At 42.4% G+C, this 72089-nt stretch overlaps 1 protein-coding gene across 1 annotated transcript; it reads right to left on the bottom strand.

Moving 5' to 3' along the window:
• Positions 1–451: 451 nt before the first annotated feature.
• On the bottom strand, positions 452–37476 carry RNF11 (ring finger protein 11). Its single transcript, XM_077823912.1, has 3 exons — positions 36980–37476; positions 5023–5192; positions 452–1685 (listed from the first exon to the last, which is right to left on the bottom strand). Exons 1-3 carry the CDS (start codon positions 37100–37102, stop codon positions 1514–1516), a joined length of 465 nt encoding a protein of 154 aa, XP_077680038.1. The 5' UTR covers positions 37103–37476; the 3' UTR covers positions 452–1513.
• Between the last annotated feature and the right edge of the window lie 34613 nt (positions 37477–72089).

A 72089-nucleotide genomic window follows, 5' to 3' on the forward strand; every position in this document is an offset into this window, starting at 1 on the left:
TCCATTACTGCACAGTTGTCTTAGCAGAAGAGCTTGGAGCTGGGCTGGGGGCAGAGTTGTGCTCCCCCCCTGCCCCCTGTGGGGGCTGGCCCAGGCCCCCACCGTGCCACCCTTGAATGTTCCTCTGTGCCCCCCTAGGGGCACGTGCCTCACACTTCGGGGACCGCTGCAGTAGAGTACATTTAAGAAAAAAATAAACACATGCTAAACGGATACAAAGATTGAAAGCTACAATTTTTGCTAGACTGTTTCTACCAAGCATGTACCTTTTCTGCTTCAGAATTGTAGACACTTGTATCGCTCCTACTTTAGCTGTACTATTTTTTCCGCTTGATCACAATGAAACTGTGTTTATATATGAACTTAACATTTATGTGCAAAATATAAAATACAGTTCTTATATCTGAAATGTCCACCAGTGGGACTTAACAAATACATTTCATTCAGAGACTGAGATACGGTATGTTTATTTTTAATTTCAATAACCTAAGAAGAACTACAGGAAGGAGAGATGCAGTACCCTTTTGCTATGGTGTAAGACATTTGGGGGTGGAGGTACAGCAAGAGAAGTAATCAACACTGACATGAATTTTGTAAGAAGGGAAATAAATGGTTCTGAACAGTTTAATCACCATGGCTCCACTTTCATCTTGTCCTGAAGAAGTGGTCCACTTGTAACATGATACATCAAAAATGTTGATACTTAAATTTAAGCATCATTGTCTGATCAAAACTGAAGCAAATTAAGGAAAAACAAACAGAAAAGGGTAAAACAAAATTTAACGGTCAGATTTGTTTTGCATCCTTGCATTGAATTGTCACTTACAGAAAAGGGACTGTGCATCTCCATTTGCTTACAGGCTAGGAGATCACTTTGAATTCTGCATAATCCTAACTGCAAACAAAATATAGCACTTTTAACAGATTATAAATAAACTGGATTTCAAGCGTAGAGCCAGCCCAACGATAACAATACACTATTTAAAAAGACCTAAGGCAATGGATTCCATTTCCAATGGAAAAAAAAAGAACTGTGCAAACAAGCTTAAAACTATTTCTTTGTGCCAGTGTTATAAAATATAGCTTTTAATAAAGCCTTGACCCAAATACCAGGAACTTGTGAAAGGAATCAGAACAAAAATTGTTACTTTATTTTAGGAAAAAATATCCTTATCTTGCTTCTAAGAAAATCTGATAGACTCAATTTGAACATTTACAGTTTTTATAGCACTTTATACAATTCCTATGTATGTGTGTAAGAACAGGTGTTAAAGGACAACTATGTTTTTAAACACTGGGTCAAGGCTTTACATAAAATAACTTCCTACTTTTTCTATATTCCCTAAAATATTACGTGTTTTTCCAATATCTGCAGCCATTCAGGAATTGTTAGGAAAGGTACTTTTTGTGCATGATCTTAATTCCTAATCCCTGGCTCTTTGGGCTGAATGACAAAGGATCAAACCCATTAAAATGGATGGTTTCCTTGACGGGTCAGAGGCAAAACCCTGGCTCAGTTAGTTTCATATGATGAAAGCAGTGCTGCATCAACTGGCTCCATGCAGGAGGGGCATGTAAAGGATCTCATCAACCAGTCATCTATACAGTCCAGGTGGTAAATGTGCATGCATGGCAGAAATCGGATAGGGTCCCCGTAAACAAAGTCCATCATACAGATCACACATCTGAGGAAAAAGAAGTTGGAGAAATGTTAAGATACTCATCGCTTTGGAAAGTTAAACAGCAGTATTACTTCCCCTGCTACTATGAAACTTGTTTATTGGAGGAAAGCACCGGGATAAGTTTATTATCACATCAACATCTGAATACATTTTACGTTAATGAACCTAACAATTCTCCTTAATCCTATGCCCAACACCATTTATGATAACAAAAATTAAAATAAAGATTAACCTTGAAAACTAAAAGGCTGAATTAAACTTTTCAGTGTTCCCTCTGCCCCTCCCATAAATAAAATAATTTAAATAAAACTTAGACAATGAGAAACATGTGAAAACACACCATGTGTGACCTGCAGTGCATGGCCACACTACGGTCTGAGCTTGCTCGAGGTAGTGTACTTCCTGCACGGTACTGCGCGACCTCAGCTCTCATTAATGGGACAACCTGTCTGACTCTCACAATTTATGGCTGCCTCTCTTCCCCTCCCCCTCAGTTACCACTGTTGCACATATTTAATTTAAACTCCATAGGGTAGGACCTTGTCATCTTTACTTGGGAAGGACTGTGCCTTGCAATGGCACTATGTAAGTAAACAATTCTATTATTACCTATTCTTTAATGCTTTTTAAAAGTGGACTTCTCCAGCCAGCCAAACTGTTTCTACTTTAAAATGAATAAGTAACATGGCTAGGTAAGAAGCTATTTGCAGTAGCTGACTTATAAATATTAATCATAACTTCACTTTAAAAAAAACCCAAGGTTCTCAGAGTTAAACTATGGGACAAAAACATTTAGGCCAAATTATCCCTCCAAGTCCACATGTGGAGGGGACAAACAATTTGCAAACTCGAGGAAGAAGTGCTGAAGAGGGCAATTCTTCTATGCCACTACCTCACTTCCCCCAGCCCCATATAAGCACTAGCTTTCTTGGGAGAGCTCTCGATGCTATTCCCCTAAAATCCCACAGAGCCGCCATGTGAATGACATTAGACTCTGGCACATCTTGGCACAGTAATGCTTTTTATCCCAACTCCTCACTCCGTGTAATCTATCCATGTGGGCGGAGGGACACCGCCCTCCCATCCAACAAAATTAGGAGGATGCTGAATGCAAGCTCAGTTTCCAGTGATCTGTGCTGTTATAGCCCTCAGCAGGATGATTTGACTCTATCAAACACTAACTTGTTTGATCAATGTAAAAAGGTCTTCAAAACTGAAGAAGCCACAGCTACTGTAATTCCCCTGGTCTCCATCTCCCCCCACAGGCCATTTCCTTCAGGCACTCACAATCACTGCTGTGCTCTGTGCCATAACTGAAAAGGCTGCTGCTCAGTTCAACCGATTCTGTGAGAGATTCTGACATGAACACTCCTAGGTGCAGTTCCTTTTTTTTTTAAATTTTGGAATGATTTACAGTGGCAGATGTCGCCATTTTGAAGAACACAGCTTTCAAGGAAGAAAAGCTCTGGAATGGTGCTTTCTAGCGACATAAGCTTGCCATGTTGCCAACTCCCATGATTTTATTGTGAATCTCGTGCTATCTGGCGTTTATTTTTAAAGCCAGAGCTCCTGGAATCATGGGATTATGTGAGAATCTGATTATAATCAAATTAAACCAAACACTCTTAAAACAGTGTCCACACAAAGCTGCACTTGTTTAACTAAATCAGTTTTTTTAAATCACACCTGTTGTTAAACAATGCAACTTTTATGTTTAGGCCAGGCCCCTCTCTTGACTCAGCACCTCCCTCCTCATGAAGGGACTGTTGTCTGCCTGCTTCATCTGGAAGGGAAATCAGGAGCACAGACTCACTCCAGCATGCTGCAATCAGATGTGCCCAAGACAGCTGTGCTGCGGTTACTTTGCCATTGACTCAATGTTCTATCTAGCCCCAGTCAGAGCACATGAGCCTGAATCACAGGGTGTTCTTCCAATCAATCAACAGGAGTCTCTTGAGACTTGCCCTATGTCTGGAGGACAGACGCTCAATCTCCATGTCCCAGTATAAATGGCTGGGAACCACCAAGGCACCAGAATACTTTCTGTAGCGCCGGGAGTAGCCACTCTAATTCTCTACCAAGCTAGGAGTGAAGAACCAAGTTCAAGTCTAAACTTTTGGCCCTTCCGCAGTAGCATAGTATTTCCATGAGATTACTAGACCAGGTCAAGTTCACTTTGACTTGTTGGAGAAATGATCAAGTTACTGTAACTGAGGTGAAGAGACATCTACCATAATACATCCATTTTCCTCTCAGTACTTGAAACTTAACGAAACTACCTGCTATAGCAAGCAGACTTTTAGCTCAAAAATCAAAGCCCTAGTGATTCACCACTGAAGACTTTTCAAACCTGTCTTTAGCTCACTTATTAGAGGGATGGGACAAGGCATAGGAAAACTTCAGTGATAGTGGTGCATGGAAAACAATGTTCCTTAAAACCACTACTTGGCCTGGAAAAAAAGCTGTACATTTCCTTATGGCAGCCAGGCTTCAGAAAAGAGCAAAGCGAAACCTCCTTATTACTATCAAAACTCAGGAGAATGATTGCAGCCTGACACTTCCCATTCATTCTAATGGAACCATTAAGATAAATATATTGTTTCTTAAAAAATATTTATATGGTACCATAAATTTACAGAATGTCTTACAAGCATAGCTAAGACACAGTCTGTGCCCTGAAGAGTTTATAATCTTATAAACAATAAAACAAGATAAACAAAACATGGGACAACAATTCAGGAGAGAGAGGTTGTGATTATTCTTGATGGGAGAAGAATGGAGGTTAGATGTATTAAGAAGTGATTGAAAGGAAGGGATTTGAAGGAATAAAGGGAGAGAGCTAGGTAGAAGACAGGAAACCCTGTCTAGGAAGAGGGGGTACAGCACGGTAGAAAGCATGAAGTCAGAAATGCAAAAAAGGAGACAGAAGGATCAGTAAGGCCAAAAGGACTGGGAGCAGCATGGAGGTGGGGAATAAGGGCAGAGAGGAACACAGATGTTTTTGGGGACAAGATTAGGTAAGTGAGAAATAGGAGTTTTAGTTTGTTAGAAGCAACCAATGGAGGGATTCAAGGAATGGGATAATGTGGTCTGAGTAGGGATGGGGAAGACTGCTTTTGCAGTGGTATTTTGGCATCTACTTTACCCTAGGGTATATAATCTCATTGCTAATCAAGGAAAGTGAGATGACGAATAAAACAAGGCAAAAAAAGAGAAAAAAGTTGTCTCCTCCCAAGATCCACTTTCCTGCAGAAATGTAATTTAAAAAAAAGTAACAAACAAACAAACCAAAAAATAAACCACCACCACCACCTTAAAACTACTAATTTGTGTAACTTACTCTCTAATCTTCTTCTCAGAGCCATCTCGTCCAGGATCGTAGACTCCTTTAGGCAGGTGCTGTATAAGGCCTATCCTTTGCGCTATTCTAATTTGTTCCTCTTCTGTCAGCTGTGTTGCTAGCCGAGTCTGGCTAGGAGTTGGGTGATAAACAGGAACGGGAACCTGTTCCTAAAAGTAGATTTAAAACAAAAAACAAGGTTTGCTTTGCATCCGTGGATTTTGGAATATACTAAATGTACTATTTACGCTGTTCCCTTTCTTACTCATTGAAGAATATTGGCATGAAGCTCCCTCTGCTACCCCCACATATGTTTGGCTTAAACAGAATATGGAGGATAGGATAAAGAGTGATGCCAGCTTCTCAGGAAAACTGGTAAGGATCTATTTTTGGCAGTTCGCTACCAGACTATTTCGTTTTGTCTCCAGAAGTTATTCATAGATCAGTTAAATAGATGCACAAACTCCACATGAAAATAGGCAAATCAAGTTTACATGGATTTAACTAATTGTTAGATGGTCTGCCTAACTAAGTTGAGGCAGTCTCATTCTGTACGCTTATGGAGAATCATTTGTGCTGACAGGCCCAATTTATAGTGTCATGATTTTACAGAAGGATCTTTAATTGGCTCTGTAATTACAAAATCATGTACCACCTAAACAATAATTTAGACCTGTACATTTATTTCTTAACAACTTTAAATATACTAATGTGGACATAATAGTCCAATTAAACATCTGAACGCCCAATAATTTATATATCTATCTATATATATTCATAAAGATATATAGATAGATAGATAGATATATGAATTCTCTAACGTTGGACTTGAAGCGACGTATATTTTAAATTTGAACTTCCCACACAAAAGAAAGTATTTTAAACATACAATCTCTCTGTGACAGATATGGCAATTTCCTGCAATATCCTTAAATGACCTTATTATATCAAGTTTATGTATTATTGTGGCCAGGATTGTATCTAACCTTGGGGGGGGGGATGTAATACATATTGCACACCATGCAGTATCTTTGGAGTCCAGTGTTTAAAATCAATGGTTTATGTATAATTGTGATCTACTCCATAAGAGAGGGCTACCACAGCTCCTCCAGGAATTAAAAACAGTGGGTGGTAACTGAGGCAAATCAGCCAGGTTGCAATCCCCTAAGAGAGGTGCCACCTTTTGTGGAGGCTCACATATACTAGATCAAATTAAATTCTCCAGAAACCAACAAAGAAAAAAACCTATAAATAAATAGCCTAAATTTAAGCTGACACAGGGCCTTCTTTGTAATCTGGCAAATGGACAGGACCTTCTGTCCAAAGGGGACCCCCAATCGTTGCAGAACGTTTGGAAGGATTTGACCTACTATGGCCTCCTAAAGCTAATGGATGGCATCTAATAAGTTTATTAGCATATGTGTACGGTCTTTTATTGTTTTTAATGTGTGTTATCGGTAATCCTTTCACCTTAAAAATAAATTGCTTGCTTATAAAAAACTGAATTGTAACTTGTAACTGAGTGAAATTATGCTGTTCATAGCCTTCACAGAGAAAGTAAAGTGCAGACGTTGGCCTGTTTAGGCAGTCTGGTTTTCTGGGAATATCACAGTATAGGCACGGAATTGTGCAGCCCGGAAAACCGCTGGTCAGGAGGGAGAGAGATGTGGGTCGCTGCCCAAGAGAGGTGACAGCTGAGGATCCAGGAACTTTGTTAAGAGGATGCCCTTGGTGGACCACAGGAGGGTAATACAAATGCAGTCACCCTGAACTGTGACACACTTCTTCTTCATGTTCTCACAAACAGACCCTTTTCATTGTTGCTTAACTTTATTTCAGATACTTAAATCATTGTTTAAATCTTGTATCTATATTCCTTATATTTAAAACAGAATTTTGGAAAACTGAAGCCACCATTTACAATAGTGTTTGTTGGGACAATATTTGATACATTACCTAATTAACAGTAGACTTATGGCAGTATATTACTTGCATTAAAGCCATTTAACAATGTCTCCTAACTGCAGGGGGGAAAAAATCTACTCATCAGAAAAAACGGTGTGAAACTACATATTTCTATGTCAGAGGCACGGCATCATTAATCATCTCTTTTTCTTATAGTTCATGTTGAGAGGAAATTGCTTCATATTAAATCATATAATATGAGACTATGTCAGCCCCCACACAGGAAAATCAGAAGTAGGAAATCTCAGACTCTGCAAGGTCCCCATCATGGAGTTTCCACTTAAACATCACCAGTTGCGGAGGGATCAGGCTTTACATCTCACAGAATAACCAGCAGGTTGAGCTCCCAAAATCTGAGGATCTTTATGGAGCCACTAGCTCACCAGGTACACTCCTATGACAGCCTTGTGCCCATTCAGTCCATCACAGGTTCCCTCAGCCCCTCCAGCTCCCTGACATCACACTCCTGTGGAAGTCACAGTACCAAGAAATCCCATGCCAACTGCTGGGATTTCCACACCATGGAGTCCATTCAACATTGACGTAGGAGTTACAGAGGGAGGAGAGAGAGTAGAACAATACAACATTGCCCTCCTCAGTCCCTCCTTGTCCCCCAGGTTTCTGCCAGTCTGGGTCAAGGTTAGCAAAATAGTTAAGAATATTTATGCAATATGCCAATGAACCTTTAGGACTCAATAAAACTCCTGGCAACCTCATACAGAAGGCTATAGTTTCAGCTGAATGCACACAGCCTGTTAAGATTCTTCTCTCAACACAGAGAGCCTATGATCTGAGCAAGGTGTTGCATCTGCGAATACATGAATGCACTGACGGGCAAGAATCTCAGAAGGCAGACACAGACAGGACCCAGCAGGCCATCTCCTGTCAATATATGCTTGTTTCCTACAGTACACATCCTAGCATTTTTGTCCAGCCTAGTTTTAAGTATCCCACGCAAAGGATCTTTCCATTGGGAGACTATTCCACAGCCAAACAAATTTCACTGTCAGGATGCTTTTCTTAATATGATCCCATCACTATTGAGTTATTCCTTCTTATGACACTAAATAATTTCTCTCCCTCCAGGAGAAAAATATTCACCCTTTGAATATCTGTAGATTTATGTCCAACTCTGAAGCCAAGCTATATGTATCTAGGTTTATGCTTTCTGGGAGAGCAGTGCCTCAATGATCCCCAGGTGTGGTCACACCAGAGCCGCATCCCGAGAGTGATACATACACCCAGACAAGTCAACCTCCCTGCTCTGCAACATGTCTTTGTGTATCCAGCCCCTAAATGCAACTTTTACAGCCATATCACATTGTAACTCATCTCTGATTTGTTCTTTATCATCATCTTCAGGCCTCTACTAAATATCTAAATACCTCCAAAGTTTCTTCCTCTCACTGAGTTATGGGTGTTCCAGACTCATACAACTGGGGAGAAAGTCAGCATTTTTCCAAACTGGATCTTCTGTAATTATTTGTTGCCTATGCTCCTTATCTCTCTGAGTCCCTTTGTAGGATTTCTCTGTCCTCTGGACTGCTGTACTCAAACCCTCCCCACAAATTTACCACCACCTGTGATTTTCTTCCAGGTTATTAAAGAAAGTGCTAAATAGGTTAGCAGAGATCCACACGCTGAAGCCAAACACTTCCCCACTACTTGACACACCGCTGCTTATCATCACCCTTTGTTTATGAAGGTTTAACAAGTTTTTAAGATGGATCCTGGACTGACTGAAAAACCAGCAAGCTCTGCAGAAAGACTTTGAGGGTAAGAACATGCTTCAGGCAAGGGTTATAGTATGTTAAGTTTTAGACTCTAGAAAGCATGTTATACTTTTGTTTTTATTTGTAATCATTTGTTTCCTTTATTCTGACTCAATACTCACTTGAATCTGTGATTCTCTGTGCTTTGCTAATGAACTTCTATTTGTTTTCACCATAAATAGATTACAGTGTTGTGTTGCTATAAAGGATCTGATCCTGAATTGCAACCTTCCAGCTGTGTGTACACTCTCTCTTTGGGGACACCTTACCTGATAATTACTGTGAGTGTCCAGTATCAGGAGATGGACGCTACAGGTGGACGCTTCGGGGAGTTTGGGAATTGGGTACACAAAGCGTTAAGCTGCAAGGCAAAAGTAACAGCTGGCAGAGTCCTGAGGAGTTTGTTTGGGTGGCTAACTGACAGAGTCTTCAGGGAGCTGACACACAGTTTAGCACTAGCAAGTCTCTCTCTCTCTCTCTCTCTCTCTCTCTCTCACTGAAGCAGGGTGACAACATCGTGACCTGTGGAACTATCAGTGAGGAGGAAACTAGACAGGGAGCACTTGCTGTTCCATGTTTGAGCAGAAAAGGGAGTGATAGGGCAGCCACCCCACTACGCTACGGACATTTACTCGAGTTAGGCAGATGGACAAAGATTTAGCCCCATTTTAAAAAAAAGTCTACTTTGTATTTCAAGTAGTTATTGGTATTTAGTAGTGTTACATGTTCTGGAAACAGGCAGATTCTTTTGGCTTAAAATGTTTTACTGCATTTTCACATGAGCATCAATATGAAATAGGTGAGTGTGAAAAGGGGAACATATCCTATTATCTCCCTGTCCACAGCAAAATACATACACTGCTTAGCAACTAATCACATGATTATCAGAGGTATTATATGATGCTTATTCATGTGAGTAAGAGACAACACAACAACAACAAACCCCAGTGAGGCATCTTTTAAAGTATACTTAGGAAGATTCAGATGATAGCCCATCACATGGCCTTATGAATTATACGGTTATAAATTGATCTGAATATAAATAGGATCTAAAGGAAAGCTGTGGTTCATTAAATAAGATTCTGTTACGTGATAAAAGCAGGGTGGCTCCAAAATGAGAAATTACTCATGGTAACCAGTTGAAGATTGCTTTTATTAAGTGTTAGATGTTAACAATATAAACACAGTTAGTAGCTACATTTTTAAACACCCAAAAATATAGCAAAAGGAAACATCTCTCAATTATTTTAGTCTTCAGTACACAGTAAAGTGCTGCCATGACCATCGATATCTTGTTTGTTTATTATTCCAATCCCCTACCTCCCAATTATGTCTCCCCCCAGTAGAAGAGGAAAACAGAAATGATCAAAGACATCCCCCCATAACATTCAGAAGCTGTCCATAACAATACCCTGATCTGGAAAAAAATTATCTTTTTTGCTTCCTGTGTCAGGTCTTCTTTGTACTACACTTACATGTCTGACATAACCAATTAAGTCAAGAATTTGCAGTTGCCAGCTGTGAGCATCTACAATCTAACATGCTAGACAAGAATCTCTTCTCAGATGAGTAGCCTGAGACAAAAAATGGTGCGGTCTTTTACTGTTAATCCATCATACTAGTGATTAAAAAAGAGGGACACTGACAAGGTCGCATAAATCAGTATTACTGGAAGTAAAAATATGTAACACTACAATATGCATGATGGAAAGTGCCTGAAGGCACTGTTAATCTCCCCTCAAATTACTATTCAAAGATGGACCATTAAACCCAACCATTATGTAAACATTTTAGTAAAAACAACAACATGCATAAGCATAGGGCAGAATACTATGTGAAGTGGTTTGTGGTACTTATATTTGTGAGTAATATTTTTTAAAAATTCTGAAAGTATTTATTCACTGAATGTGAGAATTCAGTGACTTCTTTAGCCAAGTCCTTTAGAACAAGGATTTATTTTGTTCTATGGGCAGAAGAGGGGGTTAAATGTTAGCTGAAGAAGCAAAATTTAAATATTATATGAATATGGGGCATGGGGGATTTTCATGTTTATATACTGATATATTTAAAACAAAAGACCAGGAAGTGTTTGTACACACAGTGGAGGCAGATCTAACATTTCAATTAAAACAACAAACTGGAAAACACTACTTTACTTCCTAGATTTAGGAATACAGAAAACAAAATGAGCATTACTTCCCCAGCAATATTTTTGCAATCCTATAGCTATTTTTAAAATTAATATGTATTCCAAATACATATTTCAAATGTAACCAAAGTTTAACGTGGAACTCCCATTCCCTAAAATTCAACAACATTTTGGGATGTTAACCTCATAAAATAATGATCTCTCGTAGCCTAGATGGACAAAGTTAAATCTTTGCAGGATCAGGGTTTATGTGTGTGTTTATTTTTACTGCCATGAGCAGTTCCACTGATTTCAATGGGACTAGTCACCATAGTAAAGTTAAGCATGTGTGTAAGCCTTTGCAGGATCAGACCTTAGAGCTCAAATTCTCAATCCTCTCTCGTGCACGTAGTCCCATTAACTTCAAGGCAGATCGTTCAAAGGAGTAGTGGTTTGCAGGATTACAGCCCTTAATCAAATTATGTTTATAGCTAAAGGCCCTTTGACATGCATATAAGTAAAAGAGATAATATAATCCCAATAACTGTAATATAGCTAAAATGGAAGCATAAAGCTTTTCTGTCCCTCTTTCCATCATCCCCCATGGAAAATGTTTTTGAAGACAAGTTATGAACCACTAAATTTATAACCAGCATAGGGAAATTTCGTCTGGTTTATTTATCCCTTGATTAAGTTGTCAAACACCTCAAACTACGATGAAATTTCATGTTGATTTTATTTTTATGTAAAAAGCTAAAAATCCAAACAAATGACCATACTAGTATTCCTCTAATATGACTTATTTTAATTAATTTATTACTTTTTCATGTGAATTTAGGGCTGGTGAATGATCCCTGATGGACAGCCCTGAAAATGGGTATCTTCCACTTATCCACAATAGGGATAGCTCAGATAGTGGCAACATGTCTCCCTATACTGACCTGCCAATGCACTTCAGCCCTTAGCTAGAAGGGCGTCTTGAGAGACAGAAGAAGAATTCAGTCTCCATAATTATTCAGTCCTGATTCAGAGTCAATTTTCCTGGCTACTCTCAGGAGACCTTGGGAGAGAGGCAGCTTGGGTTTCATCCTCCTGTGATGTCACCATCCAAGTCTTAAAAAAAATCTTTCTTGAGTCCTCCAACAAAAAGGAGGATGTCAGAACTTTAGAATCCTAATGTAAGAAACAAGCGGGGGTGGGGGAGGGAAGGGGTAGAGAACCCTAGCAACGTTCTTCTGTGTGTGGGTCCCATGCTACTTTTTAAGCATATTCTGCCACAATAAGGTGCTTTCATTAGGTGTGAGTTCTACTCTGCAGATTTCTCCTTAAAACACTATAGTCATTTATCTGGCAAGGTAGGTACAACTCCTCGACAGTCGTTGCTTATGCTGCTGTAAAACTGCTTTTCTCTAACCTCACATTGTACAGCATTTTCATCTTGTACTTGCATACATAATGATTTTGTAATACTCTGAAAACAGGTCACTGGTAAATCAGAAACTCTTAATTCCGGATAAAGATTATTTTAAGATTATTTTATTCCACACAACAGCAATACGTTATACCAAGATGTATAAATATATAATTCTTTAGAATCGCACCAACCTGCACAATTTTCCCTTTGACCTTCCTGCTCCCTACAAAAGGTGAAGTACTAATTCACAACCTATACATACATCTATTTAGCTCTTAAGAAATATATTGGTATAACTTTACATTATTCTTTTTTTTAAAAGGAAATATTATATGAGGAGTAAACATACCACATGGATATTTAAAGGAACACTTAATTTGTTGTTAATGTCTTCTTAAAATTATTACAACTAAAATTATGAAAAAATCTATATTGTTATCACATCTGCCGTTTGTTAGTTACTTTTTCCATTTTTTAACTTGGACAATGAAAGTCGGTAAAAATCAGTTTCACTTTCTGGTTCACACTGTTGCGGTGTTTGGATTGCAAACACCACAGGGGAATGTTTATTTGTTTAAAAACAACTATGTGGGATTTAAACATAAATAATGGAAACATTTATTTGTGTAAGCTTTAAAAATATAAACATCAAAATTTTGGGCCAAATACTTTCTGTCGATAATTTAGATACCAGAACAGTCAATTGGAAGAGCACCAATTCTTTTAATAGCATTTAAACACGTGATGTTGTAGAAGTAAAGTTATATTTTTATTAAAGGGCTGAAATGGCCATAAAGCAGTTCCTTGAGTTTCTTATTACATAGCTGCGTCATCGGCCAAAGCATAGACTCAAATGTGGAAATAAAGGAAATAAAAAGGTTTGTTCTTCCCCTCCATTTTACCACTGGGAAATGCAGGGAGAGTGGAGTGAAGAGTCAGGGAAAAGAAGAACAATACAGGAGAATGAGAAGTTAAGAATACTACGGGCTTGGCTACACTTGCGAGTTACAGCGCAATAAAGGAGCCCCGGACGCACTAGATCACTACCCGTCCACATTGGCAAGGCGCTCTGACTCCGCGGCTACAGCGCTGCTGGTACTCCACCTCGGCGAGTGGAATAACGTTTGCTGTGCCCCCGCTGGAGCGCTGCGGCACCAGTGTGAACAAGGTGTTGCCTTACTGCACTCTGATCAGCCTCCAGAAACGTCCCATAATCCCCTTAAGTCAAGCGGCCACTCTTGTCATTGTTTGGAATCGCTGCAGGAATGCGGCTATGCCCTTTGAAACCTCCATTTCTGACAGCCAGCTGCTTATTTGCTCTGAGACAAAGCAACCATTAGTGTGGAATGCTGTGTGTGAGAGAGAGAGAAGCGAGGGGGGAAAAGGGGGTCTGCTGCTGTCTGAACTTACAAGACCGCATGCTGACATGCTCTCAGCCCCCCAAAAACCAACTCTCTTCCTGCCCCCACAGACACACAACACACTCCCTGTCACACTCCAGCCCCCCTCCCCATTTGAAAAGCACGTTGCAGTCACTTGCATGCCGGGATAGCTGCCCACAATGCACCGCTCCCAACGCCGCAGCAAATGTGGCCATGCCAGTGCACTTGAAGCTGTCAGTGTCGACAGACTGCAGCGCTTTCCCTGCTGCGCTCTCTGAAGGCTGGTTTAACTCAAAGCGCTCTACATCTGCAAGTGTAGCCATGCCCTAGGTTTCTTATAAGCACAGATCTCTAGATTAACATCGCAAAATAGGTGCACTACTCATCCTCAAATTTTCTCTGATATGGTCTAGATAAGAAATATATTTTCAAGAGATATTGGTAGCAGATTTCCTTTAGTGAGGCAAAGAACCATGTGATCTCTGGCTGAATTAATGAGACTATCACAAGAGCTGTGAAGCTTCCAGCCATTCAGCATTTCCATTAACTTTAATCAAAAGCACAGATTCTAGGTGAGACGAAATTTTTAGCTCTGCCAAATGTCTTTTTTAAAAACTGAAATGAGTGTCAGAAATTCCTGCCACACTATGCAGGATTTTGATTTTACAAACAACAGGATATGCTGGCACACAATGGGGGCAAAGAGAGAAAAGAGCAAGACGCCTTCTATCACCTTTGGCAGCCCATATAAGTGATGATAAAAATCACAACCCTTTTAGGGGAACAGAGTTGCTACTGATTGATGCCGAAGCAAGCAAGGAATTAGAGAAACTAGAGCAGGGGTGGGGAAACTTTTTGGCCCGAGGGCCACATCGGGGTTGTGAAACTAGAGAGCCGGGTAGGGAAGGCTGTGCCCCCCAAACAGCCTGGCCCACACCTCCTATCCACCCCCTCCCACTTCCTGCCCCCTGACTGCTCCCCTCAGAACTCCCAACCCATCCAACCCCCCATTCTCCTTGTCCCCTGACAGCCCCCACCTGGGATCCCCCGCCCAGGACCCCACCCCCTATCCAACCCCCCTGATCCCTGTCCCCCGACTGCTATCCACACCCCTGTCCCCTGACAGCCCCCCCAGAACCTCCGCCCCATCCAACTGCCCCCTGCTCCCTGTCCCACCCTACCGAGGTTGGGGCTCGGTAGGGTGGGGATCCAGTTGCGGGTAGGTCATCAGGGTGGTTCAGGTGCGTGGGTGTGGGGCTTGTTGGGGGGGGAGCTTCTGGGTGCGAGGGGGTGTGGTTTGGCGGGAGGGTCTGGGTATGAGGGGGTCTGGATGCACAGGGGTTGGGTGAATGCGGTAGCAGTTCCCTGTACAGAGATCCCTCCCCCTGCAGCTCAGGAGTGATGGGTGCGGGAAGCAAGGGGGTGGGGGGAAGTTTTGCAGAGCTTCCTACAGCTGGGGGAGAAATCTGGGGGTAGGTCTGACATGGCCCCAGATGCCATGCAGGGTAAGAGGAAGTCCTGTCTGCCCTAGGCCAGCCCGGACTAGCAGCTGAGCCCAGCGCAGGGTAAGAGCCACCAGCCAGGTCTTCCCCAGTCCTGCCCCCTGCCTCCCAGTGATTTACCTCTCTGCTGGCTGCCCTGGGCACTCAAAACATACTGCTGGGGAGGGTCGCATGACTGCTCTTGTGGCTTCCCTTTGCTGCCCCACCAGAAAGTCATTTTTCTTCAGGGAAGCAAAGAAATCTGCGGGGGACATAAATTCTCCGCATGTGCAGTGGTGCAGAATTCCCCCAGGAGTAGTACAATGAAAGAACTAGTCTGTTTTTTACCTCTGTATCTAGCCATGGATTCCACATTCTTTTAGAGAAATATTGTTTCTTGTTCTAAAAACCAATGCTACACTGAAACTTTTAAAATACATTCATAGACTATAAGGACCTTTCCTAATTTCTATCCTCTTACTCATGAACATTGCTGACTCACTATTTTATACACCTACAGGAGGGAAAGGATTGGGCAAGGAAAGGGGGATAAAAACTAAACTATTTTTAAATAAACAAGATGTTGAGTGTCCATGTGACTGACTTCACCAGCAGGCAGGAGAATATTGAGCAAAGTCAAAGTCAGAGATGGTACAAGACCTGTTAGATCATCCAATTAATTTCCCTACCCATGCAGGACTCTTCCCTACAGTCATTTTCTAGCAGTCTAGGTTTAAAAGTCCCAGACAACAGAGTTTTCACAACTCCCCACGGGAGGCTGTTCCACAACCATATGTATCTGACTGTCAACATTTCCCTCCCAATACACAGTCTTAAATTTCCCTATTTTTCAAAAAATGCCATAACTCCTAGGATATGTCATACTCACACTGGAATGTTGAGTTACGTTTTAATACCAGTTAACTACCACAATTGTAAATTCTAGTGTGTGAAGGATACAAACGTTAGTTCCTTGTCATGTTTAACCTGAATATTTGTGTAGTGTCCTTATGCTGTGATATACAATTGTTAGTTAACATGCTCAAATACTACTACAATTTCAAGTTTAGACATACTCTTAGTTCTATTTCAGTGTACTACACTAAACAATTCTTCTAGTTCCTTGTTTACATTCTCCCTTCCACTCCCAGCTCCTCCCACCCACTGGCAGCCCCGCCGATCAGCGCCTCCCCATCCTTCCCCGCACTTCCCAATCAGCTGTTTCAAGGCATGCAGGAGGCTCCGAGGGGAAGAGGGAGGAGCAAGGGCATAGGAGGCTCACGGGAGGGGGCAGGAAGGGATGGAGTGGGGGCAGAGCCAGGGGTGGAGCAGGGAGCACCCCCCAGCACACTGGAAAGTTGGTGTCTGTAGCTCCAGCCCCAGAGTCGGTGCCCGTACAAGGAGCCGCATGTTAACTTCTGAAGAGCCACATGTGGCTCCAGAGCCCCAGGTTGGCCACCCCTGGTCCAGATCTTTCCTCACAAATCTATTCCTCTTATTGCCATGATTTTTTTCTGCTCTATTTCGAACTCCCTCCAATTTGTCAGTATCTTCATTATAATGTGTGGTCCAGAAGCAACTGTAATAGTCCAGTTACTGCTTCACAGAGTCTTCTGTTCTTCTTGCTTCATCAGGTTATTAAATTTACTTGGCATAGTGGTGGAGATGTAGGGGCTGTTTTTGTAAATGTTATTCTGGTTATACTGGAAAAGCTTGAAAAGACTTTATTATGTTAAGATTTATTCTGAGATAATTTACTTATCCTCCCCCAAGTTGTATTATTTTAACACCACATACCATTACTGTGTGAATTATAGTATTGTAGGTTACTTTAATAACCTTTTAGAAACGTTATGAGATATCTGCCAATTTTATAATAGACTTTACTTATTATACAGAAAAAAAGCGCAGTTCACAAATATAGCTCAATACCAGGTAATAAAACACAATTTAATGAACTTATTACCCATAATTTTGTATTAACCCCTCATTATGTTTCATTTCCAAATATCCATCCAAAATGCAAGTAATTTTTAGCACACCTGAAGAATTATGCTTTAGTTTCAAAAACAAAGAAACCTTTTGTTTTTAATTTGTAAAGAGACCTAGGACAGACAACCAGATCAGTCAAAGGGAGTTATTGTACAAGTTAGAATCAGTAATAGTAGCTTTGTCTAGTAGACACAATTTATTTAACAGTAATACAGGCGGTAATATATAAAGAAAGCATTAAACTCACATCTTGTTAGTTAAAATGGTTCCTGATTCCTGACTTATTGGGTCTTCAAATCTATAAAAGGCCTGTTTGATACTAAGAAATGGACTGGATGAAAGCTATGAAGAGGATTCCAAACACATGTAATTCTCTCCCAACACACATACATGGCAGGACTATGATACTTCTTCAAACAGATGACCACACCACTCCACAAAATATGTAACCTAACACCACTTTATAAAATGGTATTAAGTAGAGAAATAAAATACAACTATGATTCTTTGCATATCTCAAGAATGTGCAACCCCCTTGTGTTAGGGAAACAAGAATTCCTATCAAAACTAATCGCACATAACTTATGGTTTGACAGACTTTTTTCTTTAAAATAGTTGTCAGTTTTCGTTTGATTTCAGAACGTAGCTTTCAGAACACTAATACTTAAAAATAGATGTAGTATGTATGTAACATGGTGGCTTGCCCCTTAAAGGTTGGAGGGTCTGGGGCCACTCAACCCTGATTACGAAGGAGGCACACCTGGACTGGATCAGGGGATTCCTTATAAAGAGCAGCAGGAAGCTGTAGGGGGTGGCTGATAAGAGAAGGAAGCCATGGCTAGAGCTCAGCTAGAAAGGGTTGGGACTGGTGGCTTTGGGTGGGGTGGAAGAACTAGGGCTGAGTATGACTTTCTGTGTTACAGTTATGGACTTTAATTTTGGGACCCAGATGATTTTGAAACATTTGTTATGTAACCAGCCCTGGGTGCGGGGTGCTGCTTCCCACAAGAGAAAGAGAGTGTGTGTGGGTGGGGGGGGGTTGCTTCTTAAAGGGCCTGCAAGAGGGGGCTAACAGCAGCAGGGTCCCTTCAAAGTGACCTCTGGCCAAAAGGGGGTGCTCAGTAAGTGGCAACCCTGCTACAATATACTACTGGGGGCATAGGTGCTGACTTCCTGTGTTCCTGGGGGGTATGCCAACCCTACTCTGCCCCCCCGCCTCTTCCTGCCCCATCTCTGCCCCACCCAGTTCCGCCCTCTTCCCCTGCCTCTTCCTGCACTCGCTCCTCCCCCTCCCCTCCAGCACTTCCTGCACGCTGCTGAACAGCTGATCTTGGTGGGCAGGAGGCGTTGGGAGGGAGGGGGAGGAGCTGACTGGCAGGGCCCACAGGTGAGGGGGAGGTGCTCATCCATGGGGCTGCCAGTGCGTGCTGAGCACCCACTATTTTTTCTGTGGGTGCCCCAGCCCTAGAGCACCATTGAGTTGGCGCCTATGACTGAGGGGTTGTTCTGATATCACTGCATCTCTAGTGTTACCCAAAGGCCATTTAACTGCACAGTATTACAGTTTACTCTTCCTCAATTGAAGGTCCCTTTGGGAAGTCTGGCAATGCTGAAGGACAAAAACATCACAGCATAAAGCATTTCTAACCTTGATTTTCCCTTTACTAAGTATCATAATTAACATGGCTTTCTTGAAGTCTTTAAACCATGATATGATGACTTCAACAGCTCACACATAGGTGAGAGGTTTATCGCAGGAGTGGGTGGGTGGGTGAGATTCTGTGGCTTGCATTGTGCAGGAGGTCAGACTAGATGATGATAATGGTCCCTTCTGACCTCAATGTCTATGACTTATAAGAGAAACTTCAAGGAATAACGCAGAAATATCTTTGAGTTAGCATCCTCCATTGTTGCATAGGTAGGAGTTTTGCCATTAACTTCAATGGAGCCACGATTTCACTCATCTTTCTCCTGAGCATTTTTTTTTTTAAACTATTCTCCCTCTCCCAAATCACTCATACTTTCTTCTGTTTCTGGACTCTTCCACAATCTCTCTTCCCCACACTCTGTGACAGAAGGAGAAAGGGAAACCTAGATAGAGGGGGAGTCAGGGCCTTCCACCCCTCACTTCCTGCAATTCACTGTGACTCTCAGCCAGCCAGTAAAATAGGTTTATTAGACGACAGGAACACAGTCTAAAACAGAGCTTGTAGGTACAGGAAACAGGACCCCTCAGTCAGGTCCCTCTTGGTGGGCTGGGGGGCCCAGACCCAGGTTTTGGGCCTCCCCCGTCTTCCCAGCAAGCTCCCAACTGAAACCCCTTCCTGTTGCTTCACCCTGCCACACCCCAGACCCCTCCTCCAGGTTTTGTCCAGTTTCCCAGGCAGAATGTGTCACCTGGCCCCAACTCCCTCCTAGAGTCAGGTTACGAAGGACAGCTGCCATCGTTTACATGCTCAGTGAAGTCACACCCTTATTTCCCATCACCATCTAGCATTGGTGCAGTACCCTAGGGAAATGGAGGCATGCCCCATGTTAGCGGAAGACAGTAAACTAGTAAAACTCCCATGCAACATTATTAGGTTAATACTCCCTACTCTGTCACACCTTCTCCCTATGAACCCCCTTAGCATTCCTGCCCTTTTCAAGAATTTACTGAGTCCTCCACTTCACTACTGAAAATGTATCAATAGCACCAGGACAGGTTTCTCGCCAGCTCCAAATCATGTGCTGCCTCACCCACTATTTTGCAGGTGGTTTATATCCTTAACAGAGGTTAGTGCAAAAAAAACCCCAAAAACCCCAAACCAAAAAAAAACTGTCTTAACTCATAACTTAGCCGCTGGCTTCAAGGCCGCCCCTCCCAGAGTCTCTGGCACTTCTGTTCCTGGCAGCTTCCCAGTTCCAGTCCTAAAATTGAGGTTACAACACAAAATGGAGTTCACAGTTGGATACAGACATATCCCACTCTGTCACAGCCCCAAAGAGCTCACAATGTACTTTAAGACAAGATGTAATGTGGGTAAGAGAGAGTTGAGGGGGTTTTGTTTGTTTGTTATTAATGAAACAAACAGGCAGATCAAAAGCAGTAGTCTCAGCTCACCACCTTCCTAGCTATTATCAGCTTACCGCTTTCTGTAGCATCTTGGTAGAAGTGAGTATTAAGGAGGGATTTGAAGGAAGCTACAACAGTGATTTTACAGATTTGGTTTTTTGGGGGAGGGTGTTCTATGCATACAACAGTGATTGTGGGTGAAGTTGTCAAGCATGTGATCAAAACTGGCACTCTTGGTGAAGCCAAGGGGATGTTTGAGATCATGATAGCATAGTTATATTTAGGAATTTTTAAAAAGGACCTTAGCAACTCAAGAATCAGTGTTATAACTAAGGTTATTTAATCAGGAAGCACCAAAATGCTCAATTTAAAATATTCTTATTAACTTTTTAATAAAACGATCCTGAATACCAAATACTCACACAGGAAGTTACCACCTTGAAGATACTGTCAGATACAAAAGGCTAATTTTTCTATCAGGCTCTGATTACCTGAAAAAATGTTAACACCCAATTTTCACACACAAACTGGATTCACAGAACTCAAAAGTCCAGGTCTGAAAATTGGGCTCAGGAAGTATAGCTAAGGAATTACGTGTGTAAGAGGCAGCGGCTTTATATCTGACATGAGGTCTGCTACCTTTAATTTTATTTTTAAGAGGGTTTTTGGGGGTCTATTTAACACTTTAATTTTATGTGGCAGCAAAGTGACTTGTCAGAACAGATTCTTTAATCAAAAGTTTGAAGTACTATCACCGCCTTTCATTTGTGACTCTGTGAGAAGCCTGCACTGCTGTGCAAAGTTTGCAGCGCCTCCTCAACCCACAGGCATTTCTCTTTGTCCCATCTCATCATAGGCAGCCCGAACACATTTGCTCCTCTTGCCAGCTGCAGCTGCATGTGTGGCCTGCTGGCTGTGCTGCAGCCTTGCTAGATTCTACCTAGCCAATTGATCCTATTCACAACCAAGTGATGACTGGAGCACAGATGAGGTGTTGAATGATGTAACTGCTAGTTCCTTGCTTTATACAGTTTGCTTTGGAGGGCGATGGAGTCCACCAACCTTAATTGGAAATTGTTTTTTGGATGGGAATGTATACTGGAGCATGGAATATCCCAGCTTCAACAGCACCACAGAAACACTGCCTGCTAGGGAAGGGCAGGCATTGCAGTATGTTTTCTTTCTAGATCCAAACTGGAGTGTCAGATTGTGAAGACGCATTCCACTCTCTCCCTCTCTCTCTCTCTCTCATATGCACATGCACACACACACAATCGCTTTTCACAGAATACACAAGAGACAGAATTTAAGAAAAAATGCTATTAAGCTTTTTGTTTAGTGTCATTTGATAATACCACTAATTACCTTGACACAAGGCATTTTTTGCAGATTAGTGACTAGCTGGAGTAAACAGCCAGAGGCATAGACTCAGGCCATCAGTACATCCCAGCTGGCCTTTATTAATCCCTACGAGACGCTCCATGTCTTGATTATTACTGTTGAACATGTTGAGAATGAGGCAGTGTTGGATCTGTAAACAAGGCAGAAAAAGTATATACACTGAGAGATACTGAAGCATTATATACTTCCTCCCTTCACTACAATACTTCCAACGTACACACGAGCAGTATTTGTAATTTCATTCATATAAGGCTTGTCCTCACAAACAGGTTTCAGAGGGGTAGCCATGTTAGTCTGTATCAGCAAAAAAAAGAGGAATCCTTGTGGCACCTTAGAGACTAACAATTTTATTTGGGCATAAGCTTTTGTGGGCTAAAACCCACTTCATCAGATCCTCACAAACAGTGACTCTGCATTGAGCTTGCAAGGGCATAAATCCAAGAATGATTTCATTCAACTGTCAAACCACTTCTAACACAGGAGAGAGGCTTGTACTAAGGTAAGGACAGATACAACACAGAGGTAGACTCACTGGGGACAGGTCATACAGCACAAGTAGAATGCTTCCAGAAGATATTTTCTTCCATTTGTTAAAAAGCTTTTACGTCTACAGAGACTGTCCAGGGTCTGCTACCAGAATGTATGTCTTCAGGCTACAAATTTCTATCACGCATACATTCAAATGATGCACTATCAGGTCAAACTGGGTACATTCGGCCTCACTGAACAAGACTATTTGACAAGTCATCCACCACGGAAGCTGTTTAAACATTTATGTCTGTCTAATTAAAATGTTCTAAGTCTGTGGTATTTCTTTTAACACAACATTATAAACACAGGGCCTGATTCTGATCTACTTTATACAGTGTAACTCAGTTGACTTTAGTTACTTCCAATTTATACTGTTTTAAATGGGAGCACAATCAGGCTCAATATTGTCACGTGAAAAAATGAAAAATATTTTCTTTTGAGATTTTCTGTTACTCTCCTTATCGCAATGATTTTAACACTATCACCAAAAAACCCTCCTAAATTCTGTAAAACTAAAATACATGTAATAAATATAATTATGATTAATCTAAAGAAGATAAAGTGTTTCAGCAAAAGTCTTAAACTAATTCTACAGAATCTACCTTATCACTGCCCTAGAAATGCTGCAAAAATAGTCTCATTGACTGGTGTAAGTTAATATAAAAAGTATGAGTGCATGATATTTGCATTTGTATATATTTAATATATATATGCCATCATCTTCGGATCCAGTCAAGCTACACTCCCCCCAGGAGCCAATGTTGGGAGGGGATATGTGCAAGGATTGCACCACCTCTGTGCTCCTCCTGTTCCCAAAGGAGTCTCTTCAGCCCCCAGTCTAAAATTAACTTTAGGGTTGCCTGATTTATACTGGCTTGTAACAATCCCGAGGGGGTAACCATTATTCTGGTGGGGACTGTTAGAACACAGTACAGCCAAAAGTGTCCCCAAAGTAGGGGTGGGAGTGTGTGTGAGAAGATCAATTATAAAGCTTGCTGTGCTGGCTCTATGCCAGCTAGGGATTCTACCACACTAAGAAAATCCTCAGCTTTACAAACCTCTCTACGCTGCTCCAGAAGCACAAAGGGGCTACATCACAGGCCAAGATCTGGCCTTTAGTATCCAATGAAGCAACTTACATTTTGCTAAAGTGTGAAGATATTTATATTACCATCTTACACTGAAATGCAACAATGTCTCTGCTGGAATACAGCTGTAATTCTGCAGCTGCCATTTAATTTTTTGTTTCATTTTTTTAAAAGGAGGAGAGACATGAAGAATAACTGCTCTAATTTAAAGTACAGGAGAATTTCAGTTGGGCAGCATATAATTACTGTACTCAAGTTGGAATTTGACCTGTACATCTTGTGAAAAGAACCAAAGGAATTTCAATGACATTGAGTAATCACGACCACAATTTTATGTCTCAGTCAGAAGACAACACTTCTTGCTGTGCAGTGCCCCAGCCCCAACACCATGCACTTTTTCAGTTTAATACCGATTAGCAAGGAAGCATCATGGCACCATAACACAATTTCCTGCAGCATCTGGATTTTATTTGTAGGTCTCCAATCCAAGCACTGATGAGGCCCGACCATACTTAGCTCATGAGATCTGAAGGGGCCACAGACAAAGGGGTATTTGCTGCCAGCCAAAATTCAGTCTCACTAATTATGAATTAACAAAGGATAAAGAAATAAAATATTGGTTCATAAGATGGGGCTAAAAACTACGTAAGAAATGTGGTGCTGCACAGTAAACTAGTTATTGTTATACATACAAACACTTAAAATGGAAGCAAGATTTTCTTTTTGAAAGGAGTCCCTGAACTTTGGATTTAGAGATAGGATTCAATCCTGCAACTCACATTAAACAACATAGACTTCAACAGAGGAAACTGGTGGACTCTACTGAAAAACACTAAACTACAGCAAAGGACCACTGAGTATAACACAGTGCAGTGTAACTGAAAGTAAATGCTTTACAATTTTGAAAATATGATATAATAGCAGAAGTTCCAGCAAAGCAAAACATTTCAGAGAACAAAAAGGTTTACATTCAAAATTTCTGCAAAAAAACTCAGGCAGTCCCCGCACACACGAACAAAGGTAATCAAACTCTTAATGGTATTGTGAAAGCTTGCCAAACATATTCAGACTTTGGAAACAATCCACAGAGTTATAACTGGCAGTCTTGTGTGAGGGAAAGAGACACAGCAGCACCCCACAATGCAAATGAATGATGTTACTGTAATGCTCAATGGCCCATGGGATATCACAGTCTGCTGCACATCACGAAGAAGCTGTGAAAGCCTCTGCAGTCTCCTCCTAAATCTACAAACAGAAAAAAATACTTTTAACTGTCAGGTGGTTTAGTAAAGATCCAGGCTGCTCTGGTGATATCTGATGTGGATAGTTTTACATCGTATCATGTTACTCTTTTACAGAAGGATCATCGGTAGCAGGGGGAAAAAAGGGATGAAACTGAGGCCTTGTCTACACTGGACATTTGCTTTGCAACCATTGCAAACCCTTAGGATGAAATCCTGGCCCCACTGAAGTCAGTGGGTTATGCCATTAACTTCAGTGGGGCCAGGATTTCACCCCTTATATGGTCAGACACAGCCACTGTTTGCACTGGTGGAGCTTACCCCTGTTTGAAACTAAGGTAAGCTGCACCAATACAAACTGCAGCTTACAGCGGTGTACCCTACTCACTGCTGGAGTCTGCACTAGCACAGCTACAATGATTACTAGCCACTGAAGGCTTTAACTGGAGTAAATCCCGAGTATAGATAAGGCAGGGAACGTTTAGGGTGACTAGTCGGGGACAGTTTCTTAGAAGATATGGGCAATCTGTAGAACCCCCATCATCTGAGTAATTCAAAAGTGAACTAGACAAGCGCCTCAAGAATATATCAGAAAGAATGATTCCTGCATTGGCAGAGGGATAAATAGTCTTTCCCCTTCCTTCCCCCCCTCTAGTTTCCAAAATTATTTGATTTACTATGAAGAGAAACATTAGTCCAACTTAGCAACACTCACAACCTTCTTGGTATCATCTTCTACCACCACTTCTAAGTGAGATGCTTTCTCCTGTCTTTGGCTTTCAGTAAAAATACTGTAGCACCATTTACAGAGCTTTCAGAGGAATGAACAGCGAGATGTGATTTTTACATACGTTTTCTGTGACCTGCCTCAAGAAGAGGGGAGAGAGAAGATCTTAGAGGTACCAGGTACAGCTGACTCACTGTTACAGTCAATAGCCAAGATTCCTGTAAGTATGAATGCACTGGGTCCATATCACATTGAAAAGTGAATTTTTCATTACAGCCATAGTGTCTTCTCTCTCTCATATTATATAAAAAGAAGATACAGAGCTGGAAAGACAATAGAAGTGAAACTTTTAAGACTTCAAGAACTGCAACAGTATTTTCATTGTGGCCAGACAACGCCAAAAACAACAAACACAAACACATAACAGACAAGGAGGAAAAAGTAAAAAACAAACAAATAACTAAAATCTAATGCACATCTTATCAGCTCACACTAGACTAGATGAACAAGTTTAGCACAATAAAGAGGGACTTAATGAGAGATTGTGTCAAGGGTAAATTGTACTTTCCCATGAAGCTCTAAATCTAGGCCATCTGTAACATGTAGTCTTGCTTGTTCTGGGAGCTGAAATGAGATAGCCACCTACTGAATAAAACTAAGGAATTTGGACCACAAGGAGGAAACTGAACATGACTCAGAAGGATGAAATGTTATTTGCCTTGAACTGGAGAATATTTTCTCCCTTCCATGAGTTAGATCTTTTTTCAGCTGAAACAGCTGGAATTTAAGTACTCCACTCCTTATTGGGCTATTGACTGCAGAGAAATGAGAGAAAGTCATATTATACAAACCAACACAGCTCACTATGATTTCTTTACAAAGTGACCCCTTCTTTACTTATGTAATTTTCAATAGGCTAATTGTTATATAACAACAGATGTATCTCTGTTCCTTTTGTTTTTGCAAAGCCTTCAAAATGTAAGACAATTTCCTTGAATTAATTCCATAATGAAAGGATCCCTTTTTGGATCTAATTTTCAATTTTTATTATAGATTGAATTAAAGATGTTTTGCGCTTCAACCACATAACGTAGGTCAGTATTAGCATTCCCATTTTACATATGGAAAAACTGAGGCACAGAGAAATTAAGTGGTTTAACAGAGGTCACAAATTATACAGAGCCAGAGGATGGTGTTTTACCAACGAACTGGAAGGAGGAGGTGCGCAGCTCCTTACCCTCTTCAATCTAATTCAGACATGACACACAAAGGATGACCACAAACAAGGATATGGGGAGGCATGGGCGCCCGGTTTGTATAATTTTTGGTGGTGCAGAACGGGTTCAAGCAGAGCCGTCCTGTCCATGGGATGGACTGGGGCAAACTCCCTGGGCGCTGCACTTTGGGGGGCCCCGCGCTTCAGGAGGATGCAGGATCCAGGGCGGCCTGTGGGACTAGCAGGGGGCCTGGTGCCGGCAGCAGCAAATGACACAGCCCCAGCCTGCCCTCTCCCTACCCCCATTCCACCAAGCAGTATATGCAGTGTATATTTTAAAAAGTCCACTTAAATCTGCATAAACTCTAATTTGTAACTTGGATACAGGTATGATAGGTTGGGTTGTGGGGTTTTTTGGTTTTGTTCTGTTATTTGATCAGGGATACAGCAATCTAATAACAAAGCAAGTAATTAAAGGAAATCACTAAATACCAAGTGTTTCTATTGGCTTGTGGGCTCCTTAGTTAACAAAACCCTCCTTTTTCTATTTGCAGCCCCATTCACTATAAACAATTTCTAATTCCTGTACCCAGCCTCATTCATCATACAGCTCTATTACTTGCTGAGCACCATCCTTCCTATGCATTGAATAAGTCAGGGGTCTCCTGGAAAAAATATTATAACTGAAAACTGTATGAGAATGCATTACATACATACATACATATACACACACACACACGCATTACATACATACATACATACACACACACACACACACACACGGTTGCACGGGTAACCTTAATTTTGGTATTTCCTAACTTTTGAATGCATGACTTCACAACAACATTCTTCTAATGTTTTGCCGATGTAATATTTACGCATGTCAAAATCAGCTTGTTAGGGGTATATTACCATGTTTTTGAAGACAGACTTTTTTCCACCTTGAAATCAGAAAATGGTTGAGCAAAGTAAGTTATAAACACAGAGATACTGCAAACAAACAGCTGCGAAGGAAATCCTGGCTCCACTGGATTCAATAGCAAAACTCCCATTGATTTAAATGGAGTCAGGATTTCTCCACTGGTCTTAAAATGTAACAAACACTGAAGGTCAGCTTATATTAGCAGCTTGCTTCCTACCTGGTAGTTTTAAGTGGACTGATCTGATATAAATTAGCCACTGAAACGTCAGAATCTTACTTAACCAATTCTTCCTCTATCTTTCTCCTGTAAGGTACTTTGGCAAGAACTGTATGTTTATTATCTCTGTAATCTTTTCTATGATTTCTGCACAGATGCAAAAGGAGAGGCTAGCTTTAGAGAAAAAAAATTGGATCGGTATGAAATACTTTGCAAAAAGGAGGAATTTGTTCTCGTCTCCCACTGCTTTATAAAGAGTTTTAAAAACAATTTCCCCCTATAAAACTTGGTGAAAGCTAGAAGCTTCTTGTTTTTCCTGTTGACATTTCAAGGCTTCAAACAGAAATGTCTTCTCTGGACAGTGTTCAATGCAATCACACAAGAAGATCATTTAAGCATATCTAAAAATGCATTTAAGATGCATCAAATATAAAGAAAAGATGACCACAAAAACAGTAAACAGAGTTTTGGTTTCTAGAAACTGATCATCCTTCAGATTGGTGTATACACCAAAACTTCGCTTAAAAAGTAGTTAATCTGTCTGCAGGGACACAGCTGAAGACTTTGTTCTTCCTCAATACTGATTCTGTTTTCACATAAGATTCCCACTGACCTCTACATGATCCCATTATTGGGACCTTAGCATGAATTATTGTCTTGTTGGTCAGAGGGACCATTGTTCCACTCTTATTTTGCACTGGCAGATGTACGTACAAAGACTTATCTTTCTGAATCTGCAAAACTTTGAATAATAACAGGTTTCAGAGTAGCAGCCATGTTAGTCTGTATCTGCAAAAAGAAAAGGAGGACTTGTTGCACCTTAGAGACTAACACATTTATTAGTCTCTAAGGTGCCACAAGTCCTCCTTTTCTTTTTGCAAAACTTTGAAGTTATTCTATTGAATCTTCTCTTCTTAAAGTGTTTGCATTCAGAGGATTATATCCTCTAATGCCTAATTAACAGGAAATTTTCTTCCTTTTTATTTAGATTTCCAGTTTAAATTGAACCCCCAATATTTTGTATACCCTTAGGCTTTTATTTGAAAATATTTTAGAGACAAAAAGGTCTCTCTCATCATTTTACTGCTTATGATTCAGAATGGAGGAGAAATAGTCCCTCCTTCCACAGAAGAGGGATGAGGGGGGAAAAAAATCCGAGGAAACACAACCATTGCATTCTTTGATTTCATTTATTTTTCTCACTAATGAGAGAGACATGCATAATAGTTCTGTGGTGAGATGATTAGTTTTTCTAAAAGTTTGAGTGAAAAAGGAGAGTTAGTATGGTGAGTCCTGGTCATATTAATGCATAATTGCCTCAAGATACCAAATTCAGCAGCAACAGAGCATTTGATAAACTACACAGAATAGCAAGTTACCTCACATAGGATGAATTTACCTTGCATAAGGAAGCAGACTATCTGAACTTCTTGGAGCACAGTAATCAGTGCCAACCCCAAAGAAGGTTTTAAGAAATATCAGCTACATTTTCACTTACCACAACTAAAATCTTCTCTGGTAAAGGTCAGAAAGACATCTACAACCAGCCTGACTACCAAAAGTGTCCATTAACCATCACCTCTGACTTTTATCAAAGCTGGAAGGGAGAAATAGAAAACGATTGAGACAGAGGTAGATGGATTTTACTTCATGTGTAGAGTCTCCATCCAGCTCAGACATTTCTAAAGAATTGTGTTCAAAAGGGGCAAAAGCTCTCCTTCACTCAAGACTACAAGCATATTCTATTTATTTCAGAGTAGCTGTTACAGAACATTCTGGCAGGAATGTCTGTGAATCAGTATTTACTGCTAGCAGGCCCATCACCAATAACTCTGGAAACTCTCTCTAGTCTTCACAACAGAAAGGACACAACACACAGAGAACTCAAATATCAGTGGACATACTGTACTTTGGTGGTGGTTCCTCCTAACTCAGGTCTTAATTTAATACTTATACCAAACGAGATTGGGGTTTAAAAAACAAAAAAAAATCACTAATTTTTTTAATCTGGAAGAGAGCCAATAACAAGATTCAGCCAATAACCAAGTATATTCATTAAAAGTATGTGTTATAAACAATACTTCCACCATTATTTGATGCCAGAAAATTACCTACCTTATGATCCTATCTGGTGTCCTTTATCTTCTGGATACCTAAGATGGCTCTCCCCCATCCCCATCTTGTTAACTAGAAAAAGTTAACAAGACAGCAAATAGCAACTCCGTCAAGCTAAAAATCTAACAATTATGCACCAGAGCTATGTCTACACTACCGCCTCTATCGGTAAAACTTATGTCACTCCCAGGCGTGAATATTCCACCCCACTGACCAACAGAAATTACACCAACAATAGCGCTAGTGTGCATAGGACTCTGTCAGCAGGAGAGCTTCTCTCACCTACAGAGCTTATGCTGCTCACAGGGGTGGGGTTTTTTTTATGCTGATGGAAGAGCTCTCTCCCGTCAACATAGTGTATTCTCCACATGCGCTACAGCTACACTGCTGCAGCGCTGTAAATGTAGACAAGGCGGACACACTTGCACGGTCTTTTGTTTAGCATTAGCCAGAAAGAAAACTGTACTTAAAAAAACCTCAAACCCATTCTATTTAGCATTGATCAATTGCAACACAATCCTCCAAACAACCACTTTGGGAGTCCACAAGATATGACCCTCCAGATGGAAGAAATGTTGAGGTAAATTGTTTACTAGCCAAATAACCTGGTGTGGATATATTTTTGAATGAAGCTATTCTCCAAGTAACTACAAATACAGATATTAAAAAAAGATAGTCCAGTGTGCTTCATGCTCACAAAATGCCAAATTTTGCACACATGAACAATTTACCATACCGATGTCATTATAACAAAAAACATATAAGAATCATTCTAAGGACTTGCAAATATAACTGTCTAAATTGCATCTGAAAATATTACACTCCTTCTGTCACGAGCACAATTTTTCAGAACTGGATTTATAATTTGGCCCTGGGCATAACAGACAGTCATGGTTACAGAATGTTGTCATAGGATATGTTCAATCTGTAAAACAAGCTATACAAGATAGCTCACGTCATCACATTCTGTTGTTCACTTCCTTGCAAGAACAACACTATTTCCCAGCTTCCACAAATTCTAAGCTTCCTCATCCACTCCATTTCTTTCTCATCCCGTTGGAACTGATCTCCATTTGTCTTAATTACCTAGACACACACCAAGACAGAGCCTTTACATCATCCACATTTTGACAGAGGAGACCAAGCCTCATTATGCCTCAGACTACAAATATGAGACTTGCTTAACCAAGGGTTAAAATTTGGCATAGGAGTCTTACATCTTCAGAAGCTCCCACAGCATAATCTCTTCTTCAGTGCAGAACTACTCCAATGGCATCCACAAGAGCAGAGTGAAATTAACCAGAATTTTGGACAGTTCAGTAGCACAGAGGCAACTGTGCTTGGTGTTCCTTCTGTATGGGTTTTTGGTGAGGGTGAGGAGGGAGAAGGGATGAGAGATTGGAATACTAAGAAGAGGAGTACTTGTGGCACCTTAGAGACTAACCAATTTATTTGAGCATAAGCTTTCATGAGCTACAGCTCACTTCATCGGATGAAGTGAGCTGTAGCTCACAAAAGCTTATGCTCAAATAAATTGGTTAATCTCTAAGGTGCCACAAGGACTCCTTTTCTTTTTGCGAATACAGACTAACACAGCTGCTACTCTGAAACCTAGAATACTAAGGTAAGAGAATGAAGAACAGACCTGAATATTTAATTTTGTATATAAACATAAAAACTAGCTGGTTTGGTTTACCAATAAGATAACAGTGGGTACTTCTTCCTGTTAGTTGCTCTTCTGCTCAACTATCCTCTTATGCCCCTGCAGTGTGTGTAAGTTACATTAGGTTTACAACTTACTCATTGCCAAATTGGAACAAGTTATACTACTTTATCATTTACACTTGTTTTATTAATATCTTGGGCCTCCATGTAACTCACACCATCATTTTGAGGCTTCAGAGACTTTGGCTCGGATACCTTTATGGGAGTTGCACTCATACCAGAGATTAATTTGACTTGCCCTATTTAACAGTGTTAATTAGTGCTCCTCTTGGAGACAATGGAAGAACACCAATACAATGTAATAGTTGGGTGAGTCACAACATATAAATTGCACTGCTGAGACACAACAAACGCTTGTCTGTTTTGTTAAACAAAGTAAAGCCAATAAATGCAACCAAGGCTGAAAGTTTCAAACAGAAAAGTAAGGGACTATTCCAATAAATAGTCTTTTGATTACTCAGATTAATTTTCCAGGACACTTGCAAACTCCTTAAAATCAAGGGGCCAGAGCCTCAGCCCTGGCACCTTGGTGCTGCTCCTATGGCTATCCTAATAAGGCAGCGGGGGATTTGACTTGCACAGACCCAAACTGCCATCCCCAGCACTGAGGGTGGGAGGATGCATGTTAAAGAAGCACACTGAATGCAGGTGATCCCCAGCTGGTGCAACAGACAATAAGGAGCTGTTGCAGCAATCAGAATTTAGAGAAAAACTGCATCTGTCCTAAAGTTTTCTGGGAAACAGTTCAGCCCCCCCAGCTGCTCCAAGATTATAGGAGCATAAAATTAGCTTTAAGGCATCTTTGTGCCCTCTCCCTACCTTTATCTTGTGTTGAAGATCTAATCTAAGGAACATCAGGTTAAAAACAAAACAAAACACCAAAACAATAAACTAAACTCTGGATCCCATAATGTGTGATTCTGTAGGCCAATATATAGTATTACAGGAATCTGTAGATAGATCTGGAACTACGTTATTCAACATGAAAGTGTTTTGAAAATTATTCTTCCATACCAACATTTCAAATACTCTTTCTAGGGGTCAATCTGAATACCAAGGACTTGCAGTAGTTTCTCATGCATTTCAGTTACTGCATTAAGTATATATTATACTAAGACAAACTTTCTGTGCTTTAACTTTGAACTTTTATGAAAATCCTTTTTTAGAAGTTAGCTATACCTCTTTTGTCTATAAGTGTATTTTTCCCCACATCTTTTCTCCTCAAGTTTCTCATTCAGACTGTGATGCTACTGTATGGGTCTCCAAAAATTAATGAAATGATAAATTGTTGTGTGCAATTATTCAGGAACAGGATGGTAATGGAGTGAGGAGGTGTGTGGTGGGGGGGCGGTTGGTGTTGTTGGGTTTTTTGTTTTTGTTTTTTTGAAGCAACACATATGAGCTTTCTGTTTTACAAATAATCTTTGGATTAGAACTGCTAGGAGTGACTAGTGGGAAGTGGGAAAAGCAGTGAACTTGTCTGAAATACAGCAGAAGTGTGATACTAACAAATGATGAGATGACATATGCAGAAAAGGAAAGCAGATTTTTTTAAAAAACCTCAGTGTTAAGAACTTAAAAAAAACCTTACTTTTTTTTCTTAAATACAGACAGCTCTTTTGTACTTCAAATGGAGTTACATGTGTTCAGTGCCTTAGAAAAATCAGGTCCTAAATTGGTCACCCTAAAATGGAGGCACCCAAAATTAGTGGATACTTCAAAATGCTGGCTTTTGGTATGTGACAAAATATATAGCCTATGAAAAGAGTTATCAGTAACTGCTTCCTTTTTACCCTTCTTCCAGTCTTGTCTTTGTGCTTTCTTCCATGATGCCCCTTAAACCTGAACTGCTCTCTATCTTGGGCTACCCTTCCTGGTCATTCACGTCCCTCCTAAAATAACCATAATTCCTCTGTGAAACCTTTCAGCTGCAACTCAAATGCACATCACATAATATATATAGATACCTGCATGAACACCAAGTGAAGCTTCTGATCCCTGTTATCCTGTGTGTCCATATTTCAGTCTTGACTTATAATTTCTGGAGCTAAAAACTGCATCTTCTAAGTCCTATACATCACTGAGCACTGAGGCTGCATTTAGTAACAACCTGTCACCCCAGTTAAAGGAATACTGGGAGTGTATTTTGCATGAACAATTTAAAACAAAAAGTTATGGAAGACTTGCCCTAACTAGGGTCTTCCCATGGTGCCCATCACCATAGTATCTGAAAACACTAAATATTTTAAATGCCAAACAATTAAAGGTGGTGGTGTAGCTGTGTTGGTCCCAGGATATCAGTCACAAGGTGGGTGAGGTAATACATTTTAATGGACCAACTTCTGTTGGTGAAGGACACACACTTTCAAGCTACACAGAGCTCAAGAAAGCTTGTCTCCTTCGCCAACAGAAGTTGGTCCAATAAAGGATATTACATCACCCACCTTCTCTCTCTAAACAGTTAAGGGGTCAATTATGAGACACATAAGCCAGTGTCTACGTACAGAAATACAGGTAATGAGGAGGGAAACAAGTTGATTGAATTCCAGCAGAAGAGAAATCTAGGTTTTGTTCTTGGGTTTTTTTTTTATTTTTGAGTAAAGTGAGCCCTAGAAAAGAAAGACTGTCTTCTAAATAATCGCGGTTTTTAGGCATATGTCTGCCTATTTTTAGGTTTAAAGTCCAGTAACAATATTTATGATAATAATCACCCAGCATTGTCCAGAGTAGATGTCATTAGTTTCCAAAAACAGGAGTTTTCAAAATGGTTATGTACTCCCCTCATCAATCTTACACATTTTCATACACAATTTTAAACTGTTTAAAAAATGTTATAGTCTGATAATGACTTTTTTCACAATAAGGATGAAACTAACAATATGGAATTCTTTATGTTCCATTATAACAGTATCAAGCAGCTACTTTGGTTTAACGATCTAGCACAGAAGTCAGATAATTCAAAATTATGGTTTCCTCAATTTTAATTTATTCATTTTGAACATATGTGATATTGTATTGTATCTAGTGTTAAATTTATATCTTAAGTCACTGAGGCTGAACTACAGTTGTGAGACTTGTAACTTTGAAATTTTAAACATACAAATCAAGAAACTGAATCATGATATTGCATGAAAGTAGCTTTTCTGGCACTGATTTATTTAGGAAATATCAAATGTTTTATAAAAGATCACGGATGTCATTGCAACAAATGAGGTTCAAAATAGCAGAGCTTCAGATATACTCTGTGCATATATCTGGAACTCCATAACTTTATTAAAGTAAGTGAACTTTGAAATAAATTTGCTGCGGTACCTCAATAGTAGCAGAGCTTTAGAATAATTGACAAAAAGAACAGACAGTAAACTAAATCAGCCTACTCCCTTCCACTTCCCAAATGCACATGCATTTAACAAAACAAAAAAAAACCTCCCAGAAAACTGAGAAAGGGTCTAATCCTTCTTACACACATGCTTATCTGCTACTGAAATCAACAGGCCTGCAGAACTTACACAAGAAGCTCTTGAATATTATGAAGAGGTCTTTATGATAATGTTGACAGTCTGTTTAAAAAAAATAGCATGGAAATCACAAACACATGTGGCATTTGCAATGTCTTTTGCAATTAGCATGGACTGCCAAACTTTGTTTATATTATGTGTTGATTTTAAAAATATTCTTGCATTCTTAATCAGAAAAGATAATGTAGGCTTAATTTTGAGTAATATGTTCTTTAAATAATTTGATCTGACAGTAATGAGTTTCACTGGAGTTAAGTAGCTCTAATTGAGACTTTCGGAAAAGTTCCTCATATGAGGAAGTTCATTCTAAAATGGTTAGATACTTTTCTGAACATGCAAAATGTAACCAACTATAGTCAATGCTCTGTAATACCACTGCTGTTTCACTGCATCATCAGTGACAGCTATACACACCTTCTCTAGAACAGATAAAAAAAATTCTTCTCATAGATATCATTCTTTAACATATAGAGCATTTGTAGATGACAGCTCTACCCAGTTAAATGCTTCCTGCAATTTTGTTAATTATATGCCAATTCTGAATGACTCCTATCTAACTAACTAAAGAGCTATCAAGTCTCCCTTCAAGGTTAAAGTCTCAACCACTTGGGTAAACTTCTCAGGAAGATATCCTATTATTTCAGGTTTGAAAATTCAACAGATATTTTTTTCTCTAATCATCCCCTAAGAAAAGTGAAGATATAACAGTTATAACATTTTCCTTCGATTATTTTTTCACTTTTACTATTGTCTTATATAACCATCTCCTTTTGGATAGCTTGATATATAGGGGAGTGGTGATCACACAGAGTGGGCAAGTGCAACCACAAGTTCAGTGTATGCCTGTCTCTGTCTATCTCTCTGGTCACCACTTGAATGGAGGTCAAGGTTACAGACTTGCTATTCATGACCACATTGTTCTGATATCAGCATTTTTTCTTCTGCATGAAAACTAATGTTATATATTTTCTATCTTTGCAATCTTTCAAGAAGCTGCAAATTCATGAATATTTGTAAGGATGGGAGAAGCAATGGAAAAGACACACTTCCTATGTCTGATATTCCTCGGGGGAAATAAGATCTATTGCCTTAAAAAAAAAGTTATTCATTAAGAATCAATTACTGGTGAAAATCAAGAAAGTACAGGCTAGAGTAAATAAACCCAGACAAAGCCTGTTTTTTGTTTGTGTGGTCTCTGATTTAAGAGGGTAATGAGAAAAGAGCAATGCCAGACAGTGATGTCACCGCATGAAGATAACAAAGGAAGCTGCCCAGGCTGAGAAACTAGAGGCTCCTCTCATTTAGCCAAAAATGAGAATAACACCTAAAATAATTAATCCAGATCTGTCTAAAAATTAAAGACAGGGTTACAAAATATATATATATTTTCTAGTTTGGGTTTGGTGTGTGTAGTGCTTTGTTCTTGTGTGCATAGTTTCTACAGCACCATTATACTTACGCTTTATAAATCAATTAAAATCTTCGCCAACAACACATTGAGCAACGGTCTATCTTAAGAGAAAACCTCTGATCTCCTTTCCAATTTGTTGGAAGGCAAAAATAGATGAGACTGAAAGAAACAAAGAAGTCTCACCCAAAGGTGTACATGAGTTTGCCAGTTGCCAAACTTAAGACCTGGCACACATTAGTTTCACCAAGCAAAGCTTTTATGTAAAAGCACTTTCACTGTTTGTTTTTTTAATCACAATAGCGCGGGGGAGAGGAAGAAAAACCTTTCTGTTACTTAAAAGTGAAAGGCTCATTGGAGGTGTTTACAAAAAAAACAAAAGCCCCCATGGAAAGCTACATCCACCCAAATTCCATGAATTAAAAGAGTAAAGAGGGGTTAGTGTGTCTTTCTTTCTCTCTCCTTCCCATTGTTTTTCTTCTCTCCCTTCCCTCCTCTTTCTCTCTCCTCCTCTGCCTTGCTCTAGTTCTCCTTCCCTTTCCTATGTCCCACCTCCCCCTTTCTCTGTGTCTGGCTGTGTTTGTCCCTCTCTGGGCACGTCTGGCTCCTTTACCCCCCTTTCCCGTTCTGTGTCTGCCTCACTCCCCTCTCTCCAGTACCTGATATGGCGGCGGCGGCTCCTGATCCGGTTCGGTCCCATCCCCGTAGCTGGCTCTGTCCGACTGGGACTCGTGCAGCAGGGAGATGTCATCCGAGGTGGGGGACTTCAGGCAGTTCCCCATTGTTCCCGGCGGGGCGAGGGCTTCTCCGCCTCAGCGTGTCCGCTCCCGCCTTAGTCTCCGCGCAGCGCCAGGCCGCCCGCAGCAGCAGCAGCAGCAGCCGCCCGGCTGGGGAGGCTCATGCCAGTCTCTCCCCGTAAGAGGCTGAGCGCCAACCCGGTTGGCTGCACCGGGGACCCGCACACTCAGGCTCCTGCTGTTGCCTCCGCCCGCTCCCGGGGGGCCTGTGAGGGGCAGCGGGTGGGAGGAAGAGGCCTCACTTCCCCACCCCCATAAGCGCCGCAGACAAGGGGGGCAGTGCTGTTTGGACAGCTGGCTCAGGTGCAGCCCGCGCCCGTCCCCCAACCGCAGCCAGGAGCTGTTCTGCTTCCTGGTCACCAGCTTCCTGCGCACTGGGCTTTGTCACACGGGGCTCCTAACTCCTCCTCTCGGTCCGCCCCGCCGCTGCCAGGTTTCCCAGGGCTAGGCCCGGCTGCTCTCTCGCGGGCTCCTGCTGCCCATTGTCGCTCCCTGAGCAGCGTATTGAAGGGATTGAAGCGTGTTTAGGGGATGCTTTTTGTGATGCGTTACCATCACATTTGCAGAGCGGATTCAACCTGTTCCCCAAAATGGTGGGTGAGAGTTTGCCCCACTGTTGGGTTTTTTTTGCATTATTTTAATGTAGTGTGTGCCAGTTTCGGGTGTGTTATATATGACTAAGAGCCCCAATCACGGACCAGAACCCTTTTGTGCTAGGTGCAGTACAAATACAAAACTGGAAGACAGTCACTGCCAGAGCAAAAGCTCAGATTTGTGCACATAGTCAGAATATGGCACCTAAAGGTGGTGATGAGGTGCTCCCATTGCACTCAGAAAATAGAGTACTTTATGCACACTGAGTGCCTGGACACTAGTAATTATGCCTTCTGCCTGAATGGCTATTTTCAAAAATGTGGCCCTTAACAATCACGCTGTTACTGAGTTTGAAAAAAGAAAAGGAGGACTTGTGGCACCTTAGAGACTAACCAATTTATTTGAGCATAAGCTTTCGTGTATATATAAAGTCTGCTGCAGTTTCCACGGTATGCATCTGATGAAGTGAGCTGTAGCTCACGAAAGCTCATGCTCAAATAAATTGGTTAGTCTCTAAGGTGCCACAAGTCCTCCTTTTCTTTTTTCAAATAAATTGGTTAGTCTCTAAGGTGCCACAAGTCCTCCTTTTCTTTTTGCGAATACAGACTAACATGGCTGTTACTCTGAAACCTGAGTTTGAAAACCCACAAGTCATTTTTAAATTTGCAGGTTGATACTAAAGCTGGCCTGCCAAGGATTTTTTTTAAAATTGAACTTGTGCCTCTTTGATTATAATTTATATCATGGTAGTAGTGCCTAGAGGCCAACCACTTGGGATCCCATAGTACTTGGGGTTCCTTCACCAAGGAATTTACCATCTAACTCTAGTCATATATAAAGAGGACCTGAACAGTTGGGGTTTTATATGTTTTCTTTTCAGCTTATTTACCTTTGAAATATTAGGAATGAAAAATCTGGTCTTCACTGGTTTGGGAGGAAGATGTGCTGGGGATTTCAGAACATGTTTATTGTGAGATCTAACTCCTTCACTGAAGGGGCAAGAGTGATGTTTTAAAAAATACATCCTTTACTCAAAATATTAGTTGGTTATTTAAATAGGTATTTCAAAAGCAAACCAAAAATAGAGTTTTAAGCAGTCTGAGGGCTTGTCTACACTTAAAATACTACACCAGCACAGCTGCACTGCTGTAGCACTTCAGTGTAGACACTACCTATGCTCACAGGAGGGGTTCTCCCATCAGCAAGAGGCACTAGCTAGGCTGACAGAAGAATTTTTCGATACAGCGCTGCCTAAACAGACTTTGTGTGGATTTTTCACACCTTTGACTGACTTAGTTAAACCAACCTAATTTTCTAGTGCAGATGAGGCCTGAGTAAAAATCATTTGACTCTTGTGATGCCACTAGTGCACAAGTTAACACAGGTTTTGGATTAAATTCTAGCCCCTTTGAAGTCAGTGGCAAAAGTCTCATTGACTTCGAGGTCAGGATTTCATACCTTGTCTCTGGCCTTTTTTCTCTAAAATTCCCACTGTTGCTACCATCAATGTGGCTCCACAGGTGATAGCAAAGTGGGAGTGTTAATGTAAACAACAGTTTAACCACTGTTTTATCCCTTGTGCTAGTTTTGAGCAGGGTTAGGTGACATAATATTTAAAATATTCAATCTACACTAATCCCCACTGTTGCGAGCATGAGTGATAGTAGCACCACGAAATTCTAAGGAAAAAAGGCTAATATAGAGACCCACCGTGATTTCTGAGGGCAGACAAGACCTACATTTCAAATGTAAAAGAACTAGCAGGACAGACATGCGACCCCGCTTTTATTTATTTTTTTAAATCAACTTTTCGAGCTTCCTTTATACACCATAACCAAACAAAAAGGCATGAGTCTGGCCAGTGCTGTAGCTTGCTACTATATTTTCTCTTATGAAGTAAAAGATAAAATGTTTAACTAGGATTCTTGGGAGTAGATACAAAACTATTCCTATTTTAATTCAGATATATAATATGACTATGAATAAATGTAAATATCAAAAGACCTATTGACTACAATAAAGTATAGTGTGATTTACACCTGTTAAAACTTCATCCAAACACCTCTGCCAATCTGCTTCAATCCTGATTTGCAACATGCCTGCTATCTCAATTCTGGGCCTCCATCAACTTGTTACATGACCTGACAGATCAGTGAACCTTGATCCTGCAAACAGGACTGGAACCTCCTTTTCATTCCACTGGAGAAAACCAGCCCCACGCAGAATGATTTAGAGGAAACTCTATGAATGGAACCTCATGGAGTTTTTCTTTTCCTCCTCATTCCTGTGAAGTATGATCAGCTGAGCCTTATAAATGTCTTTTATTTTTCTATTAAATGACATGCCCATGTGGGGTGCTGTGGAAATAATCACAAATGAGACTGTTCTCTTAATGTACTATATAACAGAGTATGTGATCATGAGAATGGATTATAACCAAATAAATCTATATGATACTATAGCAGTATGTTAAGTAACTGCCCAAGAAAAAACAGCATCAGTAGGAGATATCCTAATCAACGCAGTAAAGCAAACAGCAGACTAACTTCTTTGCTTTGTTTGCTTTGCTCATGTTCATGTGACATCTTGGCAAGCAGATGCCTTCCAGTATTGCCATAGATGTATTACCTTTCATAACAGGTGTTATCTCCAAAGCTTTTACTTGAGATTTTTATGTCATATTGCCCCAGCGTGCAATACCCATTCCCATGTACTAAGATACACATATAGACAATGTGTCACAAAATAGAAAAAGATGTGTTTTGGCAAAAAGAAAACCACAATAGTACATATCCACAGTATGCACAATAACTTCTGAAAACAGATACTCCTCTCAGCCATCTTCATATAGCAGTCAGTCTTGCCAGTCCTTTCATTCATTTCATAACACACTTTCACATTCCTCTGCAGTGTGTAAGCACGGGTTACTTGCTAGAATTATCTGGGTATATCTCATTTAATCATATCCCTGCCATTGCAGGGGCCTTGAGCACTGGTGTGTCTTGGTCCCTCCTGTTCTCTGCCTGTGGCGCTTAATAGCCTAGTCTTTTGTGGGTCTTATTTATTTTGGTCCCATTTCCGTTATTGGGTTTAGTGTGCAGATGGTGGGTAGTGCTGGTGGCCTGTGATATACAAAAGATCAGACTAGATGATCTAGTGCTCCCTTCTGGATTTAAACTCTATGACTCTGACATTTTGCCAATATCAACGTACATAGAGTGATTTACAAACGTTGTATTGGGTTGCTTTAACTTTTCCTATTATTCTCAGAAACTATCATTGAATAAAGATGGTAATATGTGGATGTGATGACAGGACACAAATACATCCCCCTAAAATCTGAAGACATCCTTTCTTAGGGCTATGCTGTCACAGCTTTATCTGACAGGAAAATCTCAAAGGGAATAATGCAAAGATGATGGCAGAACTGATGTGGAATATGTTTTAGAAGCATACACGCTGCACAACATCATTTACATTGCTTATCTTCCTCACACAGGCACACATCTGAGGGCAGAATATGGCCCACTATATTTCCATAACTTTTTGATTTATTTAGGATTTTGCAAAATTTAAAGCTGTGTGGCTAATGTTTAATACCAAGTTTGTAATTTGATGTTGATAAAATCTGGCATATGAAAATAAAAGAAAAGGAAATTGACTGCTATTTTAGACTAAATCTTTTGTGTTCGTACAATACTGAATTATTCTCTTGTAGAACTATTTTCTTCCACTGTGGTTCTCATGTAAATAGTATGCATTTCATATGGCTATTATGGTGAGCAATTTTTTACAAAATAAATTACAGCTGTGCAAAATTCTCAATTTGTACTTTGTGACTTTTATATGGTGAAAATGCAAATGTAGGTAAATATTTATAAATGTGTTCAAATGTGGTTTTGCAATTTACACAAGCAAAAAGTCTTTTATGAAATGCTAAACATATAAGCTGTGGGAAAGATGGTGGTTAGATAAGGGATTTTTTTGTACTTTCATTGAACTATTTCTACCAGGAGTGAAGAAGAAGTACATGAATAAAACAAGCTTTCTGTCAGAACAGAAAAGTATGTTGAGAAAACACCAACATTGACTTCTGCATCCAGTGAAAGCTTGACTTTTTTCTGGTTTTGACAAGCAGCATAAAAATCTTTGCACAGCTCTAATGGTAATTCATGGAAAAACATAAAGAACAATGACTTACCCTACAGTAACTGTGGTTCTTTGAGATGTAGCAGTCAGTGCAAATTCCAGTGTAGGCGTGCCTCCGCCACATGCACACAAGATCAGAGTCTTTTGAATACCCGTCTGTTGGGACTGCACATGCACCCTATGCCTCCTTATGCTCCTCTACAAAGGCCTGGAGGGTGGGGGCAGACATGACCCTCAGTTCCTTTGTAATTTAAAGCCTCTGGTTGCTGAGGACTCGGAAAAGTGGGGACGGTGATTGGGTCATGGATTCCACACTCACTACAGCGTATCAAAGAACCACAGTTACTGTAGGGTATGTAAGGAGAGGTTACCTTGTGCAGTAACTGGAGTTCTTCAAGATGTGGATCTCTACGGGTGCTCCACTTCAGATATGCATGTACCTCTGATCAGACATTTTTGGTAGTAGTGCCATTCAGTACATGCATGTTCCCTACAGATCATCATGCCCCACACCGAGGCTATATAGGGCTGCATGGGCAAAATGCCCTCAGTTCCTTCTCCACTGCAAAGTCCTTCAGAGGAAACTCTGAAGCTGAGGGGAAGGAGGGCAGGTAGGGGAGCCCCCAGAGGGGGACACATCTTACAGAACTCCAGTGACTGCATAAAGTGAGTAATCTCTCCTGCTTTGAGCAGTGTCCCTATGGGTGCTCCATTTCAGATGACTACCAAACAGTACCCTCAACTGAAAGGGGGAGTTTCAGAACTGAGTCCAAGACTGAAGACAAGACTGCATTTCCAAGGACAGCATCCGATCTAGAAGAATGAACCACCACATAATGTTTGTAAAAGGTGTGTATCGAAGTCCAAACTACAGCCTTACAAATCTCCCCGATGGAAACATGCTCAAGCAATGTCACAGAAGTAGAAAAAGACCTTGTGGAATGGGCTGACACCCTAGAAGGAAGCTGTATATCAGGAGATTCATAGCAAGAAATAATACATCCAAAAGTCTACCTGGAGAATCACAAGGTGGAGACTGTGGACCTTTTGGACTTGTCAGCAATTGAAATTAACAGACTGGGAGACTCTTCTAAATGGTTTGATTCTGTCCAGATAGAAAGCTATGCCCTCCTGAAGTCCAAGGTATATAAGGTAGCATCCCTCCAGGTGTGCTGTAGTTTTGTGGAAAATACTGGAAGATGGATGACTGATTGATGTGAAATTCAGATGACACATTAGGTAAAAAATTAGGAAGCGGGCATAACAAAACCTAAGAACAGCCATACTGGGTCAGAACAAAGGTCCTGCTAGCCCAGTATACTGTCTTCCAAAAATGGCCAATGCCAGGTGCTTCAGAAAGAATGAATCGAACAAGTAATCATCAATGATCCATCCTCTGTCACCCATTCCCAGCTTCTGGCAACAGAGGCTAGGAATACCATCCCTGCCCATCCTGGCTAATAGCCATTGTGGAATCTATTCTCCATGAATTTATCTAATTCTTTTTTTAACCCTGTTATAGCCTTGGCCTTCACAACATCCTCTGGCAAAGAGTTCCACAGTTTGACAGTGTGTTGTGTGAAGAAGTACTTCCTTTTGTTTGTTTTAAACCTGCTGCCTATTAATTTCATTTAGTGACCTCTAGTTCTTGTGTTTTGAAAGGGAGTAAATAACACTTCCTTATTTACTTTCTCCACACCGGTCATGATTTTATAGACTTCTATCACAGAGGTTCTCAACCTTTTCCTTTTTGAGCCTCCCCCTAGCCCCCAACATGCTATAAAAACTCCACGGCCCACCTGCTCCCCAATAACTGGTTTTCTGCATATAAAAGCCAGGGCTGCCATTAGGGGGTAGCAAGCAGGGCAATTGCCTGGGGCCCCATCCCACAGGGACCCCCCACAAAGCTACATTGCTCAGGCTTCAGCTTCAGTCCCAGGTGGCAGGGCTCAGGGACCTGGGCTTCAGCCCCATGCGGTGGGGCTTTGGCTTTCAGTCCTGGGTCCCAGCGAGTCTAATGCTGGCCATACTTGGAGGCCCCCTTGAAACCTGCTCGCAGCCCCCTAGGGGGCCCTCTATCTCTGGTTGAGAACCACTGCTCTGTCATATCCCTCCTTAGTCATCTCTTTTCTAAGATGAAAAGTTCCAATCTTATTAATCTCTTCTCATATGGAAGCTATTCCATACCCCTAATCATTTTTGTTGCCCTTTTCTGAACCTTTTCCAATTCCAATATATCTTTTTTGAGATGGGACGGCCACATCTGCATGTGGGCATACCATGAATTTATACAGAGGCAATATGATATGATATTATCCTTGAAAAACACTGTAAAAAGAGGCTCTGCCTTTAAAGATCCAATTTCCCTGACTCTTTGGGTAGAAGTGATGGCCACCTAGAATAGTCCACCATGAAGAGGCTAAGAAGAGAACAGGTATCCACTTGTTCAAAGGGAGGTCTCATAAGACACTTTAGTACTAAATTTAGATCCTATACAGGGGGGTGTTCTCTAATTTGAGAAAAAAAGTTTCCCAATCCCTTGATAAATCTTACCATCATGGGATGAGAAAACAATAAGAATCCCTCAACTAAGAAATGGAAGGCTGTTATAGCTGCAAGTGAATTCTGATATAACTCATAGATAATCCTGATTTGTTTTAAATTCCAACAGATAGTCAAGGACAGCTGAGAGGGAGGAATGAAAAAAAAGACACTAGTGGTCACACCATTGGTGGACTCTCTTCCATTTTTGAAAGTGTTCCACATAGAACTTTTCCTACTGTTTAGCAACACCTGCTGTACCTCTGCAGAACAGAAAGTCTCGATTCCTGAGAAACATTGAAGAACCAAGCCCTAAGATGGAGAATTCCCAAATTGGGATGGAGAGTCTGACATGCATCTTAAAGAGAGAGATGAGGAATGGACAGAAGACTGATCGGCAAACAAACAGCAAGACCAATTAGCTAAGGGGAGCAGGTCTATCTGGGCCTCATTGGAACTACGAATATGACCTTGGCTTTGTCTAGTTTAAGCTTGTTTACACTTTCAATATCAAAGGTGTTGGAGGAAACACATAAAGAATGCTCCTTCATCCATGGAACAAGGAAAGCATCTCTCAGTCATGGAGGCCCAAGCCCCCTCTTGAGCAAAACTGTTAGTATATAGACCTGTTTGTTAGCCTGAGATAGAATTTTGGGTTTTATTTTTGATACTTTTATATCCTTACTAATATGTATGAACAAAGACACTGTGTGTTGCTTCTGCTTAACCAGATGGGGTTTATAGCACAATGAGAAAAGATAAGGAAGAGAGTTAAAGTGTTGCTGGGTATGGTGGGAGTTTAATATATGAGCGTACACTTGAAGACTGCCTCAACTCCTCTATCTCAAGGCAAGGTCAGGGAGGAGAGGAGCAAGGTGGGTTGGGGGAAGAGGAATAAGAAACACTAAAAAGCCAGAGAAGAGGTGACCCTGACAGGTACATAACCTCACTCCTTACCCCTCCCATGGGGCACAAAAGAGATGGTACCAAAGCCCCCAGATTCACAACCCTCCAAAACAGAACATGACCATAAATTGTAAGGGGTGGGACCAGAGGCATGCACTACAAGTATAATTAAGCCTGATCACAAGGAGGAGGTGGAAAAAAGGAACAGGAAAAGCTCTACTGGTGTAAAGAGCTGGGACTATGCTTTCTTGGTAACCCCAATAAACATCTCATTGCCTGGATTTCGGACCCTGGTCTTCTGCTGTCTGTCTGTGTGACGAGAACTAAGGGAGGGCAGGGGAAGCCCTAACAAAAACTGTTGGTGAGGGTGGCAAAAAGATCCACCTCTGGAAAGCACCAGGTCAAAAAAAAATATGATTGAGAGTCCGGCAATCTAACTCCCACTTGTAATCATGCTGAAAGCGTCAGTCATGATATTCTGAATGCCTGGAAGGTAAACTGCTGAAATGAGGATGTGATTGGCTATGCACCAGTTCCATAGCTTTATTGCTTCAGCACAAAGAGAAAGGGGAACTCGCCCTATCCTGTTTGTCGGTTGATGGAAAACATGCAAGCTACATTGTCGGTCATGATTTTGACAGATCTGTCTCTGATTTAATGGGAGAAAGTGAATATAGACATTCCTGACTGCTTTCAGCTCCAGGAGGTTGATGTGTAAACAAATTTCTTGAATAGTCTATCTGCTCTGAATTTTATGTGTCCCTAGATGCACCCTGCCCACAAGATGCATCTGTAGTTATGGTGATGGTTGGAGATGGCTGAATAAAGGGGACATCTGCACAGATGTTGTGGTGATTCTTCCACCAATTGAGAGAGTCTTGTACTTGAAAAGGGACTGATACCAGCCTGTCCAGACCATGTTTGTTCAGCATATAAACTGTGCTGAGCCACACCTGCAAACAGCAAAGATGTAACCTTGCAAGACACATTACAAAATTACAAGCTTCCATATGTCCCAGAAGTTTAAGACAATTTCTTGTCCAAGTCTGTGGGCTTATTTGAGTATTTGCAATGCGGTTTGATAGAATCATGAATCTGTCCATGGGGAGGTAAGCTCTGGCTGTTACTGCATCTAAGGAGGCCCTTATGAATTCTATCCTTTGTACGGGGGTCAAAGAGCACTTTTCAGTGTGGAGCTGGAGACCTAGCATGAGAAACAAAGCTGTCTTCATGGCAGAAATAATCTCATTGTAAGACCGGCCTTTGAGCAACTATTCGAGGTACGGAAAAACTATTATCGCCCTCTAATGAAGACAGGCAGTGACCAATGCCAAAATCTTTGAGAATACTCCAGAGCAGAGGAAAGGCCAAATGGAAATACCCGATACAAAAAGTGGTCTTGGTCAATGAGAAACTGAATGAATCTCTTGTGAGATGGGTGAATCATGATATGAAAATACACATCCTGAAGGTTGAGGGCCGGAAACCAATCCTCGGGATCCAATGATGGAATTATAGCTGCAAGAGTCACCATCCTGAATTTCTGTACTTTCACAAAGTTGTTTAGGAATCTTTTATATCTAGACTAAGTCTCCACCCTCCATTCTTCCTTGGGACCAGAAAATACTTGAAGTAAAATCTCTTCTCCCTGTGCTGTGCAAGAACTGGTTCTATGAATCTTAAGCATAGACAGAAGGTGATTTCCTGTCTCAGAAAGTGTTTGTGAGAAGGGTCCCTGAAGGAGGACAGGGGAGAGAGCTAGGGTGGGGGGAGGAAGGTACAATTAATGGAGTAACTCAGTTTTATAATGCCCAACAACCATTGTTGGATGTAGTCTGCTCCTGTGCAGGTAGAAAGTGGGAGAGATGGTCCCCAAAGGGAGGGAGGCAGGTAAACTGGTGCAGCTGGAGATACGAGAAACAGCGTTGTTCCAGGCCTTTGATCAGACCATCAAAACTTATGTTTTGACAATGAGGAAGGTTGAGTGGTAGAAGCAAATGTAGTTGGTGGTATCTTTCTTTGAAACCTTGGTTAAGAACATAAGAATGACCATAGTGGGTCCATCTAGCCCAGTATCCTGTCTTCTGACAGAGGCTGCTGACAGATGGTTCAGATGGAATGAACAGAACAGGGCAATTATCAAGTGATCCAGTCATCCCCTGGTAACGAGTTCCTTTGGTTGACTGGGTGTTTAATTTTTTCCTAGGTGGCTCAGTAGGTCTTTGGTAACCAGAAAACTGGAGGGGGCAGGATCTCTGGGTCTTCTGGGATCAACTAAATATCTGTTTACTAGGAAATGTATAAATCCCAAGAGATCACAAGATGGCCCAAGAGTGTTTCAAGGTGTGCAATGATTCATCAGTGGTCTCAGCAAAGAGTTTCAGACCATCAAAGGGGAGGTCCTCAGCAGTGTTTTGGATTGCCTTAGGGAACCCAGACAGCTGGAGCCAAGATGCCTGACACATGACAACTGCCATGGAGATGGATTGAGCTGCAGTGACAGCAGCATCTAAGGAGGCTTGTAATGATATTCTAGCCAGTAGCTGACCTTTTGCTAGGATGGCCTGGAACTGTTCGTGATGTTCTGCTGGACAGGTGTTAAATAAAAGTGCTGAATTTGGAATAATTGGTGTGGTTGTATTTCACCATAAAAGCTTGGTAAATTGTGATCCTAAACTGTAGCTCACAGACGAATAACTCTTTCAACCACAAAGGTCAAGGCGTTTTTGGTCCTTGTCATATAAGGTCGATTTAGCGTGGTGCTGTCTTCCATGTTCATTTACAGTGTCAGTGACCAAGGAGTTAGGTGAAGAATGGGGAAAAATAAAAATTCAGAATCCTTGGCTGAAACATAATATTTATCAGCACACTTGCACATGGGTGGTATTATTGCTAGGATCTGCCAGATAGTTTTGGCAGGATCCAGGAGGGACTCATTAATGAGAAAGGCCACTCAATCAGAAGATGTCCTTTGCAAATATCCAAGAGCTTGTGCTTTGACTCTGGTATCTCTTAAAGGGGGATCTACAAACAATCCACCACTTGTTTCATTAGGTCCTGAAATTGTTTAAAGCATCAGCCAGGGAAAGGGAGGGAAGCGTCACAGCCTCATCTGGGGAAGATGAGGAGATGTTAGTCTGTAGAGTGGCCTCCTTGTCTGCTCTAGCCTCTTACTCTTCAAAGATTTCTTCCTACAGCTCAGGTAGCTGAGGAGGAACAGATGGAGTAATAGACTATCTGTCCTGATGGTCCCATTCAGAAAGGTTAAGGGCTCTGATGGGGGTTGCCCCAGGGTCCCAATATGGCCACTGATATGGACCATGAGGAATAGTGGGTGGCATCCACTGCTGCTCATACCAATGAGCAGAACCCTGAATTTATCTTCCTCAGGAGTCATCCTTTTCCTTGTAGGTTTTAGTGAGGGAGACCCTATATTGGTAGGTAGGGGAATCTTACTCTGAGATGTGAGAGTCAGAAGAGAGGTCCTCCTCATTGTTCAAAGGGGGAACTCTGCCAGAAAATTTTGGGGAATCAGATGGCACTCAGGAGAGGTGTAATTTTGCTGACCATGTCAATGCCAATATCCATCAAGTGGGGACACTCTGACTCATCTGAAACAGGTCCTTAGAATACCTAACCTCCTGTGGTGCCAGGTAGGTTAACAGTGCTGAGGAAGGAGTATGCTTGGATGAGTCCTTTGCAGTGGAAGCTGTTGGGACAGACAATATTGACTGCCTTGAAGAGAGCATAGTCTCAGGTGACTGCTTAAACTTCTGTGTTATTGAGGGAGTCATGATGCTAGGTACCGGAGATTATGGAGGAAGATCTGTTGATACTGTCTTACTAGAAGCTGGATGTTTCTCTCTGCTGTCCCGGTCGTGTTTCAACAGTATCAAAGATGCTAAAGGTACCAAAGCACGTTTGGAACTCCTAGAGGAACTCAGAATCTTAGAAGCACTATTGCTGCTGAAAGAGCCTGGAGCCCAGTGATACCCACCTGGGACCTGGGAGCTCAGACATGACTGATTTGTGAGACAGAGATCTTTTTGAAACAGGCCTTTTGTGCAGAAAGATAGAACTCCTTTTCTTAGAGGCCTTCCCAGAACCTTCTGATGTCTTCACCTAGAACTTTGAAGGAAAATGTGCTGCTAGATGGGGTACTATGTTCACTTGGAGACTGATGTGTGGGGATTGACTCCTGACCTGGGTCCAAGGACAGTCTCAATTCTTCTAGCCCTGCTCTTAAGGGCTGAGCTGAAACTGCACTTCTGAGGGATGTGCATGTCCCCCAGACTACAATGCAAGAGGAATGTCCATCACTGACAGGGATAGCTTCCCAGCAGGTGAGGCAATGCTTGAATCCCAGTGATCCTGGCATATCCTCTCAAACATAAAGAAAACCTTCAAGGAAGAGGGGAGGGGAGGACAAGGGAAATAAATAAAGATCCTCTTTATAAGAAAAAGAAAAATATTACACTGAACACTAAAACTAATTAAAAGAGTCAAGCCAGACAGACTGCAAAGTGGGCATGCTGAACACTCTGTCTCAAACTGAGGCAGCTAAGAAGGAACTAAGGATGGCTTGCCCATGCAGCTCTATATAGTCTCTGTGAAGGGCCTGAGGATGCATCTGCGGGCCAAACGGGCACTGATACCAAAAATCTCTGATCAAAAGTGCATGAGGCAAATGTACACCTGAAGTGGAGCACCCATAGGTCACTACTCAATCTCTTCTTGTTTATGTATCAGTGTGAATCCTATTATAGGTGGCCAGGATGTTCACTGGATGGTTGGAATGAGGAGTTTTAGTTGTATTAATCAAATAATGCTTAAAGTACTGCTCCCCCAAATTTGCCATCTGAGCTAGCATAATGTATGGGCATAATGAAATCAAGGGTATAATGTTTGACAAAGGTCAGTAGGTTGCTCCACATTGCTGCCCTGCAGATCTCAGATCTCAGCAATTTTCTGAAGCAAGCTGACCATTGACTATGCGGAGTGACTGGCTCACCAGCCATCTAATAACAGAAACACACTGTGTGATCCATTTAGAGATCCTTTGTGACAAGACAGTCTGGTACTTGGAAGAGCCAGATGCCGATAAAGAGGCAAGGGGAGAATTTAAAAGGCATGGTCCTGTCAGCATAATAGACTAAGCCCTGGTCTACACTAGGACTTTAGGTCGAATTTAGCAGCATTAAATCGATGTAAACCTGCACCCGTCCACACGATGAAGCCCTTTATTTCGACTTAAAGGGCTCTTAAAATTGATTTCCTTACTCCACCCCTGACAAGTGGATTAGTGCTTAAATCGGCTTTGCCGGCTCGAATTTGGGGTACTGTGGACACAATTCGACAGTATTGGCCTCCGGGAGCTATCCCAGAGTGCTCCATTGTGACCGCTCTGGACAGCACTCTCAACTCAGATGCACTGGCCAGGTAGACAGGAAAAGAACCGCGAACTTTTGAATCTCATTTCCTGTTTGGCCAGCGTGGCAAGCTGCAGGTGACCATGCAGAGCTCATCAGCAGAGGTGACCATGATGGAGTCCCAGAATCGCAAAAGAGCTCCAGCATGGACCAAATGGGAGGTACGGGATCTGATCGCTGTTTGGGGAGAGGAATCCGTGCTATCAGAACTCCGTTCCAGTTTTCGAAATGCCAAAACCTTTGTCAAAATCTCCCAGGGCATGAAGGACAGAGGCCATAACAGGGACCCGAAGCAGTGCCGCGTGAAACTTAAGGAGCTGAGGCAAGCCTACCAGAAAACCAGAGAGGCGAACGGCCGCTCCGGGTCAGAGCCCCAAACATGCCGCTTCTATGATGAGCTGCATGCCATTTTAGGGGGTTCAGCCACCACTACCCCAGCCGTGTTGTTTGACTCCTTCAATGGAGATGGAGGCAACATGGAAGCAGGTTTTGGGGACGAAGAAGATGATGATGATGATGATGAGGTTGTAGATAGCTCACAGCAAGCAAGCGGAGAAACCGGTTTTCCCGACAGCCAGGAACTGTTTCTCACCCTGGACCTGGAGCCAGTACCCCCTGAACCCACCCAAGGCTACTTCCTGGACTCGGCAGGCGGAGAAGGGACCTCCGGTGAGTGTACCTTTTAAAATACTATACATGGTTTAAAAGCAAGCATGTGAAAGGATTGCTTTGCCCTGGCATTCGCGGCTCTCCTGGATGTACTCCCAAAGCCTTTGCAAAAGGTTTCTGGGGAGGGCAGCCTTATTGCGTCCTTCATGGTAGGACACTTTACCACTCCAGGCCAGTAACACGTACTCAGGAATCATTGTACAACAAAACACTGCAGTGTATGTTTGCTGGCGTTCAAACAACATCCGTTCTTTATCTCTCTGTGTTATCCTCAGGAGAGTGAGATATAATTCATGGTCACCTGGTTGAAATAGAGTGCTTTTCTTCAGGGGACACTCAGAGGAGCCCGTTCCTGCTGGGCTGTTTGCCTGTGGCTAAACAGAAATGTTCCCCGCTGTTAGCCACAAGGAGGGGGGAGGGTTGAGGGGGTAGCCACGCGGTGCGGGGGAGGCAAAATGCGACCTTGTAACGAAAGCACATGTGCTATGTATGTAATGTTAACAGCAAGGTTTACCCTGAAAGAGTGTAGCCACTGTTTTATAAAATGTGTCTTTTTAAATACCGCTGTCCCTTCTTTTTTTTCCACCAGCTGCATGTGTTTCAATGATCACAGGATCTTCTCCTTCCCAGAGGCTAGCGAAGTTTAGAAAGAAAAAAAAACGCACTCGAGATGAAATGTTCTCCGAGCTCATGCTGTCCTCCCGCACTGACAGAGCACAGACAAATGCGTGGAGGCAAATAATGTCAGAGTGCAGGAAAGCACAAAATGACCAGGAGGAGAGGTGGCAGGCTGAAGAGAGTAAGTGGCGGGCTGAAGAGAGTAAGTGGCGGGCTGAAGACAGGGCTGAAGCTCAAATGTGGCGGCACCGTGATGAGAGGAGGCAGGATTCAATGCTGAGGCTGCTGGAGGACCAAACCAGTATGCTCCAGTGTATGGTTGAGCTGCAGCAAAGGCAGCTGGAGCACAGACTGCCACTACAGCCCCTGTGTAACCAACTGCCCTCCTCCCCAAGTTCCATAGCCTCCACACCCAGACACCCAAGAACGTGGGGGGGGGGCCACCGGCCAACCAGCCACTCCGCCACAGAGGATTGCCCAAAAAAAAGAAGGCTGGCATTCAATAAATTTTAAAGTTGTAAACTTTTAAAGTGCTGTGTGGCATTTTCCTTCCCTCCTCCACCACCCCTCCTGGGCTACCTTGGTAGTCATCCCCCTATTTGTGTGATGAATGAATAAAGAATGCATGAATGTGAAGCAACAATGACTTTATTGCCTCTGCAAGCGGTGATCGAAGGGAGGAGGGGAGGGTGGTTAGCTTACAGGGAAGTAGAGTGAACTAAGGGGCGGGGGGTTTCATCAAGGAGAAACAAACAGAACTTTCACACCGTAGCCTGGCCAGTCATGAAACTGGTTTTCAAAGCTTCTCTGATGTGTATCGTGCCCTCCTGTGCTCTTCTAACCGCCCTGGTGTTTGGCTGCATGTAATCAGCAGCCAGGCGATTTGCCTCAACCTCCCACCCCGCCATAAACATCTCCCCCTTACTCTCACAGATATTGTGGAGCACACAGCAAGCAGTAATAACAGTGGGAATATTGGTTTCCCGAGGTCTAAGCGAGTCAGTAAACTGCGCCAGCGCGCCTTTAAACATCCAAATGCACATTCTACCACCATTCTGCACTTGCTCAGCCTGTAGTTGAACAGCTCCTGACTACTGTCCAGGCTGCCTGTCTATGGCTTCATGAGCCATGGCATTAAGGGGTAGGCTGGGTTCCCAAGGATACATATAGGCATTTCAACATCCCCAACGGTTATTTTCTGGTCTGGGAATAAAGTCCCTTCCTGCAGCTTTTGAAACAGACCAGAGTTCCTGAAGATGCGAACGTCATGTACCTTTCCCGGCCATCCCACGTTGAAGTTGGTGAAACGTCCCTTGTGATCCACCAGAGCTTGCAGCACTATTGAAAAGTACCCCTTGCGGTTTATGTACTCGCCGGCTTGGTGCTCCGGTGCCAAGATAGGGATATGGGTTCCGTCTATGGCCCCACCCCAGTTAGGGAATCCCATTGCAGCAAAGCCATCCATTATGACCTGCACATTTCCCAGGGTCACTACCCTTGATATCAGCAGATCTTTGATTGCATGGGCTACTTGCATCACAGCAGCCCCAACAGTAGATTTGCCCACTCCAAATTGATTCCCAACTGACTGGTAGCTGTCTGGCGTTGCAACCTTCCACAGGGCTATCGCCACTCACTTCTCAACTGCGAGGGCTGCTCTCATCTTGGTATTCATGCGCTTCAGGGCAGGGGAAAGCAAGTCACGAAGTTCCATGAGAGTGCCCTTACGCATGCGAAAGTTTCGCAGCCACTGGGAATCGTCCCAGACCTGCAACACTATGCAGTCCCACCAGTCTGTGCTTGTTTCCCGAGCCCAGAATCAGCGTTCGACAGCATGAACCTGCCCCATTAGCACCATGATGCATGCATTGGCAGGGCCCATGCTTTCAGAGAAATCTGTGTCCATGTCCTGATCACTCACGTGACCGCGCTGACGTTGCCTCCTCGCCTGGTATTGCTTTGCCAGGTTCTGGTGCTGCATATACTGCTGGATAATGCGTGTGGTGTTTAATGTGCTCCTAATTGCCAAAGTGAGCTGAGCGACCTCCATGCTTGCCTTGGTATGGCGTCTGCACAGAAAAAAGGCACGGAACGATTGTCTGCCGTTGCTCTGATGGAGGGAGGGGCGACTGACGACATGGCTCACAGGGTTGGCTTCAGGGAGCTAAAATCAACAAAAGGGGTGGCTTTACATCAAGGAGTATTTCAGGCAGGACTTCACAGAGGGTTCCAATAAGAAATGGTGCACCTAAGTTATTGTTCTTATTGGAACAAGGAGGTTAGTCTGGCCTCTGATTGATACATGGCTAGATTTACCTCGCTGCACCTTCCCTGTGAGTGACTGCAGTGTGACCTAGAGGAATGAGTCCCCTAGACGGGGGAGGAGGCAAATGAGTACAAAACAAATCTGGTCTATTTCTTGTTTTGATCCACTCCATCTATCTTTTACATCTTTGGCTGGCAGCAGACGGTGCAGAAGGACTGCATGCCATCCACATCTCATGGCTGCTCGGCAGAAGATGGTGCAATAGGACTACTAGCAATCCGTATCGCCAGCCTGCTCACCATAAGACGGTTCAATAGGACTGACTGCAGGACTAAAGAGAATGACCTGGTCAAGTCACTCCAAATTTAGTCCCTGCGCCGATGTCTGCCCAGGCACTCGTGGCCGACGTGGCCAGGAGCACCTCAGACATGACAATGACGGCTACCAGTCGTACTGTACCGTCTGCTGCCACAAGGCAAGGGGTTGCTGCTACTGTGTAGCAATGCAGTACCGCGTCTGCCAGCACCCAGGAGACATACGGTGACAATTACCTGAGCGGGCTCCATGCTTGCTGTGGTATGGCGTCTGCACAGGTAACTCAGGAAAAAAGGCGCGAAACAATTGTCTGCCCTTGCTTTCACGGAGGGAGGGAGGGAACGGGGGCCTGACAATATGTACCCAGAACCACCCGCGACAATGTTTTAGCCCCATCAGAGTGCTCCATTGTGACTGCTCTGGACAGCACTCTCAACTCAGATGCACGATTGTTTGCCGTTGCTCTGACGCAGGGAGAGGAGACTGACGACACGGCTTACAGGGTTGGCTTCAGGGAGCTAAAATCAACAAAAGGGGTGGCTTTACATCAAGGAGTATTTCAGGCAGGACTTCACGGAGGGTTCCAATAAGAAATGGTGCACCTAAGTTATTGTTCTTATTGGAACAAGGAGGTTAGCCTGGCCTCTGATTGATACATGGCTAGATTTACCTCGCTGCACCTTCTCTGTGAGTGACTACAGTGTGACCTAGAGGAATGAGTCCCCTAGGAGGGGGGGAAGCAAATGAGTACAAAACAAATCTGGTCTATTTCTTGTTTTGATCCACTCCATCTATCTTTTACATCTTTGGCTGGCAGCAGACGGTGCAGAAGGACTGCATGCCATCCACATCTCATGGCTGCTCGGCAGAAGATGGTACAGTACGACTGCTAGCCATCCTCATCTCTTGCCTGCCCGGCAGAAGATGGTACAATACTACTGCTAGCCATCCTCATCTCTTGCCTGCCCGGCAGAAGATGGTACAGTACGACTGCTAGCAATCCGTATCGCCTGCCTGCTCACCATAAGATGGTTCAATAGGACTGACTGCAGGACTAAAGAGAATGACCTGGTCAAGTCACTCCAAATTTAGTCCCTGCGCCCACGTCTGCCCAGGCGCTCCCAGCCAACGTGGCCAGGAGCACCCCGGACACAACGATGACGGCTACCAGTCGTATTGCACCGTCTGCTGCCAGAGGGCAATGGGTTGCTGCTACTGTGTAGCAATGCCGTACCGCGTCTGCCAGCACCCAGGAGACATACGGTGACGGTTACCTCAGCGGGCTCCATGCTTGCCGTGGTATGGCGTCTGCACAGGTAACTCAGGAAAAAAGGCGCAAAACGATTGTCTGCCCTTGCTTTCACGGAGGGAGGGAGGGAATGGGGGCCTGACGATATGTACCCAGAACCACCTGCGACAATGTTTTAGCCCCATCAGGCATTGGGATCTCAACCTAGAATTCCAATGGGCAGCGGAGACTGCGGGAACTGTGGGATAGCTACCCACAGTGCAACACTCCGGAAGTCGACTCTAGCCTCGGTACTGTGGAAGCACTCCGCCGAGTTAATGCACTTAATACACTCAGAGCATTTTCTGTGGACACACACACACTCGAATATATAAAACCGATTTCTAAAAAATCGACTTCTATAAATTCGACCTTATTCCGTAGTGTAGACATACCCTAAGACTCTGGAGATGTCCAGAGTGCGTAATTTCTTTCCCCCTTGCATTGAGTGCAGTTGTGGGAAGACAAAGGGTAGGTTCACCGACTATTTCAGGTGGCATTATCAGACTATGTTAGGGACAAATAATTAGATAAATAAATAAATTGGATAAATTATTAGTCTTTGGGCCAGAGAGAGCAAGCATGAGAATGACTCTTTAGCCTGGTGATTAAAGCTCTCACATGGAAAGTGGGAGACCCAGGATCCAGGGGGTCTGCCACATCCCTGGTGAGCATGCTAACTATTGGGAGGAAGTCCTTCCCACTATCCCAAGCTTCTTGCAAAAATGGCATAGATGCCTAACGCCACAAGACGGCTAAGAATCCCAAACAGAGGGAGGTGGCTCTCTCCAGCCTGGGCTAAGGTGCCGTACTCCAAGAGGGAATGGGTCTTAGGAAACAAGCCCCATCTTGGCATCTCCCATTGGCTAGATTAGTCAGGGAGTTGCCTAGTATGCTATCTTTTGTGAATCCCATTCTGAGGCACCTATCCCCATTCGCTGTACAGGGAACCTAAGCACCTAATTCAGGCTTTGTGTAACCCAATGATTTTCTAGTATGAGAGGGGTAGCCGTGTTAGTCTGGATTTGTAAAAGCGGCAAAGAGTCCTGTGGCACCTTATAGACTAACAGACGTATTGGAGCATAAGCTTTCGTAGGTGAATACCCGATTCGTCAGATGCATATAGTGGAAATTTCCAGAGGCAGGTATAAATATGCAAGCAAGAATCAGGCTAGGGATAACGAGGTTAGTTCAATCAGGGAGGATGAGGCCCTCTTCTTAAGCCCAAGAAAGAAACCAACAGAACTCCACCGGCCATCACATACAGTCCTCAGCTAAAACCTCTCACTAAAACATCAGTGATCTACAACCCATCCTGGACAACGATCCCTCACTTTCACAGACCTTGGGAGGCAGGCCAGTCCTCGCCCACAGACAACCCGCCAACCTGAAGCATATTCTCACCAGCAGCAACACACCGCACCATAGTAACTCTAATTCAGGAACCAATCCATGCAACAAACCTCGATGCCAACTCTGCCCACCTATCTACACCAGTGACACCATCATAAGATTTAACCAGATCAGCCACACCGTCACCGGTTCGTTCACCTGCACGTCCACCAATGTAATGTACGCCATCATGTGCCAGCAATGCCCCTCTGCTATGTAAATCGGCCAGACTGGACAGTCCCTACGTAAAGGGATAAATGGACACAATCAGATATTAGGAATGGCAATATACAAAAACCTGTAGGAGAACACTTCAATCTCCCTGGACACACAATAGCAGATTTAAAGGTAGCCATCCTGCAGCAAAAAAACTTCAGGACCAGACTTCAAAGAGAAACTGCTGAGCTTCAGTTCATTTCCAAATTTGACACCATCAGCTCAGGATTAAACAAAGACTGTGAATGGCTAGCCAACTACAAAATCAGTTTCTCCTCCCTTGGTGTTCACACCTCAACTGCTAGAAGAGGGCCTCATCCTCCCTGATTGAACTAACCCATTATCCCTAGCCTGATTCTTGCTTGCATATTTATACCTGCCTCTGGAAATTTCCACTATATGCATCTGACAAAGTGGGTATTCACCTATGAAAGCTTATGCTCCAACATGTCTGTTAGTCTATAAGGTGCCACAGGACTCTTTGCCAATGATTTTCTAGTCACCTAATTTCCTTTGTGAATCTAGCCCTTACAGTCTGCTATTAGGTGGGTGCGGTTGAACTGCCCTATATAGGGGGGTCTGACCACCAAGTATCAGTCCAGAGGGGTGGATTTTCTGAAGAGTTTAGCAGGAGCTAAAGATTAGTGGGATGACCATCTTGCTACTACAGGCCATAAGAGGGAACTGAAGGAGGGTTGCGTCATCCTGTCCTTTATGCCCTCCTACAGGAGTATAAGGAAGCACAAGGCACATACATAGTCTCAATGGGCATAGCTATTCAAAAGACCCTGATTTTGCAAGCATGAGGTACATGCGCACCTACTGTAGGATCCACACTGACACATAATCAAACAAGAACTCTGTATTATGTATTATGCAAGAACTCTTTTAAAAAGGGAAGAAGGAAGATCTGGGGAACTACAGGCCAGTCAGCTTCACCTCAGTTCCTGGAAAAATCATGGAGAAGGTCCTCAAGGAATCAATTTTGAAGCACTTCGAGGAGAGGAAAGTGATCAGGAACAGTCAGCATGGATTCACCAAGGGCAAGTCATGCCTGACTAACCTAATTGCCTTCTATGATGAGATAACTGGCTCTGTGGATGAGGGGAAAGCAGTGGACATGTTATTCCTTGACTTTAGCAAAGCTTTTGATACTGTCTCCCACAGTATTCTTGCCAGCAAGTTAAAGAAATATGGGCTGGATGAATGGATTATAAGGTGGACAGAAAGCTGGCTACATCCTTGGGCTCAACAGATAGTGATCAATGGCTCCATGTCTAGTTGGCAGCCGGTATCAAGCAGAGTGCCCCAAGAGTCGGTCCTGGGGCTGGTTTTGTTCAATATTTTCATTAATGATCCAGAGGATGGCGTGGATTGCACCCTGTGCAAGTTTTCAGATGATATTAAACTGGAAAGAATGGTGGATATGCTGGAGTGTAGGCATAGGATACAGAGGGACCTAGACAAATTAAGAGGATTGGGCCAAACGAAATCTGATGAGGTTCAACAAGGACAAGTGCAGAGTCTTGAACTTAGGACGGAAGAATCCCATGCACTGCTACAGACTAGGGACCAAGTGGCTAGGCAGCAGTTCTGCAGAAAAGGACGTAGGGGTTACAGTAGACGAGAAGCTGAATATGAGTCAACAGTGTGCCCTTGTTGCCAAGAAGGCTAACGACATTTTGGGATGTATAAGTAGAAGCATTGCCAGCAGATCGAGGGACGTGATCATTCCCCTCTATTCAGCATTGGTTAGGCCTCATCTGGAGTACTGTGTCCAGTTTGGGGCTCCACACTACAAGGATGTGGAAAAATTGGAAAGAGTCCAGTGGAAGGCAACAAAAATGATTAGGGGGCTGGAGCACATGACTTATGAGGAGAGGCTAAAAGAACTGGGATTATTTAGTCTGCAGAAGAGAAGAATGAGGGATTTGATAGCTGCTTTCAACTACCTGAAAGGGGGTTCCAAAGAGGATGGATCTAGACTGTTCTCAGTGGTAGCAGATGACAGAACTAGGAGTAATGGTCTCAAGTTGCAGTGGGGGAGGTTTAGGTTGGATATTAGGAAAAACTTTTTCACTAGGAAGGTGGTGAAGCACTGGAATGGGTTACCTAGGGAGGTGGTGGAATCTCCTTCCTTTGAGGTTTTTAAGGCCAGGCTTGACAAAGCCCTGGGTGGGATGATTTAGTTGGGGATTGGTCCTGCCTTGAGCAGGGTGTTGGACTAGATGACCTCCTGAGGTCCCTTCCAATCCTGACATTCTATGATTCTATGATTATCTGTAAAACACACTAATATGTATTGGTAATTCAAATGACTAGTTTGAAATACTTTGTCTACTTTTTAGGTTTGGACGTAGATATTTGTACAGGTGAGTGCTGAAAAAAATAAGCGATACAATCTTGGGATTGAATTGCCCCAAAGCAGAAGTAGTACATTTGTACAGCTCCGCTGCAGAAAAATACACTTTTTAAATGGTCCTTTAGAATGATCATTCAAACAGAATAGAATTTTATATAGAAATACTTCTTGTGATCATAGACAGAAGATCTTCAGCTTTACAACAGAAAGAATAACCAATAAAATTCGTTGACCTGAGGGCCTAGCACAGTCAAAAGTAGAACAAAGGTTAAATCAGGAGATACATTTACATCAGAATCTGTTCTTTTACACCTAATAATTGTGCTATCTAACCAAATGTATAAAACCAAAATATGAGATACAGTTCTGAACATTCTAAAGGCAAAAGCAGCCATTAGCTCTAGCACAATCTTGGGCAATTTCAGTAAATGGGAAGGAAAAGTAGCAGATGTTTTGGTCCTTGTATCTCTTAACTTGAAGTGTCATGAGCCAGCTAACAATTCAAATATCCCAAAAATCTAATATGTCCTGGAACATCTGCTAGTAATGTCTGGGGGGAGCAACAGTTACAATGCAAAAAATGTGTTGCTACCAACACAGAAGTCAGTGTTAGCTTTTTCTTTCCCTGGTTCATTTTCCTTGAATTATTTCCCTGAAAAACTTGTAGTTAGTTAAAAGCTTTGATTTTTATTTTGAGGTTGTTTTTTTACTGTTGCTATTTTTTCAATAAATTCTAATTATTTTTAAATGTATGATATACCTGTTTTTACTGTCTAGAACTTGATCTTTCAAAGAATGAATCTCATATTATTTCAAATTACAATATTTTCATATGACAGAATTATTTAATGCATGCACCAACCTCCTCTGAAACACAGCTCTGCTCCAACATGTTTGTAACTGAATATTAGTATAACTGGTGATGATACTTACCATAATACTTTAATAGCTTACATTTATGTAGCACCTAGTGGAAAACTGCTCCGTCTGATTAGAATTAATATAAAACACTTTTTAGAAGTTGTGTTGTGTTCCAGAATTGTCATACAAATTCACATTCATTTTATTGAGAACATTATTTTTTTGAGACTATGATCTGACAGTACAGCCTTTTGTCACATGTGTGTTTGATGTTTATGTTGTTACTTACTGGAGCAGTATAAAATGTGACCAGGAGTAAATTATGGAGATGTAGCAGTCAGTTCAAAGTCAACAGATAGCTGATCTGAAAACATGGGGAGTAGGGTGTGTAAAAGTGTGTGGCACATAAATACATCGATTAAAGAATACACAGAGAGAGTCTTTTCCTGGTTTCCCTCCTGAGTGAGCAGAAGAAAGCCTGTGGCGTCCATTACCTCTTATGGAGTCTTGAACTAGATAGAGAAAACAAGCCTAATCAACTATTCCCAGTCCTTCTTTGAGGCTCTTCTGGCTGGTTCAGGAGGATAAGCCTCTGGCTCAGAGCTGGAAGAACAATCCTTCTTCCAAAGGCGTGACTGACAAAGTGGTGGGGGAAAAAGGACTTAAGAGTACCTGACCAAGACAAAGACTTTGGTCCCTGCCATTTTAGATGATCTAGGAAGGGGCAGCAGCAAACAAGTCCCTGGAAACTGAATAGGAAGAACATGAGGAGGTCCCCAGAGAACCATTTAAAGCTTCTTATGAACCTTATGGGGGTGAGGGAGATACTTCAGAATTCTGCTTTTGGACTGCTCAGGACTGGATAATCCAGTCCAGAACTTCTGGCATTGGGGAAAGAGCTGCATACTGGAAAAATTATTTACCTCCTGGGCAAAAAGAGTGTCTTTCTTTCATACATCAAGCTGACTTCTCAGCGAGTCTGTCACAGAAAGCAGTCTGAAAATGTGCACCAATATCAGTTTTAGCCTGCATCAGGCCGTCTGCCTTTCCCAGTGGTAGGAACATGAAAGGCTTGCATAGTAACTTATGTGATTCTTAAAGTGGCTGTTAGAGAGCTATTATAAATGGTGTAGGAAACAGAAATCCTTGCCCAAGAAAGTGTTTTCAGGCTCAAAATCCATACAAACAATCCAAGATGGTCCTGTTTCCTGCTTCTGAGGAAGAAGTTAAACTGGGAACTCAGAGGAGATGCTTAGAGGGTATAAAATTTTTATGAGTTGATCATTCATCAGTCTTGCCTGTTTGACAAAGGAATAGGGAAGATTCTGCGGCCTTTGGTTTAGCACACCCAGTCATGGATTGATGAAATAAATACCCTCCCTAAAAATTAAAAGATGTCAGCAAAAGGCATTGTTAGTCAAGTTTATTTTCTTGAAAAATAATTCAGAATTTGTATTAGTTTGGTAAATTAATTTTTAAAAATTACTATTGATACATTCTTACTATGAATTTTACTATTATAAAAGCAAGTCTGTCATTCTTCATATTTCACATAGGCTTATTCATTCAAGTCATTGTCTGGTTCTGGGAAATGAGAGCAATCACAATCAGTAAGACTACTGGAATCTAATGAATGGGATTTGCAAATATTACCCATGGATCTTTGTGCTGACTCAGAAATGGGTAGATGGGTCATGTCTTCACTTGATTTCACTACAGTCAGTGATTCATTAAAGGGAGACGATATGATAGCATTGTTTTCAAGTCTTGACTTTGGAGTCCTTGCTTTTCCAAGATGTGGGTATGTTTTAGTAGAATTTTCATTTTCTTGATCATCACAGGATGAGTGGTTTGACTGAAATACAACAGGAATTATAACTCTTTCCTTTGTGTTAATACTTGACAAGTATGAGTTCATGTTTCCTGTAAAAATTTCATTTGAGAGGGAAACATGAGACGTGGAATCATCTGATAAACAGTCACAGGGTGTTCCTATACTCCTGGTGGATGAAGATGTTAATGAGGAAGTCCTGGAACTTACAGTCAAACTCCTGCTTGGCACATGAAAGTTGACTTCTGAATCTGAGCTGTTACACACGACCGTTTTTGTAACAGAACAAAAGTCATCTGTAGTATTACCTTCAGCAGCTGCAATGACAACATTTTGGTACTGTCCATTAGATGTCATGAATTAAAATATAACCATGACAACAAATTAAATTATAACATTTACGGAGACTATTTTCAGTGCAATAGTTTAAAATAGTAGTAAAGTTAAATGTATAACTATATGCATGTTCTTCTTGCTGTGTTCTAGTAGTACTCATTAAGGAATTGTAATTAAGTGGGAGATTTTCAAAAGCACCAAGAGATCTAAAGCATGACTTCCATTGACTTTCAATGGGACCTGAGCTTTTGAATCCCTTAGATACTTTAGAAAATTTCCCCCTGTAATTCATGAAATTACAGAATGTCTGTATTTTAACTAACACCTTACACTGGCAGGTGGGTGAGGAATGAGGTCTAGTATCTTCTCTGTATAGTTCACTTACAGAAATATGGCATATATCAGTTTTTTAAATCCAAAATTAGTTTATATATTTTAGTTAAAATTGGGGGAAATGGTTTTGATGGATTAAAATATATATGCCTACCATGTGCAATAACTTCTTCTTCTGAGTTTCTATCAAAATTTTACAGAATGTGATTCATAGATGTCATTAAGAACATAATTTGGGGGTACCAAAAGAAAAAGAGGACAGGAAGTTGAAAGAAGCTTAGAGAGGCACAGGGGAGTTGAGAGGATCAAAGCAGAACTGAGACACTGGGGTTAAAATTAAGAAATATTGCACAAAGTCCCATTGAAAACAAATGCCTGAGACCCTTGTAGTCTGAGTTCTTTATAAGACTTTATAGATTATGGCTGCATGATAAACTATACCCAGACTAGTTTCAGAGTAACAGCCGTGTTAGTCTGTATTCGCAAAAAGAAAAGGAGTACTTGTGGCACCTTAGAGACTAACCAATTTATTTGAACTACAGCTCACTTCATCGGATGCATACTGTGGAAAGTGTAGAAGATCTTTTTATACACACAAAGCATGAAAAAATATCTCCCCCCACCCCACTCTCCTGTTGGTAATAGCTTATCTAAAGTGATCACTCTCCTTACAATGTGTATGATAATCAAGTTGGGCCATTTCCAGCACAAATCCAGGTTTTCTCTCCCCTCCCCCGCCCCCACAAACCCACTCTCCTGTTGGTAATCGCTTATCTAAAGTGACCACTCTCCTTACAATGTGTATGATAATCAAGGTGGGCCATTTGCAGCACAAATCCAGAGTTTAACAAGAACGTCTGGGGGAGAGGGGGTAGGAAAAAACAAGGGGAAATAGGTTACCTTGCATAATGACTTAGCCACTGCCAGTCTCTATTCAAGCCTAAGTTAATTGTACCCAATTTGCAAATGAATTACAATTCAGCAGTCTCTCGCTGGAGTCTGGATTTGAAGTTTTTTTGTTGTAATATCGCAACTTTCATGTCTCTAATCGCGTGACCAGAGAGATTGAAGTGTTCTCCGACTGGTTTATGAATGTTATAATTCTTGACATCTGATTTGTGTCCATTTATTCTTTTACGTAGAGACTGTCCCGTTTGACCAATGTACATGGCAGAGGGGCAATAAGTACTCCTTTTCTTTATACCCAGACCAGCACTGCTTCATGAAGTCTTATATATATATAGATAAACTTACATCATGCAGTCTCTTTAAGACTGAAAGCTTTCTTATTTAGTCCCTCCTCAGCAACCAATGACTTCATGCAGTCCTCCTTGGGGATGTTACTTTCTCAACAGAAAGTCAATGGGGCTATCAACTTCTTCAAAGAGTCATACCCATAATATCAATGCAGTCCTCCTTGGGGATGTTACTTTCTCAACAGAAAGTCAATGGGGCTATCAACTTCTTCAAAGAGTCATACCCACAATATCAATTAATTTGGACAGTGGCTATTTATCAGAGTTACTTCAGAAAAGACGGAGAAGTTTCTTACCTGTACAGCAACAAATTCTTCCAGATGTGTTGTCCATACACATATTCCTCTAATAGTGCACATGTACCCCATGTACTCAAGTTCAGAATCTTTTGGCCAGCAGTATCTGTATGGCATGCATGTGCCATATGTCCTTGTGCTCTGTGTAGAAGGGATAAGAGGGCAGTATGCCAATTGCCACAGTTTCCTTTCAACTGCAGAATCCTGGAATAAATTACTCAGAGGCAGAGGGGATGGACAGCTGGTTGTGAAAAGAGCATATGGACAACACATCTCGAAGAATTCCAATTATTGTACAGGTAAGTAACTTCTCATTCTCCTTCAAGTGATTGTACTTATGCATATTCCACAAATGGTGACTCCCAAGCAGTGGACCAGCTGCAAGTAGATGGGAGCTCAGTTTTAAGAGAATAAAGATTCCAGAGCAGCCTTGCCAAATGCAGCATCTGACCTAGAGAATTCAGTAATCACCATGTCTCGTAAGTGTGTGAACAGACTCCCAGGAGGCTACTCTTCATATGTCTAAAATAGACACTGTGACAGGGTGTATAAACCCCTCATTAGAGCTGCACCTGCTGAATATGCTCCAGCGGGGGGGTGGAGCTTAAAAAGGAGTCAGACAGCTCCAAAGGAACTTGATAAGGCAGGAAGAAGGAAACCTTCTTTGGTAGAGGAAGAGGCCTGCCGGCTGAGCCCGGAGGGGCTGAAGATCCAATTGGTATCTTTTCTCTTACAACTTTGGGACAGACTGCAAGACTCCAACAAGAGAATGGGTGTTAGGAAGTGGCCCAGGGAAGCAGCTTTCAGGCACCCCTGGATGCTGGACATTTGGTAACCCTTACAGAGCCCTGGGCCAGAGCCTGATGGAGTGGGAGGGTACCAATTCCCAATCTCATCAAGAAGGGCATGAAAATCCTTACCTTCTAGACTTCCCCCTGGAGGATTAATATCTTTTGCAACCCCTGGTTGGGATCAGACACTCATAGGGGGTCAATAGCCAAACCCCATATCTCCCTAGAAACCCTGTCATACTTGGGGGGAGATAGGACTAAGTGGTAACCTGACCAGAGTGTTGAGTCAAACCAAACTAACACAAAGTGTGAAGGTGGTCCAGGGGAAGAATAGAGATGTGATGACCAGGAGCCTAACCCTTTAACCCAATGGTCCCCACATTTTTTCAGTTGCGCCCCCCCCTTACCTGATTCGCACCACCCCGGGAGCCGGGGCCAGAGCCATGGTTAGGAGCTGGGGCCAGAGGCGGGGCTGTGGCTGCAGGGGTGACAGATTCTTCCTAAAAGTGGGGTAGGGCACAAGGCCCCACCCCCTTCATGGCTCTGTCCCTGCTCTGCCCCTTCCCCCTGAGGCCTGGCTCCTGCGTAAGCCAGAAGCTGGAGCTGGGCCAGGAAGCCCAGGCCCCTCCACCTGCCCGGCGTGGGGGGCCCAAGAACAGCTCCAGCCCATGTCCCCACCCCACCCAGGGCAGGTGGAGGGTCCGCAGCTCCCCATAGCTGCCCACGCGGCTCTTAATCCGACCTAGCTCCAGCTTCTGGCCTGACCTGGGGGCAGGACCTTGGAGACCAAAAAGCCACATCTGGGCCATGATAAGAGCTGTGCAGGCAGCTGTGGGGAGCTGCAGACCGTCATCTGCCCTGGGTGGGAGGCCCAGGGGCTGGGGACACAGGCTGGGTGCTGCTCTCTGGTCCCCCCAACCCAGGCAGATGAAGGGTCAGCAGCTCCCCATAGCTGCCTGGGCTCCCCAGGCTTCTCTTACCCATGCCAAGCTCCAGCTTCTGGCCTGGCTGGAGAGGTGGGGCCTCGGGGAGAAAAAGAGAGGCAGGGGGCCCGCCCACGGCAAAAAGTGGGAGGGCCACAGGCGTGGCTGTGAGCTGCATGGCCATGAGCAGTGCTGGGAGTGGGAGTGGGGCCTTGGCTGGAGTGGGGCCATAGCTGGGAGCAGAGCTGCAGCTGGGGCCAGGACTGGAGCCGTGGCCAGGAGTGGGGCTGCAGTCAGAGCTGCAACTGGGGCAGTGACCAGGAGTGGAGCCAGGAGCCAGTGGCCAATGCTAGGAATGGGGGGGTGGAGCAGAGCTGGGGGCAGAGATGGGACTGGAGAGCGCTCCCTCCCCACTCTTTGTGGGGGCTGACCCAGGCCCCGCCACACCCCTTGAACATTCTTCCATGGACCACTAGAGGGGCGCACCTCACGGTTTGAAGACCACAGCTCTAACCACTAGGAAACACCACCTGCAAACACTGCTCATCACAGACATTCTTCAATGATGCTGTTAAGGCTGCCTGAGCTCTGGAAGAGCTCTCAGGATGGCCAGGGGATCCACCCTGGCCACCACCTCATAAAAAGTTTGACACAGTCTGATAGATATTTTGACAGTCTCTGAGATGACATGGTCTTGTCTTTCATCATCTCTGATGAATAATCTAAGTGAAGATCTGAATGTTCTTGTTCTTTGCAGGTAAAATGCCAGGTATGTCTGACATATAAGATGTGAACCACAGCCTCCACCTTGCAAGTGTGAGGCTTAGGAAAAAATATAGGTAGGTGAATTTGCTGGTTCAGATGAAACTCCATAACTACCTTTGGCAAAAACGTAGACTGAGTTCTTTAGGGTCACCTGATCAGGGTAAAACATCGTATAAGGAGAGTCAGTCATTAGTGCTTGGATCTCTCATACGCATCTCATTAAATAAGAGCAACAAGAAAGGATGTTTTAATTGATAAGTGTAGCAGAGAGCACATTGCCATTGGTTCAAATGATGGACCCATGAGAGTCGAGAGGACTAGATTCTGGTCCCACAGTGGGATCAGTTCTTTAATAGCTGGGTAAACCTTAACTAGACCTTGTAGAAACCTAACTACAGATGGATGAGAAAAAACAGTGACCATCAGGTTGCTGGATGGTGGTCCAAAATAGCTGCTAGGTGGACTTTGACTGAACTAATCCAATCAGATACCCTGTTTCAAACCAAGCAGGTAATCCAAGATCTATGATAATGGATGCTTCTTGGGGAGTCAGGAATTTCTGACTCCAGCAACAAGAAAATGTAGTCCATCTTGCAAGTTAAGTGTGCCTAGCAGAGCCCCTGCTGCTGTTCACTAAGATATTCCAGACAGGTGAATAGCATAATTGCTCTACACTTGACATCCATCCAACAATCCAGCTGTGAAATTAAGAGACTTCAGATCTGGGCATAGGATCTTCCCTTTGCTCTGTGATAAGTTCTGGAAGCAGAGGAAAGGGTCTCAGCTGGGCTGACTTACAGGTTCAGGATGTCTGGAAACCAAAATTGCCTCTGCTATCCGCATCAGCTTGGCTGAGTCCTGTCTGAGCTTGCATACCAGTTTGGGAATTAATGGGACCACAAGGTTGGCGTACATTAAAATTCCTGTCCATGGGATTAAGAAAGCATCAGACAGGGATCCCGGGCTTGTGCTCCCCTCTCAAACAGAATACCTGGCACTTGCTGTTTTGTGTTGCAAACAGGTCCATTCAAGGATAACCCTATAATGAAACTATGTCCCAGAGGATAGAATCTGTGATCTCCCACTTGTGATTAGAGAAGTGCCCGATCCAGTTGTCTGCAATATGATTCTACAGACCAGGTAAGTGTACCACCAAGAGGGAGATTTCCAGTTCCAGTTACTTAGCCTGATTGCTTCTTGACATAGCAGGGAAGACTTGCCTCACCCTGCTTGTTGATACAGAATATGGTGGATGCATTCTTTGGACTGACTCTTGATGTGATGGAGAAAGAACTCAAAAGCTCTATGCAGTGCTCTGAATTCTAGGAGGCTGATGTGCATTCACATTTCTCATGTGATTCAAAGGCTATAGACCCAAAGACTATCTATTGGAGTGGACTATCCCACTCGCTACCCCAAGACAGACGCGACCATCACTATAATCTTGGGGGTGGTGAAAAAGAAACCTCTCCACAGGTGTTCACAGAATTCCTCTTCCATTTCAGGGATGCTAGTACTAGTGGAGGCAAAGAAAGGGGCGTGCCCAGATTATGCTTAATGGGGATATGCACCGACTTTAACCAGCCCTGCATGCAGCAAATGTGTAGTCTGGCATGCAGTGTCATGAAGGTGCATGATGCCATGTGTCCTAGTAGAGTGAGGCAAGCGCCTACTGTAGTGTTTAGATTTGACTCCAGCTATGATATTAAGACAATTAGAGTCTCAAATCTGTCCTGAAGTAATGAGCCGTGGATTTGGTAGAGATCAGGTTTGCTTCTATAGAGTCTTTAAACAGGAATCAAGCTGGACTTTTCAGGCCCAGGCTCTGGAACAAATCAAAGATATAACAAATGGCTTCTGACATCTAATGAGGAAATCTTCCTTGTACCAGCCAGTCATCCAACTAACAGTACATGGAGACTGACTGATTTATTTTTAAGGTATGCTGCAACAACTGCTATTACCTTTGTGAACACCCTCGATGCAATCAACAGTCAAAGGACAGGACTTGTCAATGGTCAATGGTCATGACCATTATCAATATTATCATATTGATAATATAATATTATTATTGATAATATTATCATGGTGCCATAGTTAGGGAAATCCCAGGTGCCACCATCGCAATAGAAATGGACATCAGGGGTATTCCAGCTCTTAAAGCACTATGTGGTCCACTGGCACTGTTAACATTGTCAATGCCATGTGATGCCAAGGGGTAACCAGCAAAGACAGTGCCATGAGCTCACTCAGTGCCAGTCTAGCCACTGCTGCCATAGACTGTGTTGCTGTGGTCTGCTGTGCCAGAATAACCTTTGTCAGTGCTGATGTTGAAGAATCAGACGTTGATGGAGCTGAGCTCTTACACGAGGGAGCTTTCAAAGGCACCAGTCTCAACAGCTCATCTGAGAGTTGTCTCAGTGCTGAATCCTCAGCACTACTGTGAGGTTAAGTTTCAAAAGAAAATGCACAGGGCTGTGAAATCTTGGAGAAAAAGTGGTGTGGGGGCGAACTTCTTCTTTTTGTGGTCTCTGTTGGAGACCTACCCCTAATACCTTCTTTATCCCTGTACCTTCTCTGACAAAGTCTTGTCAGATTTGATCAACTTTAGAGCCTGTGCTGAAGCTGCAGCCCAGTGAGCCAGCTCGTCAGCAAATGACCTACCACTGGAACTGTTCTGCTCTGAAAGGTCATATGCAGTGGGGTTCTGCACACCTGTGCCCAAAGTAGGACTCAAGGATTTGCCCATCCGGCTTCCCTGTCCTTGGAAGTCCTGTTAGTAAAAAACTTTCAAATGGCCATCATTGGCAAGTATAGCTGCCTCCCCACCAGGGATAGTACATGAACCTGAGATACTTGGTGGAAGCCAAGCCGATTCTAGAGAATTTTTAGTTTTGGTAATTAAATAAACTAATAGCACAATAGGCAACTAGAAAACTATGCTAACTAGACTAAATCACTAACCATGTACAAAATACAGGTTGGAAATCACCTTGCTTGAAAACACAGACACTGAGCTTCTCCGTAATGAAGACAGGAGGTGGTGAGAGGGACTGAGTGGCAGATGGCACGCTCTGCCCTTTTATGCCCACAACGCGGGGCACAAAGACTCTCTGGGTGCATATGTGCCATATGGACACGGCTGGCCAAAAGACTTCACACTCCAGCGTGTGGGGTGTATGTGGACAATTAGTGGCATGCGTATACGGACAATCACTTGAAGCCAAAGGTGATTTTACGCAGCATTTGAACTACAATACATATTGATCGATCTATGTTCTTAGACTCATCCCATCACCTTGATATCTGAATGTCTTTCAAAATAATCAGGTATACACCAGCACCACATATGTGTGTGAAGGGCAAAGTAAACTCATTTATTATTGTATGGGAAAGACTACTATAATCAAAGAACACTGTTCCTACCTTAGAAACAAGAATTTTGGTTCCTGATGTTATATTTCTGTGATGGGCTTCAGAAATATGGACTAACAGATTGTGTCTGTGAACTATAACATCATCAGATAGCTCTTTAATATAAATGTTATAATTTGGGTATTAAGATCCCTGTTGCAGAAGCCCCATCTTGTGGACAACTTAGGAAACATTTTAAAACCACTGCAACAAAATATAGTGGAGTCCTTCACAAAAATGCAATTAACAGGTAGAAATCACCATTCCCTTTCTTTAGATGCATTCCCCAATATGAAATAATGGGCTATGCAGGGGGTGGGAAATAGGTCAAGAAACAAGGGTATTATCTCCTATGGCACTCAGAACTTTGTCTGAATGCTTTGTTTGAAGAATCATGAACTGATTGCCATGCAGCCACCTGTAGATTTTTATTAAAGAGGTTGGTTTTCTCTTGCCTGGGAGACTGCTACTACTCAGCCTTGAATCCCAGCGGCATGGGCTTTTTTGTCCTTTCCTGTGACTTTTAGATAGTACAAATTAGAATTTGTTTGATAAATTCCTGGGTCGTGTAAATAGTATTAAGGGTCATGTGTACCACTCAGCCCCTGCGATACCTTTTCCTTTGAGGAAACTGTTCAGGCATAAGCAACAGCAAGGTATCTGTGGAAAATAAGTTTGGAAAAACTAGGTACAGTCTTAGAGACACTTCTTTTTCTTAGTGTGTAATTACATAAATGAAGTAATGAGAAGGACAGGCCACTCCAATACTTGGTGAGTTGAGGTACTGGTTACTAGGTACTGGTTACTAGGTAGAATACCTTTATAGATAAAAAGAACAGCGAAACATATACAGAGCATAAAACCAGTTTTAAGTATCAAGGTGACACTACTGGACAGTGTTTGCTTGGAATTAGTTTTCTGACTGCTTGGAAGTGACTATGAAATGGCCCCCAATGGATCATTTATTACGCCTATAGTGTTATTCAGGCAGAAAGCGTAGCAATGCCTAGAGACAAGTTTGCACAAATGCCTCCATTCTAAAGGGTCACTTTCAACTCTCTAACTCTTTAAATTCTTTACTCTTTGGGTTGACATTCGGCAGGTTTGTTTGCTGTCCAGAAATTATTTTTTAAATGTCTGAGCAAAAAAGTTCAGCCATTTTGAGGAATTAAGAGAGTGAATACAATATAACCTACTCAATAAAAACATTTTTGTGACTTTTTTGGATAACTGTAGCACTTCCTAAAAACTGAAATTTGTTTAGGAGATAGTTGCAAATATGCCTTTTAGTAGTCTGTGGCTTGTCAAAGTTTTAAAAATGTACTTTGTGCATTTTTTATAATGAAATTTCAATAACCTACCAGTGTTTTATTGGTTCTACACATAAGTACATAGCTTAGGAAAATTCATAGGCAGTGCTG

The sequence above is a fragment of the Eretmochelys imbricata genome, chromosome 8 (assembly GCF_965152235.1).
Source record: "Eretmochelys imbricata isolate rEreImb1 chromosome 8, rEreImb1.hap1, whole genome shotgun sequence".
Lineage (NCBI taxonomy): Eukaryota > Metazoa > Chordata > Testudines > Cheloniidae > Eretmochelys > Eretmochelys imbricata.

Excerpts from the sequence above, each read along its gene's own strand:
- RNF11 (XM_077823912.1), bottom strand. The coding sequence starts at position 37,102 with ATGGGGAACTGCCTGAAGTCCCCCACCTCGGATGACATCTCCCTGCTG. Across the intron at positions 5,193-36,979 it reads AGCCGCCGCCGCCATATCAG|GAACAGGTTCCCGTTCCTGT; the intron begins GTACTGGAGAGA and ends ATCTACTTTTAG. Across the intron at positions 1,686-5,022 it reads TCTGAGAAGAAGATTAGAGA|ATGTGTGATCTGTATGATGG; the intron begins GTAAGTTACACA and ends CTTTTTCCTCAG.